The sequence below is a fragment of the Rutidosis leptorrhynchoides genome, chromosome 11, assembly GCF_046630445.1.
Source record: "Rutidosis leptorrhynchoides isolate AG116_Rl617_1_P2 chromosome 11, CSIRO_AGI_Rlap_v1, whole genome shotgun sequence".
In the NCBI taxonomy this organism is placed as follows: Eukaryota; Viridiplantae; Streptophyta; class Magnoliopsida; order Asterales; family Asteraceae; genus Rutidosis; species Rutidosis leptorrhynchoides.
In genome coordinates, this window is record NC_092343.1 from 13,309,257 (window position 1) to 13,381,345 (window position 72,089).

General features: G+C 34.0%; 2 long non-coding RNA genes across 3 annotated transcripts; both read right to left on the minus strand.

Annotated features, from left to right (window-relative positions):
- Nucleotides 1-15,199: 15,199 nt before the first annotated feature.
- Nucleotides 15,200-16,720, minus strand: LOC139877808 (uncharacterized). The gene is made up of 3 exons (XR_011768783.1): nt 16,304-16,720; nt 15,953-16,061; nt 15,200-15,578 (listed from the first exon to the last, which is right to left on the minus strand). It is a non-coding gene; the product is annotated as an uncharacterized lncRNA (long non-coding RNA).
- A 715-nt stretch (nt 16,721-17,435) lies between these two features.
- On the minus strand, nt 17,436-26,250 carry LOC139877692 (uncharacterized). Of its 2 annotated transcripts, XR_011768726.1 has the most exons (4): nt 26,126-26,250; nt 19,481-19,613; nt 18,311-18,533; nt 17,436-17,791 (listed from the first exon to the last, which is right to left on the minus strand). It is a non-coding gene; the product is annotated as an uncharacterized lncRNA (long non-coding RNA). The 2 variants fall into 2 exon arrangements; XR_011768725.1 differs by having other exon boundaries at nt 18,311-19,613.
- Between the last annotated feature and the right edge of the window lie 45,839 nt (nt 26,251-72,089).

Consider the following 72,089-nt stretch of genomic DNA (forward strand, 5'->3'; position numbering starts at 1 on the left):
ACTGCGAAATTGGACGCGGTGGCTGCCAAGGTTGCAACGGTGTAAACGATGAATTCTGCTGAACACTCTGCGTCTGCAGAGGGATTGAAACCGTGGTACTATAAATAGGTACCTGGCCGCAGCATGTGATGACCCGAAAATTTCTGACCAAATTTAAACTTTAATCTTTACATGATTTCGACACGATAAGCAAAGTCTATGATGTTGAGTCTAAAAATATTTGAAACTGTTACATGAATGCAATTAACCTTTGACCATTCCCTATGATTCACGAACAATTGTATTTAAATAAATACATATATAGGTATGTATATAATAATTTGAAATAATAAAATACAAGTTAATTATTAAAACTACATAGGCAAAATAATATACAAAAATAGTTAAGTTAATATTAGAATGAGTAATAATGATATTTATATATAAAACTTATATATATATATATATATATATATATATATATATATATATATATATATATATATATATATATATATATATATATATATATATATATATATAAGTTTTATATATAAATATTATTATATGGTAATATATATATATATATATATATATATATATAATGGATAGATATTAAATATTTAATAAATGTTATTATATAATATATTATGTAATTATTAAATATTACATGACTAATGATATAAAATACCGTGGAAAACGTCGGTATAATGAAACAAGATATGAGGCTGCTGTATTTTTTAATATATTTAATTATGCACGTTTGATTCTTAAAATCCATCATGTAAGTTATTTTTTAATATTTTAAACATATTGTATCATGCAAATTGAACTTCACGGATTGTTATTGTTAACTGAATCTAAACTGTATCAAATTGAAAATTGAGATTCACTAGGTCCATCACTAATTAACTTTCTGTTATATGTCTAATCTATCTAACCTCATACATTTACATTATATATACATATCTCATACTTAGAAATGGACACTAATTAAAATAATCATCATTCTATTGTTTTTCTTCCTTCTCTCTTTTGTTTCTGTCAACACAAGCCTCACACCTCACCATTCTGCATTTTAGGATTCTCTCGACAAACTTGCAACTATTGATATGCTATATACCTTTTGAATTTATGAAATTATTGTTTGTCACTAGCTACTTTCTGTTACACATCTATATCTATCAATATCTATCTAATCTCTATCATTTATATATACATATACATATGATACAAGGCTATCAAACCATTTTCTGATATCATCTTCTTCACTACTACAACCACTTCCACGACCACCAAACCCATTTAAATCACCTTCAACCGCCACCTTTGTTGGACCACAATCCCTTTGTAAACACCACCCCAAACCACTTGTTACTGCACCATGAAACCCTCAAAACTATCACAACCACCACCCCATTAAACTATTACTACCCAACTGTTTTTCTTTCTGTTCCAGTCGACAGTTAATCACCCAAAGCCACCCTCAAAACCCACTTATTCCATTTATTTTTTGTCGAATGCTGCATTACTTCTATTGCCGTAAACCTGCGGCAACCCCTACTATATTTTTCTGTTTAATCCATCGCGAACCACCATAACCGTCAACACCAAAACACCACCATAGTGGCTCATCACCACCCCCGAATACAATCATCACAGCTACACCACGAGCCACCACCTTCAAACTTCGGACCACCTTTCTTATATCTCCTCTCTCTCCTCTCTCTCTCTCTCTCCTATCACGGTCCAAGAAAACCCCCCACAATCACCGTCGTTATACTTCTATTTAATCACACAACCCAAACCCACCATCTTCCTCTGCTCGCTGCTATATGTTCTCTTCGGTTTTTGTCGATTAGCAGCCTATTGCCATTTCCCTTTCGTGAGCTAACAACCATCATGACCACTATTGCTTCTATGCTAATTAGTTATTGCTACTACTGCCTTGTCTTTCTGTTTCACGGTTTCTGTCCAACCACGAAGACAACCAACCACCATTATCATCGCGTTATTTTTTTTAAAGTCGCTGAATCACGGAATCAAACACGTCGACCTTTGCTATTGTTTAAACCTTCTGTTTGCTACTTGGTCGAAACCCAAACCAAACGAAAACGATGAGGATATGGATGATGATGATGATGATCGTGATGATGAAGATGAGTATGATATTAAATGATGAGGGAGTTATGAACATAATGATTAGAAATATGAAGATAACGATTTGGTGATGGTTTTGAAATGTGGTGATAAGAATTAGGATATATAATGCGTATTTCTTTATAAGCAAGTGGGGGTTTTGGCCAACAAAAGTGGGATAAATATTAAAGTGGAGCATGAGCTGTGATTAACGGAAAACGTTTTTTTTTTATTTTATTAGTCCCACACGAATTGGCATCTTAGTCACTAGGGATAGGAAGGGACCGTATTTTTTTTTATTACTAATTTGGCCGTGAACTTGGGTGTTAGTAATTAGGATGGTGTTAATGGTATTAATATATTACACTTTGATATTGGTGATAAATGGGTGTTGTTGAAGAAGAAGGAGAAACCGAAACATGGGCTAAATAAGTAATAGATTGGTATGATTTCAGAAAAACATGGATAGTTGAGTGGTTAAGGGTGTTGATGGGTGAGCGGGATAGAATTAAGGAAATTATGAGTTTTAGCTATGGAAGTTATGGGTATGGTTCGGGGGTTTTGCTCGTGATTCAAACTAGTGTTTATCATCTCCGTTGCGTCTACGTACTTTCTTGCAATATTGAATCTCAATATTGATACGTGAGCATTCATAACTCAACTTTTATTTATTTATAGTGTATCCCTGACTAGTGCTCGAGTATTTAGGATTATGCATGCTTGCACGTTTGATATTGTCATTAGATATGTTATGTTGAATCCTGAATTAGTTGCATATGCGGTTGAGATAAGATATAAGATATGCATATCGTTGGAAAGCTAGCGAAAAATTAAGAACTTTTCATTTAAATATCGAATGGTTTCGATGAATGGATTAGGAGTTATAGTCAACTGAATTTTTGTATTATTATTAAAAATGATTATTATTATTGTCGCTATTATCGTCGTTCAAGTTTTTATTTAATTGTTATTATTATTATTATTATTATTATTATTATTATATTATTATTATATTATTATTATTATTATTATTATTATTATTATTTATCATTATCAATAAAAAGTAATATCATTAAAAATTGTTATTTTTATTATTATTACTATCGTTATTATCGTTAAAGTTATAATTAGTATTATCATTATTATTACCATTAAAATAGTTATTAGTATTATCATTATCATAGTATTTATTATTATTAGTATTATTATAATTAAAACTAATTTTAGTAAAACCTAATTATTATGATTACTATTATTATCATTAAAATGAACGCGATATAAAAGACGATTTAAAAGCTATTAACAAATTGATTAGGAAATAATGAGTATGTGTATCATGATGAAATTTAAAGATATTGATTTAAGTAAAATTATCATTTTTCATTATTTTTATCACTATTATTATTAAAAGTATATTTTTATATAATGTTTTATTTATTAATAAATGAATCATATTATTTACTCTAATAAATCTTTTAAAAATATAAAACGACGATATTTAAACTATATAATAATCATATATAAATTTTGGAAATCATTTTGAGTCAAACTAATTTTTGTTGACTTTTGCATATTAGTCTCGAGCATTAGGATTGTGGTACACTATGACTTGACCTAAATTGTAGACAGATATTGACCAACATATAAATATATATAATTAATATAGGTTCGTGAATCCGAGGCCAACCTTACACTTGTTCAATGATGTTATATGTATTTTTACTACAAAATACAGTATGGTGAGTTTCATTTGCTCCCTTTTTAAATGCTTTTGCAATATATATTTTTGGGACTGAGAATACATGCGCTGCTTTTATAAATGTTTTACGAAATAGACACAAGTAATCGAAACTACATTATATTGTTGAATGATCGAAGCTGAATATGCCCCTTTTACTTGGTAACCTAAAAATTAGTAAACCAGTCTACTAATTGACGCGAATCCTAAAGATAGATCTATTGGGCCTAACGAACCTCATCCGTTGTAGCGGATGCTTTAGTACTTCGATGTTGTTTTTATCATGTTCAAATGATTTCCCGAAATGATAGGGGATATTCTTATATGCATCTTGTTAATGTCGGTTACCAGGTGTTCACCATATGAATGATTTTTGTCTCTATGCATGGGACGTATATTTATGAGAACTGGAAATGAAATTCTCGTGGTCTATTAAATGATGGAAATGAATGATTATGATAAACTAATGAACTCACCAACCTTTTGGTTGACACTTTAAAGCATGTTTATTCTCAGGTTCGAAAGAAATCTTCCGCTGTGCATTAGCTCATTTTAAAGATATTACTTGGAGTCATTCATGACATATTTCAAAAGACGTTGCATTCGAGTCGTTGAAGTTCATTAGAGATTATTATTAAGTAAATGACAGATTAGGTCATTTATAGTTTGGATATTATGAAATGGTATGCATACCTGTCAACTTTCGATGACATGAAAGTTTGTCTTTTAAAAACGAATGCAATGTTTGTAAAATGTATCATATAGAGGTCAAATACCTCGCGATGTAATCATATGTAATGTTCTCGTCCATATGGATTTGGTCGGGGCACTACAGGTGGTATCAGAGCGGTGGTCTTAGCGAACCAGGTCTGCATTAGTGTATCTAACTAGGAGTCGTTAGGATGCATTAGTGAAGTCTGGACTTCGACCTAGTAGTAGATAGGTTATATTAATGAGTCTGGACTTGAACCTGGTCTTCATGTCAAAAGTTTTTGCTTACTACCATATGTCGAAAAATATCTACTTATCATTTTCAGTCTTGACACATCTTATTGCAATTATTGCATAGATGGTGTAAAGACAAATTCACATACTATCACATTAAATCTTGTCTGACACGTTTCCTAATTCTCTCCGTTATCTACGGGATCTTCTGTACTATATTTAGGTATTCTATATAATTAGAATATCATCCGATATCCGAAAATCATTTCATATCGAAAAATCCTTTATTCAATCGTATGCAATGGAACTCACCACTAGTTCAATTCCCTCGAATTCCGATATGGAGTCCCACTCTAGCTCCGAAAGCAGCGTCACCATAATGAATCAAATAATCAGCCATCCCCAATTCATCTGAGGAGTTCATAGACGACTCAATCATTGGAGACAAGAAGAAGGTGATCCCTTCCATCCACCACATTGCCCTCTTGGCAATGAACCTGAAGCACTTACCGGCGAACCTATTAGAAACACCATTTTCACCCTCATTTTTCCGAATATCTCGCTATGATTTTATACTATCTCAAATTCAAAACCTTATTCACTCGCCCGTTCCTACCGACAATCATCCCGGAGTAATCGAAGAAGTCAATGAGCTTCGCGCTCAATTAATGACTTTGAAAAATATGGTGCAAAATGTACCAGCTTCAGCAACATTACCGGCATCAACAGTATCACCAACAGCAACATCTGCATCCCACACCTCAACATCACAATCTGTTCCACGAACATCAACATCGTACGCACCATGGATACCAAGGAGTACCAACAGCAATTAACAATGAAGTATTGAACCATAACTTCATTAATATTATGCGAAGAATATGTGGATCCTAATAATCAACGATGAAGTATTGAACCATAACTTCATTAATATTCTGCAAAGAATATGTGGATCCTAATAATTAACGATGAAGTATTGATCCATAAATTCACTAATATTCTGCGAAGAGTATGTGGTTCCTAATAATTTTAGAGATTACTTATTCTAGCTCAAACCGAAAATCAAATGAGTCTAATATTATATTGACTCATTAAATCCATAATTACATCTGAAAAAAATATATATGTAAATATATTTTCATAAAAATTGTGATTAAAAATTCTTTCGTACAAACTGTTAATGATGAAAATATTTTAACGGGTAGGTAATACCCGAGGAATATTTAAAATTTCACATTAATAAGTTACAATGTACATTCTTCAATTCAGATTCAGCAGTCATTAACAACACTGCTCAAATTCACACATATACGAATCCGTTCACCACAGAATAACCATTTCCATTCAAATTTCACATTTGGATTTTGACCTATCAGAATCCAACAAGTGGCATAATGAAGAAAACATTTGACGGAATAAAATTTGTTAGAAACAAATAAATTAACTATGAGAAATTTTGTTAAGAATCCACGCTAACAAAATCCTAGCTAAGTGTTCCTAGCTAACTGTGGACTAATCAACTGAGGACCACCAACAGTGGACAATTAAAATGAATTAAAATATTGATTATAACATATGAAACTAAACAATTCTTCAAGTTTGCCACTTGATTTTCATCTTAAACCTCATTTGTATAGTAACGATTACAATCTGCATTCAAACCTTTCGTGATTCTTGAAAACACCTCAATCGGGAGGATGAATCAACCGCACTTCATCTACGGAAGAAAAGATTTACGCATATAGTTGTGCACCTGAAAAATTCTCGGAACCTGTATAAATGTTTAACACGTATCTGTGCTAGCTTCTTTGGCATTGTTATTTTCGAAAATAACAACGCAATTTCTTTTCAAATTAGCCAATTTTGTGACAGCTCCAGCAAATCAACTTCAAGTTTTTCATTCGAATAAACTATATTATAAAGATTACCTCTCCATCATCGTTACCGGGGAACCGTTTATATTCCACCACATTAGCATTAAACTTAAGCAACTTCATTACTCATTGGCTTAAGTGTCTCCGAAAAACTATTATATTTGTTCATTAAAATCCTATCGTATACTCATCCGCATCTTGTAACGAGAATTACCATACCAATTACCGGGAATCAGCAATCAGTACTTTAAAAACTCACAGCATGTCTACATCAACTGTTATATGTATACATATAACATTTATCTCTTAGGATTATGATCTTCCATCCTAAATTTCAGAAAAGCACCCAGTTTGCGAATCAATTCCCCTAAGTATTACAAGAACTGATGAAGCAGCAAAAACTGTAAACGACCTTAACAATCGAAAGTTTGATGATACAGAATTGAACAAACCATGAAGGAGACTCTGAACAAATCACAACGACTAAATTTGTACATAAAGAATCCAGATGATTCTATTTCTAATGAAATCTTTAGTAAATGCCTTGTTCCGTAATTGTTTTAAATCATTGTGAATGAATTTCTTCATCACACGTGAATCTAAAATTCCAAGATATTATCGTATCTTTCATTGTAAATGTCCTCAATATTTCTGAAGATATCTTCATAAATATTCTCATCCGATATTAATTATCTCTCCACGCTATCTGTGTTATCTCAAAAGAAGGAAACTGTTTTAGTTTCTATATTCTATAAAGCTTTGAATTTAAATTATGAATGTTTTTGAAGTAGTGTTGGGAACTGATGCATGAGTTAGTATGATATAATGACACTTGATCAATGTGATTATATTACAGTAATTCATGCTGAGTTTCTAATGGAACGTGATGATTCACAGAACATACCGTCATCATGTGCCATTTACACGACTCTTACATTCGACCCAATCTCTAAACATATTAAGAACATATCTTATTGATGGTTCTATCTTTTCAAATATTCTGGTAATTTGACAAATCCAAATCGTGCCATTACGATTCCCTTCTTAGAACATTAACTAGGTTCATTCCGAATTTCACATCTATAAATTCTGGACCATTATTCGTTTGACTTAAAGTCGGGAAGAGAAAACAAAAGTATGGAACTCCAAAATATATAGGAAATGAAGAGGGTGGATTTATAGTGAAGTATCCGACAGAGCAATCAAAACAGATTATCTCATTCAACCACAGAGGATTCTAATTTCCTTAATTACCTAAAAACAAAATCTTATTACTAAGATTTTCTGTAAATTCCTTGAAATCCGGAAATCCACCGTGACTACGTCACAAGTTAAATCTCTATCTAAATTTTTTTTTGGTGACAGCTTCACTCGTAAGCTTTGCATGATCGAATCGTTTTATCTATATTAATCGAAGATGATAAAACCCTATGTATCAACGCATATTCGTCATGAAAACATTTTTATTGTTAGCCATGACGACTTCACTCAAATTTCGGGACGAAATTTCTTTAACGGGTAGGTACTGTGATGACCCGGAAATTTCCGACCAAATTTAAACTTTAATCTTTACATGATTTCGACACGATAAGCAAAGTCTATGATGTTGAGTCTAAAAATATTTGAAACTGTTACATGAATGCAATTAACCTTTGACCATTCCCGATGATTCACGAACAATTGTATGTAAATAAATACATATATAGGTATGTATATAATAATTTGAAATAATAAAATACAAGTTAATTATTAAAACTACATAGGCAAAATAATATACAAAAATAGTTAAGTTAATATTAGAATGAGTATATATATATATATATATATATATATATATATATATATATATATATATATATATATATATATATATATATATATATATATAAGTTTTATATATAAATATCATTATATGGTAATATATATATAATGGATAGATATTAAATATTTAATAAATGTTATTATATAATATATTATGTAATTATTAAATATTACATGACTAATGATATAAAATACCGTAGAAAACGTCGGTATAATGAAACAAGATATGAGGCTGCTGTATTTTTTAATATATTTAATTATGCACGTTTGATTCTTAAAATCCATCATGTAAGTTATTTTTTAATATTTTAAACATATTGTATCATGCAAATTGAACTTCACGGATTGTTATTGTTAACTGAATCTAAACTGTATCAAATTGAAAATTGAGATTCACTAGGTCCATCACTAATTAACTTTCTGTTATATGTCTAATCTATCTAACCTCATACATTTACATTATATATACATATCTCATACTTAGAAATGGACACTAATTAAAATAATCATCATTCTATTGTTTTTCTTCCTTCTCTCTTTTGTTTCTGTCAACACAAGCCTCACACCTCACCATTCTGCATTTTAGGATTCTCTCGACAAACTTGCAACTATTGATATGCTATATACCTTTTGAATTTATGAAATTATTGTTTGTCACTAGCTACTTTCTGTTACACATCTATATCTATCAATATCTATCTAATCTCTATCATTTATATATACATATACATATGATACAAGGCTATCAAACCATTTTCTGATATCATCTTCTTCACTACTACAACCACTTCCACGACCACCAAACCCATTTAAATCACCTTCAACCGCCACCTTTGTTGGACCACAATCCCTTTGTAAACACCACCCCAAACCACTTGTTACTGCACCATGAAACCCTCAAAACTATCACAACCACCACCCCATTAAACTATTACTACCCAACTGTTTTTCTTTCTGTTCCAGCCGACAGTTAATCACCCAAAGCCACCCTCAAAACCCACTTATTCCATCTTTATTTTTTGTCGAATGCTGCATTACTTCTATTGCCGTAAACCTGCTGCAACCCCTACTATATTTTTTTGTTTAATCCATCGCGAACCACCATAACCGTCAACACCAAAACACCACCATAGTGGCTCATCACCACCCCCGAATACAATCATCACAGCTACACCACGAGCCACCACCTTCAAACTTCGGACCACCTTTCTTATATCTCCTCTCTCTCCTCTCTCTCTCTCTCTCCTATCACGGTCCAAGAAAACCCCCCACAATCACCGTCGTTATACTTCTATTTAATCACACAACCCAAACCCACCATCTTCCTCTGCTCGCTGCTATATGTTCTCTTCGGTTTCTGTCGATTAGCAGCCTATTGCCATTTCCCTTTCGTGAGCTAATAACCATCATGACCACTATTGCTTCTATGCTAATTAGTTATTGCTACTACTGCCTTGTCTTTCTGTTTCACGGTTTCTGTCCAAGCACGAAGACAACCAACCACCATTATCATCGCGTTATTTTTTTTAAAGTCGCTGAATCACGGAATCAAACACGTCAACCTTTGATATTGTTTAAACCTTCTGTTTGCTACTCGGTCGAAACCCAAACCAAACGAAAACGATGAGGATATGGATGATGATGATGATCGTGATGATGAAGATGAGTATGATATTAAATGATGAGGGAGTTATGAAAATAATGATGAGAAATATGATGATAACGATTTGGTGATGGTTTTGAAATGTGGTGATAAGAATTAGGATATATAATGCGTATTTCTTTATAAGCAAGTGGGGGTTTTGGCCAACAAAAGTGGGATAAATATTAAAGTGGAGCATGAGCTGTGATTAAAGGAAAACATTTTTTTTTATTAGTCCCAGGGGTGTCTTCGGTGCATGTGCGAAGTGTGCAGCCGCATAGGGCCCCAAATTTTTAAGGGGCCCAAATTTTGAAAAACATACGTAGTAATTTATTTATTCGTACATCGTAACGGAATATTTTACACGCGATTTATCTTCTAACAAGAAAGACTTAATAAATTGATGTTTATAGGTATTAAAAACAATATAATGGTAGTGTTGACTATAAAGAGTTGACAAATTACTTTATTACAAAAAAAGTTAGGATTACGGTTTTATATAAACAATAGTGTAACTATAACAAGTTGACAACTATTTGAGAATAAGGTGCTGTTTGTTTTTTAAGATGTTTTTGTCTGAAGTTCTGCGGACCATGTCTGATAAGAAGATGTGCTCTAAAGGTCTGTATGATGAATAATGAAGACTGTTTGTTTTTATGTTTGCAACATAACTTAATTCTGTCTGCAACATTTAGAAGCACATTTCTAAGTCTGCGAGGATGCAGACATAATAAGACATTATTTTATCTTATTTCTTCAGAAAAACAAATTGTCTGCAGTAAAAACGTCTACGAAGGCGCATACATAAGACATAATAAGGTCTGCAGACAGGAAAACAAACAACACCCAACACTTTGCAACAGTTGTTTTGAAAATTTTTAATTCTATTGATTACGCTATCATTGTATTATATATTATACGTATTGAAAAAATTAACATTTATATAGCCTTTTTTAAGTTTCGAACAGGGCCTCCTAAATTAGCGAGACGGCCTTGATTAGTCCCACACGAATTGGCATCTTAGTCACTAGGGATAGGAAGGGACCGTATATATTTTTATTTTTTTGATTACTAATTTGGCCGTGAACTTGGGTGTTAGTAATTAGGATGGTGTTAATGGTATTAATATATTAAACTTTGATATTGGTGATAAATGGGTGTTGTTGAAGAAGAAGGAGAAACCGAAACATGGGCTAAATAAGTAATAGATTGGTATGATTTCAGAAAAACATGGATAGTTGAGTGGTTAAGGGTGTTGATGGGTGAGCGGGATAGAACTAAGAAAATTATGGGTTTTAGCTATGGAAGTTATGGGTATGGTTCGGGGGTTTTGCTCGTGAGTCAAACTAGTGTTTATCATCTCCGTTGCGTCTACGTACTTTCCTGCAATATTGAATCTCAATATTGATACGTGAGAATTCATAACTCAACTTTTATTTATTTATAGTGTATCCCTGACTAGTGCTCGAGTATTTAGGATTATGCATGCTTGCACGTTTGATATTGTCATTAGATATGTTATGTTGAATCCTGAATTAGTTGCATATGCGGTTGAGATAAGCTATAAGATATGCATATCGTTGGAAAGCTAGCGAAAAATTAAGAACTTTTCATTTAAATATCGAATGGTTTCGATGAATGGATTAGGAGTTATAGTCAACTGAATTTTTGTATTATTATTAAAAATGATTATTATTATTATTGTCGCTATTATCGTCGTTCAAGTTTTTATTTAATTGTTATTATTATTATTATTATTATTATTATTATTATTATTATTATTATTATTGTTATTATTATTATTATTATTATTATTATTTATCATTATCAATAAAAAGTAATATCATTAAAAATTGTTATTTTTATTATTATTACTATCATTATTATCGTTAAAGTTATAATTAGTATTATCATTATTATTACCATTAAAATAGTTATTAGTATTATCATTATCATAGTATTTATTATTATTAGTATTATTATAATTAAAACTAATTTTAGTAACACCTAATTATTATGATTACTATTATTATCATTAAAATGAACGCGATATAAAAGACGATTTAAAAGCTATTAACAAATTGATTAGGAAATAATGAGTATGTGTATCATGATGAAATTTAAAGATATTGATTTAAGTAAAATTATCATTTTTCATTATTTTTATCACTATTATTATTAAAAGTATATTTTTATATAAAGTTTTATTTATTAATAAATGAATCATATTATTTACTCTAATAAATCTTTTAAAAATATTTAAAAATATAAAACGATGATATTTAAACTATATAATAATCATATATAAATTTTGGAAATCATTTTGAGTCAAATTGACTTTTGTTGACTTTGCATATTAGTCTCGAGCATTAGTATTGTGGTACACTATGATTTGACCTAAATTGTAGACAGATATTGACCAACATATAAATATATATAATTAATATAGGTTTGTGAATCCGAGGCCAACCTTACACTTGTTCAATGATGTTATATGTATTTTTACTACAAAATACAGTATAGTGAGTTTCATTTGCTCCCTTTTTAAATGCTTTTGCAATATATATTTTTGGGACTGAGAATACATGCGCTGCTTTTATAAATGTTTTACGAAATAGACACAAGTAATCGAAACTACATTATATGGTTGAATGATCGAAGCCGAATATGCCCCTTTTACTTGGTAACCTAAGAATTAGTAAACCAGTCTACTAATTGACGCGAATCCTAAAGATAGATCTATTGGGCCTAACGAACCCCATCCGTTGTAGCGGACGCTTTAGTACTTCGATGTTGTTTTTATCATGTCCGAAGGATTTCCCGGAATGATAGGGGATATTCTTATATGCATCTTGTTAATGTCGGTTACCAGGTGTTCACCATATGAATGATTTTTGTCTCTATGCATGGGACGTATATTTATGAGAACTGGAAATGAAATTCTCGTTGTCTATTAAATGATGGAAATGAATGATTATGATAAACTAACGAACTCACCAACCTTTTGGTTGACACTTTAAAGCATGTTTATTCTCAGGTTCGAAAGAAATCTTCCGCTGTGCATTAGCTCATTTTAAAGATATTACTTGGAGTCATTCATGGCATATTTCAAAAGACGTTGCATTCGAGTCGTTGAAGTTCATTAGAGATTATTATTAAGTAAATGACAGATTAGGTCATTTATAGTTTGGATATTATGAAATGGTATGCATACCTGTCAACTTTCGATGAAATGAAAGTTTTTCTTTTAAAAACGAATGCAATGTTTGTAAAATGTATCATATAGAGGTCAAATACCTCGCGATGTAATCATATGTAATGTTCTCGTCCATATGGATTTGGTCGGGGCACTACACAGCATACCACATGCGGGCCTACTGTTTAACCGCTAGTGCCTACCAAGATGACCCTTGGATCCACCGAGGAAAAATCCAACCGCGTGGTTGTAACTGGCGAGTTTGCCCTTGGCGGTGTAATCCCATCTGGATATATCGGCTTATACCTCTGAAAAGGCTCGCCGGATACAGGTGGAGGATATGGCGCGTATCCCGCCCCAGTAGTCATAGCTTGCGTCTGCTGATTACCAGACGACGTGCTTTGATTATCTGTTTGAGTACGCTCCGATGAGTTCCCGGATGTCATGATACTGTTAAAGAGACAAAAAATTCAGAAATTTTGTGAATAATGAGCTTTATAATTCAAAACTTTAAAAGAAAAAACAATTAAACACGTCTTGAATTAGTTCGACTCTCAATGAAAGCACCACTTAGTCATGCATATTTTTACCATAGGGTTAATATGTCTGCTCAATACGCAAAAAGGGGGGTTTAAGGATCTTAGAACAAGGCTCTCCGGTCCGGCTACCGTGAATAACCCTGGCCGACATGATGATGTCGGCGGGGAGGCCAAGTGATTAAGTCCACCTCCGATAGCGGTCGCTGATCAGAAGGCCCCAAATAAGGTTGTAGGTTCTAGCTTAATAAAGAACTAACCTGTTAACCTTGAGAAGACGAGAGATGATGCTGGTTACGTAAGATGAGTAGCAGATAATGGTTACGTAACGTGGTTGTGTTGTTAGAATGATAATAAGGGTTTGTATATATAGGCAAACCCTAATTCTAGAACCATCCGAGATAATGGTAATCTCTTCCATAACCAACTCCCCCGAATCACGGATATAATTATGGAAAATATACTTACTTGGGGACCAAGTAACCGCCGTACCAGGAACATAGGCATTCGATACGAATCCTCATGACGCATACCGCATACAAAGTACACGCATACGCATGCCAGCGAGTGCCCGCATACGTATGTATTGCGCATGCGTAGTATTGAAGCCAACTTGTTTTCACATGAATATTTTCAACTCGTGCTCTGGTGTTTCGTCTATTAGAAATTAATTTATTAATATACATACGAGTATATACACACACACAGACACACCCACACCCAGAACCCCAAGTGGATCATTTGTCAAGTTATTGACTGCAAATAGTATAAGGTTTGTATTATTCGTTCAGAGTATATAGTGATGACCAATGTGGTCAACTGTAGATTGTAACTTATTGATGTTGTTGAGTTTGGTCACAATTTGATCCTCCATGTTTATGATAATATATCTCAGAAAGGTAAATTACACCCTACCTTCAATTGATTAATTGTTAAGCTGGTTATGGTAGCGTTTATATTGTATTTTGGTGGTGTTTTTTTAGTTATATATGCTTTTGCTGCAAATTATAATTAAGCTCCTTTGTGCAAATGCCTTTATGTTGTTTCTGGGTCAAAGAATTATACATTATAAATGCAGTATACTAGTGGTCACAATGAGAGATGGTAACTTTGACCCATTCTCTTAAGACAGGGTAGATTTGTTAATGCATGCAAGCATTCAACCTCCTGAGTATATTTTTAGTTACAACCTCATAAGTCAATATCTCATATATTTTGATTAGTGTTGTAACATTATTGCTTTTCTGAAACATTGAATTGTATATTACTAACAATTTCTAAAAACTGAACGACCAAGTATGTTTGGGTCAGGTTGACCCGTTTCGATTACATTTGGCTTTTATGTGACGGTAATTGAATTTTATGAGTTTTTTTATACACGTTAACGATAAACTTTAGATACACTATTACAAAAAAAGAGGAAAGGAAACAGGTTTTTAAGGTTTTAGGAACCAGTTTTAAAACATGTTCCTATGTATAGGAGTTTCTAAAGTGGAGACCGGTTTTAAAACCGGTCCCTAAACCGGTTCCTATGTAATCTTCATCTAGCCTGACCTATATCACTAAACTCAATTTCCTTAATTTCATTTCACCATGCCTCTATCTTTAGCTTTTGGTTTTTCTTCTTCACTTAATTCAAGTTCTGCATTATTAAAACTCATTTGAATCTAAGTCTTCGGAGTTAACACTGTTGCTTGAATCCTGAATCCTGAAACATACATACAGATTATATATGCAGTCAACATAAATTTAAAAGCAAGTATATTTAAGTTACTTCGTTACTAGCAAGCATATACATGAATCAATCTCATACATAAACAATCAACATGAACAGAACAATAATTGCATACATGACCTCAAACTTAACTTGAAAGAGAAACCTAACTTAATGAACTAAAATAACAATTAGTAATGAATTATCAACCATAAAATTCAAACAAAGTAAGCCAAATTATTAAAGTAGAAGGATAAGGAACTTACTGTAAGTATGTTGACTATTAAGTTTAACCCAAACAGACCAACATAATTCATGTTAAAATAAACAATTCAGAGTAAATGTCAATTCATAACTATAAAAAATACCAGAATACATCTGCAAATCGAAAGATTAAACCACGATGTTCTTAGCACTCAACTTGAACCCTGTGCTAGTAAGATGTGTTGCTCTACTCTTTATATTCTTTACTTCAGCCTATGAAAGAACACAACGTAATAGAGTTAAGCTATAATCAATAAACAAAAGGATGTGAAATTACTTTTTCCTACAGCTCGAACTATCTGATTTTGAATATTCAAATCTCAGAAGCTAATTCCTACAATCGAGTCCTAATTTTTTGAAATTTTCAGTTTGAAAAATATAGAACACAGATCGAATTCACGAGTTTGATTTAAGTGTTATTTTGAAAACTATAATGCAGAAGTGTTACGAATTACCTCACGAAGCTATCTTCAATTTTTCACATCCAAATTCTTTTGTTTGAACTAGCTCCGCCGTGAACCACCACGAACCACCACCACTTCCGGCACCGGATTCTGAACAACCTTCAACTTCGGTTAGAACACCATCGGCCGAGGCTCAAGTGTCCAACGACCGATAGTTTCTTCCCTCGGTCCATAATCATCCACCATCGACCGACAGTCATCATCTTCCATCGATCGAGGGTTTAAAATAGGAAAGTTATGCTGCCCAAATTTCGATAGATATACTCAATTGATTTCGTTCCTGCTGTTTGATTTGGGTAAAATACGTGAAGAAGATGTATTAAAGGGCTTAATAGCGAGGTGATTTGAATCAAACTTTAACGAATTGTTTGTGAGTTTTTGCAAAGAGATTTAGAACATAAGGCTATGGATTATAACTTGTTTGTGACTTTTGATTGAAGAAGAAGTAGCTTATAACCCGCGGTTTTGCGGGAATTTTTATAGAAGGTTAGTCCAAATGCACAACGTATAAAAATATAAGTTTTTTTTTGTTTGAGTTGTTAAAGGTATACGTCATTCATTCTATAATATAGTCGAATAGTCTGAATTATATGTGTATGAAGCAATAAATTATAATAATTATTAACATCATAAAGCATTTGCATTGAAATCTCATATAGCTTTGAATTTGGATGCTTTCAACGTACTTTTCCACTGTAATGTGCTAATTACAAGAAAAAAGAAACCAAACCAAAGATATAAAGAGACCATCTATCTTACTTTTATACGGTTAGCTTTGCACCGTTCAAAAGAGATGCCTATGTTAGTTAAAAACAAATGATTAAAAACATAATATCATTAAAAAAATGATCCTAATCTTGAGGAAATTAACTTAATGTTTTTACTTTAGAGCTAAATCTTAAATTTTGACACATTTGTGGCACTTAGATGTTTCAAAATTCTAACCTCCGTCCCCCATCATAGGTATTTATAAAAGTGGATGCAACATAAGTGTTTTAGTCCAATTAGTCATACGTTTGATGATCATTAGTTCGATTAGTCACATGTATGCTATAAAATTTTTGAGAAAAGAAATACTCATACAATATAAGGGTAACAAAGTCAAAATTTATCACAAGCATCTATAAATTATTTTACAAATTCAGCACAATTGAACATATAACTTGCAACACATACACAAGTATATTAAATAGCTATTAATGTGTGTTTTGTATAAAAAAAAGTTGTAAGGAACAACTTACAACATCTCTTGCTTCAAGCTTTTCAACCCAACAATTCATGGTCTTTGGATCATTACAGATGCACATATTACTGATGTGTCTGTCATTCAACATTCTAACTATTTCATAATCATCCTTCACTATAGTCGTTTCCTCATATCCTCAATAACCACAACTGCACATATTCCCTTTTTGATAGCCTTAGAAAACTTCTCGTAACTAATCTTCGGCTCTCTAAACATCCTTGCATACGATTTATCTGAGATCAAAATTGAACAAATTTTCATATAAGGCATATTAATCCTCGTATTCTCATCCTTGACACTCGGTCATAACTGATAGCTTGTATATCAATGAGTACATGAGTTCTCATTATATTGTTTTTAAATACCCTTTAGTTTAAAAAATAGCAATAGAAGTTCGGAGTCTAATGTGTTAGAGTATAGATTACATGGAAATCCTAAACTCACAAACGAAGGGACACCCATACCAATTATAAAATGCTTAATTCAAGTGGATGATGTTGAGGTTTTAAAGAGTTATCAAACTTTTAATTTTCCTAAAATATCTAATGAAAATATTACTTCTCAACAACATGAAAAAAATATACTAAAACTAAAAAAATACACGTAAAGTTAGTACTTCGCAGCATAAAAATCCAACTGATACTACCCAAAAATTTTTGAAAGAAAATACACTAATTTACCGAGCAAGGATGGTCGAATATTAATATGGAAATGTAAAACAATCATCAATCTAATTGATTATAAAAGCTTACCGTAGAACCCAACAATAATTGAAGACAATACTCGTAGAAGCTCCAAAGGACAGCGTGCTACATGATTAACTAACAGATCATACAAATCATAAATCTTATATTACACACACAATACTTTATAACCCATAGCTCTTAAGAAGAGAGTGACAATTTTTAGTAACTATAAGTTACTTATTTGGCTATAGACATTGAATGCTTAAACCCATCCATACATCCTTGTGCCCTACGATTCAATATCAAGACAAGCAATTATGTCAGCCACCTAAAAACAACATAAATACATATACAAGCTAATGTTATGTAATAAAATCAGAAATAAAAACATAGAAAGTACACAAATTTTACAAATTAAGCATCCTTCTAATTTTAAAAGTATCAAATGTAATCAAATTAAACACTTTTGTGATGAGACAATGAAGGTTTAAAACAATGAAAAAAGTGTTTAAATGAAAATTAAACCTAGCTGCATCAAGAAAAATAAGGAAATTGATAATTGACAACATACCTGATTCACGCCTTAAAGTACGACAATGATGATACCATAAACAAAACAAAGATGCACATATTTGCAAACACTATATAAAGGAAATGACTTATGATAATGATGGTACCTGCTGAAGTGTTGCATACATATCACTTAAATGTGACTTTTATCTTGCCTAAACATTGAAAGTAACTTACTTTCTAACCTCATCCTTTTTTTTTTTTATTATATCTTTAAATTCACTTGTTATAATCTGCACTGAATATAATAGATACCCTGCAATTCGAGTTACATCCTCATTGATATAAACCCTGCAACCCCAAAGTTGATTATTGACTTACATGAATAATATAAAATTGATGACTTGCACTGAATTAGTGTAACTAATTAACCAAAACATCGTTATCTAAAGTTGGTTAAAAAAGTAACATAGGATCAGTAAGCACGACACCAATATCATATATAGATCGGTCTTGTATAAATTAAAGAGCACCTAATTAGCATTACTCATGAGCATCAGATTTTGTTATTAAGTTTGGGGCAGCGATGAAATTGAAAATTGGTATTTTAGTGGATATATACTAACCATAGTCCACTCATATAACATATTGTAGCTCTTTGACAAAGCCTTGATATCTTGATTCAAAGATAAAATATAATCCCATGGACAAATAAATAATACTTACAAAGTGTTATATTGACATTGTGGCACTAATTATTCAGACTTTCTATAAGTAATGATATAGAATTTGGTCACCCCTTTGTTGGATCCTTCAATCATCAATGGCACTTGTAACGTGTCTATAATAGTCTTCCATCCTAGTATCAAAATAAATCAATAAAGAAAATGAGTTAATGCTCTTCCGAACAATTGAATCTTATTAAGCTGTAGCAACACCGAGTTTTTGAAAATGTGTGAGAGAGAGTCTAGAGAGAGAAACAGTGAGAGAGAGTCTAGAGAGAGAAACAGTGAGGCGAGTGTGAGAGATGAGAGGGCAGGCACGGCGAGCTACGGGGGGAAGTACAACGGCGACTTAGAGCATCAAGGCAAGCGGTCGGGTAGAAACCAACTAACTTCGTTCATGTTCTTCAACTTCCCGGAAGTTTGGAGGGTGGTTGACTTGTGGAAAGTGTTCAAACCATTTGGTGCAGTAAGGGACGTCTTCATCCCAAACAAGCGGCTACGTGGAGGAGGTCGGTTCGCTTTCGTCCGATTTGCGGAGGTTTCCAATGTTGACAGTCTACTAAAAGCTCTAAGTGAAATCAAGTTTAACACTACTCCTATTAAGATCTTCATGGCAACTGAGCGTAACCAAAATCCAAGGGTTGTGAGTAGAATTGATGTGGCTAGAAAGGTGAATGTTCCAACTGTTCACCCAAGATCAAACGGATTTTGTGATGAAAGAACTTTTAGTGATGTTGTGGGTAGGAAAAAGGATCTTCGATCCTTACTAAACAACAAGAAAAATCACTGCTACAAGAACACAAGTGTTGAAGAAGGGATACAACCTAAAGTGGTGGTTTTAGATGAACAAGATGGTAACGAAGAGATCCTTAAAAATGCAATTATATGTGAAGCAATTAATGTAGAGGTCCTAAAAAACATTGATCTGATTCTAAAGGAGGAAGGATATAATGATCTTCAAATTAAATTCCTAGGTGGGCTGGGAATTATTCTCATCTTCAACTCAAAAGAAGATGCTTTGAAGCTATTCGACCAAACCAATCACCCGTTAAAAAATTGGTTCCATAAGTTAACTTGGTGGGATTCCGGTAACTGGCCGGAAGGGAGGATGACATGGTTGAAGATAACAGGCGTACCGGTCCATTGTTGGACGGAAAAAACCTTCACATCAATCGCTGAATGGTGGGGTACGGTGTATGATTTAGAAAACTGTAAGTTGACTGGAAACCAGAAACTCAATTTTGGGCGTGTATTCGTGAAACTTACAAACCCTGAGTTGGTGAACGATGCTCTGAAACTTAAACACCGATCATGCACTTACTTTATCACTATTAAAGAAGAGGTGGAGAGTTGTACAGATTGGGGAGATGTAGAGGAAGAAGATGAAAAATTCAGTTTTTACTCAGATGATAGTTCTGAGTTTGTTGACTCAGATGAGATCTCAAGTAGTGACGCGGAAGACGAGCATGTTGCAAATTACAATTCAGGGCAAAGACCTGGGACAAAAAATGTATCTGAATCAGTTAACGGTGAAGTTCCGATTAATTCAGTCAACGATGCCGGAAACCTTTGCAGGAACAGTAACATGGGAGATGAAGATGGTAGTTCAGGGTGTGATCAGCTTTTTGGGGATACCAATGAGGTGGTGAAAGAGACATGTGAGGAAAGTCTTCTTGGAACTAAAGAGGCAATTGCAGATTCATGGGAAAATTTTGCAGACAAAAACCCACAATCAGAGGATGCAGAGAGTGGGAATCTTTCTGGTCAAAGACAAAATGGCAAGTGTACAACGGATAATGGGGTTAATGTCAACATGGGGCCTACTGAACAGTTTCAACCTACGGATACAAGGCACACAACGAAGCCGAATTTAATTAAATTGGGCCAAGTCCAACAAAATAAAAGGGCCAATATGGAAGATATGGGGGTTAAGGATAAAGTGGGAGCCCATGAGAATAATCACATCCAGGATGAGCCTACTGAGCCTACTATTACTGGCAACATCAGGAAGACAAAAGCTACTTCAAAAATATCATCTAATTCAGCTGATGCTTCTATCTGCAATGGGTGCTACTGGCAAACGATGGGGAATTGGAGGGCCTCGTCAAGACTAATGAGGTTGAAGACTATGGCAAGAAGTGGGTACGATTTTAATTTTGATAATCGACACAATTGTAAAAATTGTAGCAAGAAAACCAAGTTCAATAAACAAAACTCGAAGGCGAAATCAACGTGTGGAGAGGGTAGCCAGTCAATTAACAACGTTGAACTTAAAGAATTTGGGGAACAAATTGGATTGAGGTGGCCTCACCTCAATCCTTTGTAAGTTTTCTCTTGTGTTCATGCTTCGTTTAAATTATTTTTTTATGAAGCTTCTTTCCTTAAATATTCGCGGGTTTGGTGTCAAGGGTAAATTCGGGTGGGTCAAGGAGTTGTGTTGTAAAGAAAGACCGGACATTGCGGTGTTTCAAGAAACAAAGTGTAAAAATGTGTTGGATGGGTGGATTCATGCTTTGTGGGGTAAAAGTAATTGTTGTTATGTCCAAAGAGATGCTTTAGGAAATTCGGGTGGGTTACTAGTAGTATGGGATGTTAGTAGTTTTGTAGCGGATAGTGTCACTAGTAACGAGTATTTCTTAGCTATTCGAGGTAAATGGGTGGGTTCCGGGCATGAGACTATAATCGTTAATGTTTATGGGCCTCATAGTGATTCTAAAAAAATTGAGATGTGGAGCGCGTTAGATTTTCTTTTAAGGTCTCATGATTCGGCTTGGGTGTTGTGTGGGGATTTTAATGAAGTAAGGAATCAATCGGATCGGCTTAATTGTACTTTTCATCAATATCGGGCTACTCGTTTCAATAACTTCATTTTGAGAAATAATTTGTTGGAGATCCCTATTAATGGGAAACGCTTTACGCGTATTAGTGATGACGGTACCAAGTTTAGTAAAATTGACCGGTTTCTTGTAAATGACAACTTCATAAAAATTTGGGAAGATCTTTCGGTTGTTGCACTTGAGCGTCGGGAATCGGATCATTGTCCGTTGTTACTTAGGGATAAAGTTATTGATTTTGGGTCTAAACCTTTCAAGATTTTTGATGAATGGCTCAAAAAGGATGGCGTGGAAAAAGTGATTCAAGTGGCGTGGGATAAGTCGGTTACCGGGGTGAAAAAAGACTGTTTATTTAGGGATAAGCTTAAAAATGTGAAAAATGACTTGAAGTGTTGGAGTAAAAAAGAGGTTGGGACTTTAGATAATGATATTTTGTTGTTAAAGGAAAAGGCGAGTAGATTAGAAATATTGGCGGAATCGGGTACAATTAGTGAGGTTGATCGTGCATGTTGGTTGGAGGCTCGGAAATCTTGGATTGAAAAAGAGGGAATTAAAACGGGTATGTTGAAACAAAGGGCGCGGATCCGATGGATTTTAGAAGGTGATGAAAACTCAAAGTATTTTCATTCCGCCATCCGTAGAAAATATAACAAATGTAACCTTCGTGGTTTAAATATTAATGGGGTGTGGAATGAAAATCCATCGGATGTAAAGGCTGCGGTTCTAAATCATTTCCGGAATATTTTTGGGGCTAAAAACATCAAAAGACCGTCTTTTTCTAGTGGGCCGGAGATCAGAGGTAATGGGCTGGATTGTCACGATTTTGCATTGGGCCATAGGATTCACACGAGTGGGCTGGAGGATGATCACAGTAGGCAGTTTTTGCAGGACTCTATTTCATCAAACATGAACAAATTGTCACCCTCGGAGGCAACCGACCTGGAGGTAGTGTTTAGTGAGTCTGAAATTTGGGAGGCTGTTAAAGATTGTGGGAGCTCGAAGGCTCCGGGTCCGGATGGTTTCAATATGGGATTCTACAAAAAATTTTGGAACACCATTAAAGGCGAACTTATTGAGGCAATTAACAGGTTTTGGGAAAAGGGTGAGATTTCAAAGGGATGTAATGCTTCATTCATCACCCTTGTCCCGAAAAAAGCGAACCCCGTTGGTTTAAATGATTATCGGCCAATTAGTTTGATCGGTAGCTTCTACAAAGTGGTTGCCAAACTTCTTGCTAACCGGTTAAAGAGGGTCATCCCAAATCTTGTCGGGTTTGAACAAAGCGCGTTTATTAAAGGGAGGAACATTCTAGATGGGGCACTTGTCGCTAACGAGACCCTCTCTTTTTTAAAAAATAAACGAGTCAAAAGTGTTATCTTCAAGGTTGATTTCGAGAAAGCGTTTGATTGTCTTAATTGGGATTTTTTGTTAGAAGTAATGGAAATTATGGGTTTCGGGGACAAATGGAGAAAGTGGATTCTATCTTGCTTAAAGTCTGCTTCAGTCTCTATTTTAGTTAATGGTTCGCCGACAAGCGAATTCTCACTAGAACGGGGGGTAAGACAAGGAGATCCATTATCACCTTTCCTTTTCATTTTGACGGCGGAAGGTTTGAATGTTCTAACTAAACAAGCCGTGAAAAACCAACGTTTCTCGGGTGTGGAAATTGGTAGCGACAAAATCCCAATTTCACACCTTCAATATGCGGACGACACAATATTCTTTGGGTCATGGAGTGAAGGGAACATTCGGAATCTTATGAAGCTTCTTAAGTGTTTTGAGCTCTCATCGGGGCTTAAAGTCAACTTTCAAAAGAGTAATCTTATCGGGATTGGGGTCGAAAAGAGTGAGGTAGAAAGTATGGCCCGTCTCTTTAATTGTAATGTTGGTACCACCCCATTTATGTACCTAGGTCTCCCGGTTGGCGGCAACATGAAAAAGGAAGAAAGTTGGGATCCGGTGGTAAAAAAATTTGAAAAAAGACTTTCGGATTGGAGGGCTAAAACGGTTTCATTTGGTGAACGCTTGAATCTTGTTAAATCGGTGTTAAATAGTCTTCCGTTGTACTACTTCTCGCTCTTCCGTGCTCCGCCATGTGTGATTAAAAAACTCGAGTGTGTAAGACGTTCTTTCTTTTGGGGCGGGACGGGTAACAAATCAAAATTATCTTGGGTTAAATGGGACGAAACGATTTTACCTTATCGGGATGGGGGGTTAAATTTGGGTTCTCTTAAAACTAAGAATTGGGCTTTGATTGGCAAGTGGTGGTGGAGGTTTAAATCCGAAACCAACTCCTTGTGGGTCAAAGTTATTTCTAGCATTTTTGGAACTTCGGGTGGACTTGGGATTGATGACATCCCTCTAAACGACTCTTATAAGTCGCTTTGGAAGGATATTATTAAAACCGGGACTAACATTGAAGACTCCGGTCTTCCTTTTAGAAACTTTTTTGTAAAGGAAATAGGTGACGGTGCTTCTACCTCCTTTTGGAACGAGACGTGGGTTGGTAACGAGAAATTAAAGAATAAATTCAAGCGATTATCAAGACTAGAAACAAATCTAGAAGCTTCTATTCAAGATAGACTTTCATGGGATGGTGTTAAGTGCGTAGGGCAATGGTCATGGCAAAGAACTCCAAGAGGTCGGGCAAAGGATGAACTCCAACAATTGATGGACATGCTCTCGGGTGTAAAACTAAATTCTCACGCAAAAGATTTGTGGATATGGAAAGCGGGCGGTAGCGAGATTTTCTCAACAAAAGGTCTAACGAACTTGCTCAACTCGAGACTTTTAATCCCAAGTAGCAATAGTCGTGAAACATTGTGTAACAAATTAGTGCCGAAAAAAATTGAAGTCTTCGTTTGGAGAGCAAATAAAAAACGTCTTCCGGTATTGGTAGAGCTTGATAAGAGAGGTATTGATCTTCATTCGGTTCGTTGTCCGTTATGTGATAACGATATTGAAACGGTAAACCACTCTCTTATCTTGTGTAAACATGCGTTCGATGTGTGGTGCAAAGTGTTCGATTGGTGGGGACGAGGTGGTATTCCCTTTGTTAATGTTGAAGATATGTTCACGGATGCGGGTCAAACAAATACATGTGTAGGCAAAAGTATATGGCAAGCGGTTATTTGGTCGACTACATATCTTATTTGGAAAAACCGAAATCAAAAGGTCTTTTCAAATAAATCGTGGAACACACCTATGGCATTAAACGAGATACAAATTAAAAGCTACGAGTGGGTTGCCAAAAGATGCAAGGCAAAGTCGTTGGATTGGCATACATGGTTCCACAACCCTCAAGGCTTCCTTTCCTAAAATCCGGATGCCACCTTAGCATCATGATTTAGTGGTGGTCTTTGTGTATGAGTTTGTGTATGGCCTTCGTGTTTGTTCTTTCGTGTTATTGTATATAATTGGTTGTGTAAAACGTTATAAATATATCAATAAAAGTGTTGCCTTTCAAAAAAAAAAAAAAAAACTGTAGCAACACCCAACAATTATACATTTTATTTTTATTATTTAATAAAGCAAAATTCTAATAACATAAATAGATATGAATTCATGAGTTAGAGGAACGAAAATAAAGATATATACAATGAAAGTAAACTAAAGAAATTCATAATCCGTAAAAAACATGTAAAAAATACAAACTTTGTATTGAAGTTAAAATGGGATTCATGTTTCCGACATCATTGTTACTTTCAATGCAATTTGTCAAAGATGAAATTGTAACTAAAGAAATCATCAACCCTAATATGTTGATGAATACCCAATCAAAACATAATGAAATTGAAATTAAATGTCGATACCTTTGTGATTCGCCACTAACAGTTCATCACCGTATTCACGTCTCATCGATTAGCATCTGGTACTGTGCGAACCCTATGTTAGAATTGTTGTTAATTTAGTTTATTTAATTGTGATGGTTAATTTTAGTTAGGAGTTTAAAATGTTTATGTTGTTGAGGGGATTTGTTTGTAAAAAGAGAATAGATGAAGTAGACTTTTTTGTAAATGGACTTTTTATTAGTGAAATTGCTTGTGCTTGTGCTTGTGCTTGTGCTTGTGCTTGTGCTTGTGTTTGTGTTTGTGTACATCAACTTTGCAAACATCTTAGTCTATTTATAGGCCTCCTAAGTTGGCTAGAATCATCTAGCAATTGCTAATCTAGATTATTCTAATTAAATATCTACTAGTTAATATCTAATACTACTACATAATTCTAGATTAATCTTTTTATTCCTAATTACATGTAGATGATTCTAGAAATACATTACTATATTACAACACTCCTCCTTAATGTATTTCGATGTTACTCCGAGCATGTTGCGTAGGAACTCGAACTTTGGTCTTGGAAGTGCTTTGGTAAATATGTCTGCAATTTGCTCTTCAGTTTTGCAGTATTTTAATTCAATCTCTTTCTTAGCGGTGACTTCTCGTAAGAAGTGATATTTGATATCAATGTGTTTTGTTCTACCATGAAACACAGGATTCTTTGCCATTGCAATTGCAGACTTGTTGTCGCAGAATATTTGAGTATCTTCGTCTTGTTTTTCGTCCATGTCTTCAAGTATTCTTCTTAGCCATTTAGCTTGATTAGTTGAGTTTACGGCTGGGACGTACTCGGCTTCAGCTGATGATTGCGCCACCGTTTCTTGTTTCTTTGATGCCCATGAGAAGACACCAGATCCAAGTGAGAATGTGTATCCAGAAGTACTTCTCTTGTCATCCACCGATCCGGCCCAATCACTGTCAGTGTATCCATGAAGCTTCGAATCTATAGTGGGCTTGTACCATATTCCATAGTCCATGGTACCTTGCAAGTATCTTAATATTCTTTTAGAAGCTCCATAATGTATTTTAGTAGGGTTTTGCATGTACCTGGATAGTAGACTCGTTGCGTACATGATGTCTGGTCTTGTTGCTGTTAGATATAGTAGACTTTCGATGAGACTTCTGAATCTTGAAGCATCCGCTTTCTCCGATCCATCTTCTTGTCTCATCTTCTCATTGGCAACTAGTGGCGTCGCGACAGTTTTATAACCGTATAGTTTAAACTTTTTTCAGGAGATTTTCTGTGTATTTCTTTTGGCATATGAAGATGCCTTCCTTTTCTTGACTGATTTCGATGCCAAGAAAATAGCGCATCAAACCAAGGTCGCTCATCTCGAACGTTTTCATCATGTCTTCCTTAAACTCTTGTATCATTCTCTCATTGTTTCCCGTATATATAAGATCATCAACATACAAGGAAATAATGAGAGTGTCAGAGTTACCTTGGGTTTTGATATCGAGTGTGGGCTCACTTTGACTCCACCTGAATCCTGAACTTGTGAAGTAGCTGTCAATGCGGTTATACCAAGCACGTGGTGCTTGTTTAAGTCCATATAGAGCTTTCTTTAGCTTCAGGACTTGGTCTTCTTTTCCTTTCTGAATGAACCCTTGTGGTTGCTCTACGTATATTTCTTCTTCGAGAAATCCATTTAGAAAGGCAGATTTCACATCTAGTTGGTGAATCTTCTACCTTCGTTGAGCTGCTAGTGCCATAAGTGCTCTTATAGTATCCAGTCGTGCTACAGGTGCGAAAGTTTTAGTGTAGTCGACTCCAGGCTGTTGCGAGTAGCCTTTAGCTACTAGCCTTGCTTTGTGTTTTTGTATAGAACCATCAGGGTTGAGCTTTGTTTTGTAAACCCACTTAACTCCAATGATTTCTTTATTTTCTGGAGGATCAACTAACTCCCATGTATTGTTTTTCTCGATCATTCTGATTTCTTCGTTCATAGCAGCCACCCACTTTTCATCTTTGGCTGCAACTTCATAGCTTTCGGGTTCTATAGTTGTGAAGTTGCAAGTCTCATATACCTCTGTTAACTTTTTGACTCTTCCAAGTGTTGACTCCGGACTTGACTCGTCTTGTGCCATAGGTATTGTTGCTGATGGAGAAGTTGGCGTAGTAGGTCTCGTTTCTCCAGTACTTTCATGACTAGGATGCTCCGTTTGTAGTGGTTGTTGAGGTGGAGTTTCTATAGATATCCTCGGCAAATATGTTTGTTTTTCGACTTTATCTTTCTCCCAATTCCAAGAAGCGTCTTCGTCAAACTCCACGTTTCGGCTGATTACAATGTTATTGGTCTTCAAGTTGTAGACTCGATAACGTTTTGATTGTGTGCTATAGCTCAAGAATATTCCCTTCTCTGATTTTTCTTGGAGCTTGTGACGTTTCTCCTTTGGAATATGGATGTAGCAGATAGATCCAAATACTCGCATATGTTTCGCAGACGGTTTCCTTCCACTCCATGCCTCTATCGGAGTCTTATATTCGACAGCTTTCATGGGACATCGATTTAGTATATATACAGCTGTGTATACAGCTTCAGCCCAGAAACTGTTTGGAAGGCCTTTTTCATGTATCATTGTTTTGGCCATTTCCATTACAGTTCTATTTTTGCGTTCAGAGACACCATTTTGCTCAGGGGCATAACTAACAGTGAGTTGGCGTTTAACTCCTTCATCTTCGCAAAATTGATTGAATTGTGTAGAGGTATATTCCTTTCCTCTATCACTCCTTAGTGTTTTTATATGATGGTCACTACTCTTTTCTACGAAATTCTTGAACTTCTCGAATATAGTAAATACTTCAGATTTTTCACGCATGAAATACACCCACGCCATTCTAGAATAGTCATCGATAAACAGAATAAAGTACCTGTTTTGGTTAAGTGACGGGGTCCTCATTGGTCCACAAACGTTAGTGTGCACCAGCTCCAGTATACCGTTCGCTCTCCAAGCTTTGTCACAAGGGAAAGGTTTTCGATGTTGCTTGCCCATCACACAGCTTTCACACATGTCGGTGATCTCTTCTATGTTAGGCAAGTCTCTCATCATATTCTTCTGTTGGAGGATTTTTAGTGCGTGAAAGTTAAAGTGGCCAAATCTTCGATGTCATAGCCATGATTCTTCAACTTGAACTTTCATGGCTGTGTCTTGGATATACTGCCAACGAAGCGGAAAGTTGCGGTTCTCCATTGGCACTTCGGCTATTAATTTATAGTTATTTTTCTTGTCACGAATAACGCATGATTTGTCTTCGAAGAGTAAAGAGTATCCGTGCTCCATCATTTGTCCAACACTTAGCAAGTTACTTGCAAGGCTTGGTCCTATCATTAACAGATCGAGTGACATTATTAGTTTGAACAGTTATCGTACCTTTGCCTTTAGTGTCAACAAGCGCTCCATTTCCTAGTTTGACACGGGACTTTACGGAGGTGTTGATACTATCAAATAACTTTTCATCTCCTGTCATGTAGTTGCTGCACCCACTGTCGATCAACCAAGTATCGTCCCTCTGTTTATTTGCGACATGGCAGGCATAGAATAGCTGATTTTTGTTCTCCGGCATATCTTCACTTTCTTCTGTGAAGTTAGCTCGATGATTTTGTTTTAAACGGCAATCTTTTTCTAGATGCCCAAATCTTTTGCAGTTATTGCATTGTGGCTTTGCTTTGTGAAAACAATCTTTCTCTAAGTGGTTTGTCCTTTTGGAAATACCACATGGAGGACAGGGTTTTCTTCTCGGATCGATCCCGATTTTGGGGTTTTCTCCTTCTCTCAAATTTTCTTCAAGATTTCTTTTCACCCCATTGTTTGATTTTTGAGACCGTAATTTGAGTTTAGACTGAAAGGCACTTTCAAGTGAGTTTTCACTACGCCGACTCAGTCTAGCCTCATATGCTTCAAGAGAGCCAATTAATTCTGGTACCGACAGAGTCTCGATGTCTTTCGACTCTTCAATAGCAGTAATGACATGATCGTATTTTTCGGTCATACTGATAAGTATCTTTTCTACGATCCTTTTGTCAGTTATATTATCTCCATAGGCTCTCATTTGATTTACTATTTCTTTGATTCTAGAATAGTCATCTTTAACGGTCTCGGTCTCTTTCATATTTAAGTTTTCAAAATCTCGTCGTAGAGTTAGTAGTTTGACTGATCTCACCTTGGCATTTCCTTGAAATTCTTCTTGAAGGATTTTCCACGCCTCTTTGGCTGTCATAGCTCCCATGATTCGTGGAAAGATAGACGGTGTCAAGTCTTGTTGAATATAGCCTAGAGCAGCAGCATTTCTTACAACATTTTTGTTGTATTTTTCTTGTTCTTCCGCGGACAGAGTTTCGACGTCTTTTGGAGTTGTAAACCCGACTTCGACAATATCCCACAAGCTTTGTGCTTGGAAATATGTCTTCATTCGGATACTCCAAAAATCATAGTTTTCGCCATCAAAGATGGGGACGAGAATATTATATGCACCAACGGTAGTCATGGTGTACTCGAACAAACGCCCAACACGGCTCTTTTTACCACTTGTTAGAATTGTTGTTAATTTAGTTTATTTAATTGTGATGGTTAATTTTAGTTAGGAGTTTAAAATGTTTATGTTGTTGAGGGGATTTGTTTGTAAAAAGAGAATAGATGAAGTAGACTTTTTTATAAATGGACTTTTTATTAGTGAAATTGCTTGTGTGTTGTGTTTGTGTACATCAACTTTGCAAACATCTTAGCCTATTTATAGGCCTCCTAAGTTGGCTAGAATCATCTAGCAATTGCTAATCTAGATTATTCTAATTAAATATCTACTAGTTAATATCTAATACTACTACATAATTCTAGATTAATCTTTTTATTCTTAATTACATGTAGATGAGTCTAGAAATACATTACTGTGACGATCGCTCCAAATCCATATGGACGAACACGTCATTCATCGATTTCATTGCGAGGTATTTGACCTCTATATGATACGTTTTGTAAACATTGCATTCTTTTGAAAAGGCACACCATAAATGAATATTTAAATCAAAGGTTTTCGACATCTGATGATTTCTACATATAAACAATCACCGTAAATAATAGTTTACAATAGTACTTCTGTTGACAATGCAGTCAAAATAAGATACATGGTGATGATTTGGTGAATGCAACGTTTCCTTGAAAAAATATGCCATGTAAGACTCCATGCACATAGCTTGTCTAACATATAAGCAAACAGCGGAAGACTTCTAGGGAACCTGAGAATAAACATGCTAACAAGTGTCAACACAAAGGTTTGTGAGTTCATAGTTTTAATGTTTTGCATAATCTGTACGTAAAGGTGGATCACAAGATTTCAGTTGTTTCATCTAGAAACGTTTATCAAAATATTATACAAGATTGAGCACCCTGGTAACTAAGCTTTAACGTTATAATAAGTACCCCTGTTTTAACATACATGCAACCAACATGTACAATACACGCAAACCAACATGTACTAAACTCAAATAGCATACGTCTGTTTTATAGTTCAGGCTAGGGTTTCTATATCTGGAACAGACGGGGATGTCAAGCCCTATGAATCCATATACTACTACTCGCGCCCACTAGTTCTTATAACTGGCAGTTACTAGTTACCAAAGCTAAGGGATTTTCGGTTCAAACTCAGTGCAGAATTTAGTATGTACTTGCATCCATTGCGTTTAAAATAAAGTGCATGTATTCTCAGTCCAAAAATATAGATTGAAAAAGCAATTAAAAAGGGAGCAAATGAAACTCACCTTAGCAGCACATAAAGTCGTTCACCGAAATGTGACCGAAAACTCGGAATACCAAATAACCGTAGATCTCAACCTAGAGAACATATGTTGGTTAATAAATGTCTATCAAGCTAGGTCAGGTCATAGTGTATTATAATCCTAATGCTCGGGATTGACATACAAAAGTTATCCAAAGTCGTTTCAAAAAGACAATTTTGAAAATAGTTCAACAAAACGAGACGTACCTTATATAAGGATTCATTTACTCGGTTGGTAATATTCAAAAATCTAATTTATCAATCTTACAAATAAGTTGTTTAAATATTAATTGCAGATTCAAAAGCAATTCCAATTAACGTCAATCATAATTCAGTTGACCATATCTTTTGATTCATTCATCGAAATTACGCGATTTCTAAATGAAAAGTTATTGATTTTTTGCCAGCTTTCCAAAAACATGTATATCATATACCTTTTACCAGTATTATATGTATTAAATTCGTGATTCATCATAAACTGTTTAACGATGAAATTTAGCATACAAGTATGCATAAATATATATACTCGAGCACTAGACATGGATACACAATTAATATATAAAAGATAAGATATGAATGCTCACGTATCAATATTCTGATTCAATATTGCAGGAAAGTATGTAGACACAACAGAGATGATAAACACTAGGTTTGACTTGCGAACAATACCCACGAACATTACTCATAACCTCCATAGCTATAACTCATAGTTTCCTTATCTCTATCCCGCTCGAAAACCCATTTTGAAATTGTTTGGCCATAACCTCGTCGTAATATTTTATGTATAATACTACTGATAATAATAAGATTAATAATAATATTAATCTAAATAATAATATAATTAATAATATATATATATATATATATATATATATATATATATATATATATATATATATATATATATATATATATATATATATATATATATATATATATATATTTCATACGGAGTAATAATAAGAATATATGTATGTGTGTGTGATAAGTGTCGTGCAAAATGCCATTTTATAGCATCAGGCCAGACTTTTGCCTCCATGCGATCGCATGGAGTTGAGAGGCATTGGCCATGCGATCGCATGGCCTTGATTTTCCAGCTCACATGTTTTAACTTTTTGTTTGTCGACAAATTAAATAATATATATAATTTAAATAATTTAAATTAATTAATTATATATTATATTATATTCTCGTGTATAGGTGACTTGTAATTTTTGGTCCGATGACTCGTACGTTGTCACTCAACTTATGTCCCGGTTCCGGTTTCTCGAATACATTTTCGTACGCTTAGAAAACTAGTACTTTTCGTTACGCGACGTGCACCTTTATCAAAAATTAAACTTAATCATTGATAAACTATGTCACTCGAAGTGTAGCTTTAATCAATTAAGTGTTTTGGTTATTTGCTTCTATAAATCAACGTCTCGTAGTATATACATACATACATATATATATATATATACATATATATATATATATATATATATATTCATTTTAAAATAGTGTTTTACCGTAGCAAAGTTTTTTTTACTGTAGCAAATAGTGATTTTTGAAAACACTGTAGCTTTTCGGGTACTGTAGAAATTCGAAAATACTGTAGCAAATTAGTGTTTTACTGGTTCATCTTAAACGTTTTAGTTAACTTATCTAAATATCAATCGAATCAATAATCGAATGTTACTATCGTTTACTAAATAAGTTGAAATCATACATATATATATATATATATATATATATATATATATATATATATATATATATATATATATATATATATATATATATATATATATATATATATATATATATATATATATATATATATATGCACATTAAATTATATATATATATTGTTCGTGAATCATCGAGAACAGTCAAAGAATAATTGATTACATGAATATAGTTCCAAAACTTTCGTGACTCAACATTACAGACTCTGCTTATCGTGTCGAAAATGTTAAAAATTAAGTTTAAATTTGGACAGAAATTTCCGGGTCATCACAATTACTATATTTCAACACCCTAGTACTTCTCTTCTATCGATCTGATATTCTTATGGTTGATTCTTAATCCGCAAATCCACATCCGCATCATCGCTACATATAGCCATTGATCTGCATATGATATTTAAAAACCCCAATTCTTCTACATACGGGAACCAAGTTTTGGAACAGACTGAATAGAAGTTAGCCCTAATTGCATCGTCAATTTTCTGATTTTGTAAGACTTTTATAAAGAAAGAGTAGTGTGTTTTCACCTTGTTTCAATCACGGTATAGTATCAATCTGCTTCTGATCATGAAGAACCCAAATTTTAATTTGAATGCTTCATTTTTATGGTTTATTTTCTACGTTGATGGAACAGATAGATAGAGACCCCGTGTTTTTTTTTAGTGGAAGGGTATTATTGACAATATAGAATAGAAAGGTATTAGAGACAATTGATGAGTGATCAATGCTTTTTTTTAACAGCGATTGGGATCACCCGAGGGGGACTTTAACCACCCGTTGCTATCATCTCCTGTTTCGACTATGCCGATGCAGCGATAAACCCCGCCCCATCGCTGCCCGGGAGGAAACCTTGAAATCGATCCAAAGGCACGGCCAAGTAAAACCCCCTCCCCTTTACCCCCCCCCTCCCCCAAACGATATGGGAAAGGTGCCATGGGTGAATACTTCATGTCAGGGATGAAATTGTGTTTTTAATATGTAGCCAACGGGGGTCGAACTCCTGACCTCTCCCAAAAGAGGCAGGCCACCAACCGCTAGACCACATCACAACTTCATGAGTGATCAATGCTAATGAATGCATGAGATTAAAAGTTAAGATTGGATCTAATGATCACTTCTTTGCCAACTAAGCCTTTATAATAGATGATTAGCTAAAAGTGACTTTGTTATTATATATAATATAGAATATAGATATAGATAGATATAGATAAATGAAAAGTGTATTCTTTTTTATTTTGGAATAAAGATAAACAAGAACAAAACGATTGAAAACCTTTAATTATATCAGAAAAAGAGTTATTGGCTCAATGGTTTAGACTGTTGATTTGCTTATTAAAGGTCAAAGGATCAATTCCTGGCAATTTCAAATTTCTTTTTTACAAATGCATTGTAACTTGTAAAAGCGTTGTAACGGTTTATTTGGTGTACAAGTCCAAGTAATCAAGAAGGTATAGCAGCCCATTTACTAAGCCATACATCTTTGAAGTAGCCCATTTAAATTCAACTCAGGCCCAATTTCAAGATATTTGTACACTTACTCAATTTTCACAAGCCCAACATCAGTTAACAAAGTTAACTTTAACGAAGGATTAGAAGATTGTGAACTAGAAAAGCTCATTAAAAGGGAATATAAACTCGCAATTAAAACTGTTCAAATTGAAACACTTGAAGAACAAAACGAGAAGCTACGACAAGAAAATGATCAACTTAAATCAGAAAACAATCTTTTAGCTCAGACAATTCAGACTCTTTAAGCAAAAAATAATCGGTTGCAGACTTAATGTGACCTTGATTCTAAGATCATCCTGCATCTTCACACTGATGTTGATCATGCTAACCAAACATTAACTCAAGACTTCAACAAACACATTGCAGATTTGTAACATGAATTAGATGCTAAATCGACACCAATTTCAAAACCAACAATGGTGTCGATGAGTATACAAGTTGAAATTCCATAATTCAATGAACTGAAGATTTTAGAATCAATATGCTCTTTTCCTACTGTTGAGAAGAAAGCACCTTCAACAGAGATCCCAAAGTTACTCAACCTCACAAATTTGTTTCTGACAAAGAGCGAATTTATTCCCGACCAGTGGCGGAGCTTGAACGTTGCGGTTGGAGGGGCCAAAATTTTTCTAATGTGTGATATATTTTTTAGCAAGAAAAAAAACGCTAACTTTTGTGAACAAAGTTGCATATTTTATACACATTTTATGTGACAATATCGATCCTAATTGTAAATCATTTAAGTTAACTTCTTAAATTTTAGTTTTAAACTTGATTTCAAGGTAAAAATGCCCAAGAGATATAAAAGAATGAAGTAGATTATTGATGAAAACAAAATCTGCGCGGCTTCACCATTTTCGTCATATCTTCTTCATACGGACTCAGATTTAGTTGATTCAAAAGCTCAAACGTTCGTAACTCAAAGCGCTACAAAATGCCATTACTTAATAAAACTTTTAGAGGGTCGAGGGCCCCCTCCTGCCCCTGTAAAGCTCCACCCTTGATTCCCGTTATCAAACCAAATTAAATCAACCATTTTTAGAACCTACTTATGGGGAAATGGAAAATCACCGAATTTTCGTGATCAATACGGATGGTTTCCTCATAAACCAAATCAATCAAGACCGGAGAGTTCATCTGTCAACTCCAACAAAACACTGATTGATAAAACACGTTCAAAACCACTCAAGTACTCATTCAAAGAGTTACTTTCCCTTAAGCCACGACCCGTGATTCAGGCTAAACCAAAACCTTTTCAGACTAAGATCCAACCTTGATGGAATGCAAGATCAATTAACCACATCGACTAAACCTACAAATTGTTCACCAAAAATGACAAAGCAAACCGAGAAACGCACTACTCAAACTTCCACATCAAATCTCTGACACAAACTTGATGTGTGCGAGGTGTACTAGGAAATAGTATTAATTTTTACAAGGAAATACTATTAAATACGATACAATTTTACACAAGTTATTTATTTATTTATAGAGTGGATATACCTAAACCTTGCTACAACACTTATAGGCAGTGTACCTAATCGTACAGTAGTGTAGTTTTTAGTAAGTCCGGTTCGTTCCACAGGGATCTCTTAAACAAGCTTAACACTATATATTTAAAAACTATATTTGTAAAAATACAACAATATATATAAGTAATATTATTATTGTAAAGGGGGTTTTTTACCGTTTAATGACCGGTTTGTCGATTTTAAAACTTTAGTCGCAGTTAAAACCTAATGTAAAATATTAAAAATAAATACAACTTAATTTAAAGCGTAAAATAAATAACGATAATGAAATTGCGATAAAATAAAATTGCGATAATTAAAGAGTACGATAATTAAAAGTGCAATTAAATACAATGACAATAAATAAAAGTGCGATAATTAAAAGTGCAATTAAATATGAAATAAAAGAATTATGCTTATTTAAACTTCCATAATCATGATGTTTGACGTGTTGATTTTTAGTTTATTCCCATGGGTTAATTGTTCTTTGTCCTGGATTATTCAATATGTCCATACGGATTTGTCCATAATAGTCCATCAGTCATAATCATAAAATGCGGAAGTCTTCGCCAAATTATTCTTATTCTCGAAGTCAAATATTCCAACTAATTGGGGATTCGAATTGTAACAAGGTTTTAATACTTTGTTTAATGAATACACCAGGTTATCGACTGCGTGTAAACCAAGGTTTTACTACTTTGTTAACAATTACACCAATTACCCTTGAATGTAATCCACCCCTGTTTCAACAAGTCTACTAACTATTAATCCAGTTCCGTGTCTGGTAAAATGAACAATTATTGGTATTTATAGATATCCCGCCCACCGTGTCCAGTCAAGCGTATGTGGTTATATATAAATACGTCAAATTATAAGTCTATATATTAAATTAACGAGGTATCATTTAGTTAATATAAAGCCCATTAATAGCCCATAGTCTAATTTCCACAAGTGTCGTTCTTTTGTCCAAACCCCAATTATGGTACAAAGCCCAATTACCCAATCTTAATATTTTTAGCCCAACATCGTGATTACTTCGTCTTAAATAAGCATAATAATAACTTAGCTACGAGACATTAAATTAAAAATAACATTAACCATAACTTACAGTGATTAAAAATAGCGTAGCGTTACACGGACAGAATTTTGACTTACACCCTTACAACATTCGCTAACATACCCTTATTATTAGAATTAAAATTAAAATTAAAATTAAAATTATAATATATATATATATATATATATATATATATATATATATATATATATATATATATATATATATATATCTTTACGTATGATGAAAAGAAAAAGAAGTGTAAAATATCGATCGAATGCGTTGCCTTTTATAGGCCCCATTTCAGTTTTCGTGTGCTCCGCGATCTCGAAGGGTTTCTCCTTCACATCTCCGCGATCGTGGAGTAGTGGTTTACAGCTCATCCAAGTTTGGCTCCTAGGTTGCCGACGGATTTTTTAATAAATAAATATAATATATATATAATTTTAAGAATTATTTATATATTATATTATATTTATATGCATAGTTGACTTGCAATTTTCGCTCCGTTGCGTCGTGCATTGAAAGTTGAATTAGGTCCCGGTTCCGGATTTTTTAAACGTCCTTGCGTACAATTTAATATCTTGTACTTTGCGTTTTGTAACTTGTACTTTTGTCATTTCTAGACGCTTCTCATCAATAAATTGAACCACTTGGATCATACTTTGTACTTTTGAGCTTTTTAGTTGTTTGCGTCTTTAAATCGTCGAATCTGCCTTTTGTATTCACCTTTTAATATTTAAACGAATATCACTTGTAAATAGAACAATTGAAACTAAAAGCTTCTCTTTCTTGAGGAATAATGCTATGAATTATGTGTTCGTTTTTAGCATTATCAAATATTCCCACACTTGAGCGTTGCTTGTCCTCAAGCAATATAGTCTTGAAATAAAAATACTAGAATCACTTCTTTATTCTTCACACTTTGTACATCAGTGATTTATACATGACGGTATGAACAATGGTAGTAACGATGTGGTTTACAATCCCACATGACTATGAAAATTTAGATCCTTTAAGGAAATTAGATCTTTATGAAAACATTTGATCTTTTGAAAATTAACTCTAGCTTTTACCCTAGATAAGTTTTTTGGAATAACCCTTCACCGGTGTTTGCAAATTGTTTTTGTGGGTTTGGTGGGTTTCAGATTTGAAAATTTTAACTCAAAATTTGCGGTTTTGTGTCACCCACTTGCTAACCTTGTATTGGGAAAGCAACACATCTAGTATACTTGCTCTGTATATTACCTTTCGATAAACTACCGTCCGGTTGTAAAGGAAAGTGTTGAACAAGCAACTGTTAACACAATGTCCCCTGACATGCTTTTAATTATGGTCTATAACATGTCGGATGCAATTACTATCCTTGGTAGGAGCAATAGTAAAGCTCACCCTTATAATTTTTGGGTCTGGCACAAGGTCCTGTCTTCGACCATGCTATGCAACCACCGTTCTTACGGTTGACACCCGATTTGGTTCAGGTGACCTAATGAATTCCAGGTGAATTCCTAGGATTTTACGTTCAATGGTAATGAAAGCAATGAAAATGGGTTTTTAGAAAACAAATCGGTTTGTAATTTGATCAAAATATTTTCTCGTTCAAGCTCGAGTTTAGATATCATCGAATTCCATGAGTTTCTAATTCTCAATCTTTAAGGTCAATCTCAAGGATTGAGTAATATCAGCCTTAAAAGCTGATTTTTGATCTTTAAGGAGATTATCCTTTCTGGGGATCTGATTCATTAGTCTTATCCAGCTAATTTGCACGGCGTCCTCCCCATTTTACAAGACAGATCCTCTCACGGTTAGGATAAGTCTGACCACTTGGCGACCCTGTTTGATGCTGAGGTCCGTGGATTTCCAGCTGATTTTAGTGATGACTTTTCTAGATTTTTCGTCAACCTACAGCTGGTCTGGACGACAACTTCATGACCTAAATCAAGAAGCGCGTGTCTTTTTCGGAAGACTTTACTTCCTTTTAATGATAGAATTGATTCATCGTGTAGATCCATCTTTCTTTCAAATATATTACAATTTACCGGGTAAAACAGTTAATTTTGTCCAAAACAAAAGTATCTTCAATTATTTGTACAAAAATATGTTATATATCTTTTAAATAACTTGGTAAATTTTCTCACACTTGGCTTTTATTTTGTTTTTTATTGTCCTCTATTTCATTTTAAATGAATTCTAACATTTTGGGTTGTTTCTCAATTTATGTCCTTTCCGAGGTAACAATAATTTCGGTGTTAACACCTAGTTTTATCGTTCATAAATATGTATAAACATGATTTTGAATTCATTTATTTAAAAATTTTGAAAAATTTTACTAGAATTGGGTAGTCAGTATATAAGACTAGGGCTGTTCTTTATTATCAGAGAGCACTAGATTCTAATACAACTACTGCGTTACTAGTATTATTAATGGTAACCAAGTGTAAAATTTTTTTTTTTAAAAAATCCGAAAGAATTTAACCCCTTCCCACACTTAAGATCTTGCAATGCCCTCATTTGCAAGAAATCAGTAACAATTTAAATTATTGAGGGTGATTAGCGTAGAAAAATTATTAAATTTTACCAAAGTTTCCAAACATATTGGCATTTTTTTGTTGAATGATAAATGGTGCACATCATTTGTTCATTCCGTTTGTTGTTTCATCACATTTATTTTGCATCTTGTCGTCAAAATTAATAGCTTTTGCTGAACTTAATGTCAGTCTTTGAAAATGCATTGTTTTACCCTGTTGTGTACATAAGATAAACTGCAAACATATATACATATTTTTGAAGTTTGGTATATTACCCCACATTCAAAAATTATTAAAAAATAATAATAAAAGTTAGAAAATTATAAAAACTAATAAATACCAACATAAGTATTAAATATAGCAACATTACAAATAAATAAGATAAATAAGACTAAGTAAACTAGGGTTGATTCTGAAACCAGTAGGGGTTCCATGGTTCATTGTATCTATCTTGATATGCTTGAAATGGGTCATAGGTAGGAAAAGGTGGTCTCGTATCCTTGGTCCACGGAGGAAAATAGACTGGCTCTGTAGGAATGTAGTTCCTACCTTGGGAGGCTAAATAGGCTTTGATATATTCTTGATGATATTGCAAGCCTGATACTCTTGTTGCATAGCCCGTTGGTATTCAGTTTGGGACATTATTCTTTGTATATCGGTCATTTGGTTTCCTCCTCCCACATTACCTTGTTGTTGACCTCTTTCTACCTGTGGATGATTCCCTTGATATGGAAGTGCAACATTATTTCTTTTCAACAAAACCTTTGCACCAGCATATACCCGCATATCAATCCGATCACGAGGAATGGGTACTTGTACTAACTCCCTCCCCGAGTAATATTGAAATGTCCCGTTCTTATTGATTAAAAACGTTTCATATTAATTGATTTCGTTGCGAGGTTTTGACCTCTATATGAGACGTTTTTCAAAGACTGTATTCATTTTAAAACAAACCATAACCTTTATTTCATCAATAAAGGTTTAAAAAGCTTTACGTAGATTATCAAATAATGATAATCTAAAATATCCTGTTTACACACGACCATTACATAATGGTTTACAATACAAATATGTTACAACAAAATAAGTTTCTTGAATGCAGTTTTTTACACAATATCATACAAGCATGGACTCCAAATCTCGTCCTTATTTAAGTATGCGACAGCGGAAGCTCTTAATAATCACCTGAGAATAAACATGCTTAAAACGTCAACAAAAATGTTGGTGAGTTATAGGTTTAACCTATATATATCAAATCATAATAATAGACCACAAGATTTCATATTTCAATACACATCCCATACATAGAGATAAAAATCATTCATATGGTGAACACCTGGTAACCGACATTAACAAGATGCATATATAAGAATATCCCCATCATTCCGGGACACCCTTCGGATATGATATAAATTTCGAAGTACTAAAGCATCCGGTACTTTGGATGGAGTTTGTTAGGCCCAATAGATCTATCTTTAGGATTCGCGTCAATTAGGGTGTCTGTTCGCTAATTCTTAGATTACCAGACTTAATAAAAAGGGGCATATTCGATTTCGATAATTCAACCATAGAATGTAGTTTCACGTACTTGTGTCTATTTTGTAAATCATTTATAAAACCTGCATGTATTCTCATCCCAAAAATATTAGATTTTAAAAGTGGGACTATAACTCACTTTCACAGATTTTTACTTCGTCGGGAAGTAAGGCTTGGCCACTGGTTGATTCACGAACCTATAACAATATATACATATATATCAAAGTATGTTCAAAATATATTTACAACACTTTTAATATATTTTGATGTTTTAAGTTTATTAAGTCAGCTGTCCTCGTTAGTAACCTACAACTAGTTGTCCACAGTTAGATGTACAGAAATAAATCGATAAATATTATCTTGAATCAATCCACGACCCAGTGTATACGTATCTCAGTATTGATCGCAACTCAAACTATATATATTTTGGAATCAACCTCAACCCTGTATAGCTAACTCCAACATTCACATATAGAGTGTCTATGGTTGTTCCGAAATATATATAGATGTGTCGACATGATAGGTCGAAACATTGTATACGTGTCTATGGTATCTCAAGATTACATAATATACAATACAAGTTGATTAAGTTATGGTTGGAATAGATTTGTTACCAATTTTCACGTAGCTAAAATGAGAAAAATTATCCAATCTTGTTTTACCCATAACTTCTTCATTTTAAATCCGTTTTGAGTGAATCAAATTGCTATGGTTTCATATTGAACTCTATTTTATGAATCTAAACAGAAAAAGTATAGGTTTATATTCGGAAAAATAAGTTACAAGTCATTTTTGTAAAGTTAGTCATTTCAGTCGAAAGAACGACGTCTAGATGACCATTTTAGAAAACATACTTCCACTTTGAGTATAACCATAATTTTTGGATATAGTTTCATGTTCATAATAAAAATCATTTTCTCAAAATAACAACTTTTAAATCAAAGTTTATCATAGTTTTTAATTAACTAACCCAAAACAGCCCGCGGTGTTACTACGACGGCGTAAATCCGGTTTTACAATGTTTTTCGTGTTTCCAGGTTTTAAATCATTAAGTTAGCATATCATATAGATATATAACATGTGTTTAGTTGATTTTAAAAGTCAAGTTAGAAGGATTATCTTTTGTTTGCGAACAAGTTTAGAATTAACTAAACTATGTTCTAGTGATTACAAGTTTAAACCTTCGAATAAGATAGCTTTATATGTATGAATCGAATGATGTTATGAACATCATTACTACCTTAAGTTCCTTGGATAAACCTACTGGAAAAGAGAAAAATGGATCTAGCTTCAACGGATCCTTGGATGGCTCGAAGTTCTTGAAGCAGAATCATGACACGAAAACAAGTTCAAGTAAGATCATCAATTGAAATAAGATTGTTATAGTCATAGAAATTGAACCAAAGTTTGAATAGGATTATTACCTTGTATTAGAATGATAACCTACTGTAAGAAACAAAGATTTCTTGAGGTTAGATGATCACCTTACAAGATTGGAAGTGAGCTAGCAAACTTGAAAGTATTCTTGATTTTATGTAACTAGAACTTGTAGAATTTATGAAGAACACTTAGAACTTGAAGATAGAACTTGAGAGAGATCAATTAGATGAAGAAAATTGAAGAATGAAAGTGTTTGTAGGTGTTTTTGGTCATTGGTGTATGGATTAGATATAAAGGATATGTAATTTTGTTTTCATGTAAATAAGTCATGAATGATTACTCATATTTTTGTAATTTTATGAGATATTTCATGCTAGTTGCCAAATGATGGTTCCTACATGTGTTAGGTGACTCACATGGGCTTCTAAGAGCTGATCATTGGAGTGTATATACCAATAGTACATACATCTAAAAGCTGTGTATTGTACGAGTACGAATACGGGTGCATATGAGTAGAATTGTTGATGAAACTGAACGAGGATGTAATTGTAAGCATTTTGTTAAGTAGAAGTATTTTGATAAGTGTCTTGAAGTCTTTAAAAAGTGTATGAATACATATTAAAACACTACATGTATATACATTTTAACTGAGTCGTTAAGTCATCGTTAGTCGTTACATGTAAATGTTGTTTTGAAACATTTGGGTTAACGATCTTGTTAAGTGTTGTTAACCCAATGTTTATAATATCAAATGAGATTTTAAATTATTATATATCATGATATTATGTTGTATGAATATCTCTTAATATGATATATATACATTAAATGTCGTTACAACGATAATCGTTACATATATGTCTCGTTTCAAAATCATTAAGTTAGTAGTCTTGTTTTTACATATGTAGTTCATTGTTAATATACTTAATGATATGTTTACTTATCATAATATCATGTTAACTATATATATATCCATATATATGTCATCATATAGTTTTTACAAGTTTTAATGTTCGTGAATCACCGGTCAACTTGGGTGGTCAATTGTCTATATGAAACCTATTTCAATTAACCAAGTCTTAACAAGTTTGATTGCTTAACATGTTGGAAACACTTAATCATGTAAATAACAATTTCATTTAATATATATATAAACATGGAAAAGTTCGGGTCACTACAGTACCTACCCGTTAAATAAATTTCGTCCCGAAATTTTAAGCAGTTGGAGGTGTTGACGTATCTTCTGGAAATAAATGCGGGTATTTCTTCTTCATCTGATCTTCACGCTCCCAGGTGAACTCGGGTCCTCTACGAGCATTCCATCAAACCTTAACAATCGGTATCTTGTTTTGTTTAAGTCTCTTAACCTCACGATCCATTATTTTGACGGGTTCTTCAATGAATTGAAGTTTTTCATTGATTTGGATTTCGTCCAACGGAATAGTGAGATCTTCTTTAGCAAAACATTTCTTCAAATTTGAGACGTGGAAAGTGTTATGTACAGCCGCGAGTTGTTGAGGTAGCTCCAGTTGGTAAACTACTGGTCCGACACGATCTATAATCTTGAATGGTCCAATGTACCTTGGATTTAGTTTCCCCCGTTTACCAAATCGAACAACGCCTTTCCAAGGTGAAACCTTAAGCATGACCATTTCTCCAATTTCAAAATCTATATCTTTTCTTTTACTGTCCGGGTAGCTCTTTTGTCGACTCTGGGCGGTTTTCAATCTTTGTTGAATTTGGATGATTTTCTCGGTAGTTTCTTGTATTATCTCCGGACCCGTAATCTGTCTATCCCCCACTTCACTCCAACAAATCGGAGACCTGCACTTTCTACCATAAAGTGCTTCAAACGGCGCCATCTCAATGCTTGAATGGTAGCTGTTGTTGTAGGAAAATTCTGCTAACGGTAGATGTCGATCCCAACTGTTTCCGAAATCAATAACACATGCTCGTAGCATGTCTTCAAGCGTTTGTATCGTCCTTTCGCTCTGCCCATCAGTTTGTGGATGATAGGCAGTACTCATGTCTAGACGAGTTCCTAATGCTTGCTGTAATGTCTGCCAGAATCTTGAAATAAATCTGCCATCCCTATCAGAGATAATAGAGATTGGTATTCCATGTCTGGAGACGACTTCCTTCAAATACAGTCGTGCTAACTTCTCCATCTTGTCATCTTCTCTTATTGGCAGGAAGTGTGCTGATTTGTTGAGACGATCAACTATTACCCAAATAGTATCAAAACCACTTGCAGTCCTGGGCAATTTAGTGATGAAATCCATGGTAATGTTTTCCCATTTCCATTCCGGGATTTCGGGTTGTTGAAGTAGACCTGATGGTTTCTGATGCTCAGCTTTGACCTTAGAACACGTCAAACATTCTCCTACATATTTAGCAACATCGACTTTCATACCCGGCCACCAAAAATGTTTCTTGAGATCCTTGTACATCTTCCCCGTTCCAGGATGTATTGAGTATCTGGTTTTATGAGCTTCTCTAAGTACCATTTCTCCCATATCTCCAAATTTTGGTACCCAAATCCTTTCAGCCCTATACCGGGTTCTGTCTTCCCGAATATTAAGATGCTTCTCTGATCCTTTGGGTATTTCATCCTTTAAATTTCCCTCTTTTAAAACTCCTTGTTGCACCTCCTTTATTTGAGTAGTAAGGTTATTATGAATCATTATATTCATAGATTTTACTCGAATGGGTTCTCTATCCTTCCTGCTCAAGGCATCGGCTACCACATTTGCCTTCCCCGGGTGGTAACGAATCTCAAAGTCGTAATCATTCAACAATTCAATCCACCTACGCTGCCTCATATTCAGTTGTTTCTGATTAAATATGTGTTGAAGACTTTTGTGGTCGGTATATATAATACTTTTGACCCCATATAAGTAGTGCCTCCAAGTCTTTAATGCAAAAACAACCACGCCTAATTCCAAATCATGCGTCGTATAATTTTGCTCGTGAATCTTCAATTGTCTAGACGCATAAGTAATCACCTTCGTCCGTTGCATTAATACACAACCGAGACCTTGCTTTGATGCGTCACAATAAATCACAAAATCATCATTCCCTTCAGGCAATGACAATATAGGTGCCGTAGTTAGCTTTTTCTTCAATAATTGAAACGCCTTTTCTTGTTCATCCTTCCATTCAAATTTCTTCCCTTTATGCGTTAATGCAGTCAAGGGTTTTGCTATTTTGGAGAAATATTGGATGAATCTTCTGTAGTAACCAGCCAATCCTAAAAATTGACGTATATGCTTCGGAGTTTTTGGGGTTTTCCACTTTTCAACGGTTTCGATCTTTGCCGGGTCCACCTGGATACCTTCTTTGTTCACTATGTGACCGAGGAATTGAACTTCTTCCAACCAAAATGCACACTTTGAAAACTTAGCGTACAGTTTTTCTTTCCTCATTACTTCTAGCACTTTTCTCAAATGTTCTTCGTGCTCTTGATCATTCTTTGAGTAAATAAGTATGTCATCGATGAAAACAATGACAAACTTCTCAAGATATAGCCCACACACTCGGTTCATAAGGTCCATGAACACAGCTGGTGCGTTAGTCAATCCAAACGGCATAACCATAAACTCGTAATGACCATAACGCGTCCTAAAAGTAGTTTTTGGAATATCATCCTCCTTTACTCGCATTTGATGATATCCAGAACGTAAATCGATCTTCGAATAAACCGACGAGCCTTGTAGTTGATCAAATAAGTCATCAATTCTCGGCAGTGGATAACGGTTTTTGATGGTAAGTTTGTTCAACTCTCTGTAGTCAATACACAACCTAAATGTACCATCCTTCTTCTTGACAAACAAAACAGGAGCTCCCCATGGTGATGTGCTTGGTTGAATGAAACCACGCTCTAAAAGTTCATGTAATTGGCTTTGCAGTTCTTTCATCGCGCTGGGTGCGAGTCTGTAAGGAGCACGAGCTATTGGTGCAGCTCCTGGTACAAGATCTATTTGAAATTCAACGGATCGATGTGGGGGTAATCCCGGTAATTCTTTCGGAAATACATCGGGAAATTCTTTTGCAATGGGAACATCATTGATGCTCTTTTCTTCAGTTTGTACTTTCTCGGCGTGTGCTAGAACAGCATAGCAACCTTTTCTTATTAGTTTTTGTGCCTTCAAATTACTAATAAGATGTAGCTTCGTGTTGCCCTTTTCTCCGTACACCATTAAGGGTTTTCCTTTTTCTCGTATAATGCGAATTGCATTTTTGTAACAAACGATCTCTGCTTTCACTTCTTTCAACCAGTCCATACCGATTATCACATCAAAACTCCCTAACTCTACTGGTATCAAATCAATCTTAAATGTTTCGCTAACCAGTTTAATTTCTCGATTCCGACATATATTATCTGCTGAAATTAATTTACCATTTGCTAATTCGAGTAAAAATTTACTATCCAAAGGCGTCAATGGACAACTTAATTTAGCACAAAAATCTCTACTCATATAGCTTCTATCCGCACCCGAATCAAATAAAACGTAAGCAGATTTATTGTCAATAAGAAATGTACCCGTAACAAGCTCCGGGTTTTCCTGTGCCTCTGCCGCATTAATATTGAAAACTCTTCCGCGGCCTTGTCCATTCGTGTTCTCCTGGTTCGGGCAATTTCTAATAATGTGGCCCGGTTTTCCACATTTATAACAAAATACATTGGCATAACTTGCTCCGACACTACTTGCTCCGCCATTACTCGTTCCGACACCATTTGTTCCTTTCGTTCTATTAACCCCTGGTCCGTAGAACTCACACTTCATCGCGCTATGACCATTTCTTTTACACTTGTTGCAAAATTTGGTGCAGAACCCCGAGTGATACTTTTCACACCTTTGGCATAGCTGCTTCTGATTGTTGTTGTTGTTGCGGTTATTATTGTTGTTGGGATGATTGTTGTAGTTGCTGTTGTTGTTGTTGTTGTTGTTGTTGTTGTTGTTGGGCCGTTTGTTGTAGTTGCGATTGATGTTGCGATTGTTGGGATAATTGTTGCGATTATTGTTGTAATTGCTGTTGTTGTTGTATTGGTGATTCTTATCACCATTTTCCTCCCACTTTCTTTTGACTTGCTTCACTTTGGCCTCTTCAGCAGTCTGTTCTTTAATTCTTTCTTCAATCTGGTTCACTAGTTTGTGAGCCATTCTACATGCCTGTTGTATGGAGGCGGGCTCGTGTGAACTTATATCTTCTTGGATTCTTTCCGGTAATCCTTTCACAAACGCGTCGATCTTCTCTTCCTCATCTTCGAATGCTCCCGGACACAATAGGCACAATTCTGTGAATCGTCTTTCGTACGTGGTAATATCAAATCCTTGGGTTCGTAACCCTCTAAGTTCTGTCTTGAGCTTATTGACCTCGGTTCTAGGACGGTACTTCTCGTTCATCTGGTGCTTGAATGCTGACCACGGTAGTGTGTACGCATTGTCTTGTCCCGCTTGCTCTAGATAGGTATTCAACCATGTTAACGCAGAACCTTTGAATGTATGTGTAGCGTACTTCACTTTGTCCTCTTCAGTACACTTACTTATGGCAAACACCGATTCGACCTTCTCGGTCCACCGTTTCAATCTGATCGGTCCTTTCTGTTCCATCAAATTCCAAAGGTTTGCAGGCAGTGAATTCTTTGTAGGTGCATCCTACACGATTTCCTGTACTGCTAGATCCAAGGTTATTGTTGGTATGTAGCGCAGCCTGTACTGCGGCTATGTTTGAAGCTTGAAAAGTACGGAATTCCTCTTCATTCATATTCACGGTGTGTCGAGTAGTCGGTGCCATTTCCTTCAAAATAGTCAAATGGAACAAGTTAATCATACAGAATATTAAACGTAGTTAATAGTATTTTGTAGCATAATATGAACTCATTTATAAAAGCTTTTTCTTCATATTAGCGTTTTATAAGTTTAAATTCGGGTAGTACCTACCCGTTAAGTTCATACTTAGTAGCTAATATACAATTCAACTACTACAATTCTATATGAAAAACTGATTATAATAATATTTCGCGTTCAAACTTTTATACAATATTTTACAAACTTACAATACCGCTTATTTTACATAAAGCATGAAATATAGCACACAATAACTTTGATACAAGATAGTTGTGAAGATAATTCTAGCTAGTACACAAGTCGTTCAGCAAAGGCAATAAAGACACGTAATTCATACGTCCAGAAACAAGTCATGCATTCTGGTTTTACTAGGACTACTTCCCATCCTTGGTCTTGTGGAACATAACCATTATGGCCGTTGATAAGACAGCGTGTTGTAACGTCGTCAAAGGGATGAGGGTTACGTAATGTCCAACAGTCCTGTAACAATCTAAAAACCTCATTTCTTACCCCAATTACCGACTCCGTCACTTGTGGGAACGTTTTGTTTAATAGTTGTAGCCCGATGTTCTTGTTCTCACTTTGGTGAGAAGCGAACATTACTAATCCGTAAGCAGAACATGCTTCTTTATGTTGCATGTTATCTTCTTTTTCTAAATCACGAAGTCCAATATTCGGATATATTGAGTCAAAATAATTTCTTAACCCATTGCGTAAAATAGCATTTGGGTTCCCCGCAATATATGCGTCAAAGTAAACACATCGTAACTTATGGATTTCCCAATGTGATATCCCCCATCTTTGAACGAAAGCCTTTTATAAACCAAGGCATTCTTGGAACGTTCTTCGAATGTCTTACAAACTGATCTCGCCTTAAATAGTTGTGCCGAAGATTTCTGACCGACTCTAGACAAGATTTCATCAATCATGTCTCCGGGTAGGTCTCTTAAAATATTGGGTTGTCTATCCATTTTGTGTTTTTATACTGTAAAATAGACAAGAGTTAGATTCATAAAAAAAAAACTTATTAATACAAGCAATTTTTACATATATCATAAAGCATAAGCACACTATATTACATATATTACACCGCACGAATACAACTATCTTATTCCGACTCGCTTGTTTCTTCTTCTTCGGTTTTGGTTCGTTTTGCCAAGTTTCTAGGGATATATGATGTTCCCCTAATACGAGCCGTAGTTTTCCACATTGGTTTAGAAAAACCTGGTGGTTTAGAGGTTCCCGGGTCATTGTTACAACTTAAGGACTTCGGGGGTTGACGATACATATAAAGTTCATCGGGGTTGGAATTAGATTTCTCTATTTTTATGCCCTTTCCCTTATTATTTTCTTTTGCCTTTTTAAATTCAGTTGGGGTAATTTCTATAACATCATCGGAATTCTCGTCGGAATCCAATTCATCGGAGAATTGGTAATCCTCCCAATATTTTGCTTCCTTGGCGGAAACACCATTGACCATAATTAACCTTGGTCGGTTGGTTGAGGATTTTCTTTTACTTAACCGTTTTATTATTTCCCCCACCGGTTCTATTTTTTCATCCGGTTCTGATTCTTCTTCCGGTTTCGATTCTTCTTCCGGTTCCGACTCTTCTTCCGGTTCCTCTTCGGGAACTTGTGAATCAGTCCATGAATCATTCCAATTTACATTTGACTCTTCATTATTATTAGGTGAGTCAATGGGACTTGTTCTAGAGGTAGACATCTATCACATAATATCAAACGCGTTAAGAGATTAATATATCACATAATATTCACATGTTAAAAATATATAGTTTCCAACAAAATTTGTTAAGCAATCATTTTTCAAGTAAACACGGTCGAAGTCCAGACTCACTAATGCATCCTAACAAACTCGATAAGACACACTAATGCAAAATTCTGGTTCTCTAAGACCAACGCTCGGATACCAACTGAAATGTTCCGTTCTTATTGATTAAAAACGTTCCATATTAATTGATTTCGTTGCGAGGTTTTGACCTCTATATGAGACGTTTTTCAAAGACTGCATTCATTTTAAAACAAACCATAACCTTTATTTCATCAATAAAGGTTTAAAAAGCTTTACGTAGATTATCAAATAATGATAATCTAAAATATCCTGTTTACACACGACCATTACATAATGGTTTACAATACAAATATGTTACAACAAAATAAGTTTCTTGAATGCAGTTTTTTACACAATATCATACAAGCATGGACTCTAAATCTCGTCCTTATTTAAGTATGCGACAGCGGAAGCTCTTAATAATCACCTGAGAATAAACATGCTTAAAACGTCAACAAAAATGTTGGTGAGTTATAGGTTTAACCTATATATATCAAATCATAATAATAGACCACACGATTTCATATTTCAATACACATCCCATACATAGAGATAAAAATCATTCATATGGTGAACACCTGGTAACCGACATTAACAAGATGCATATATAAGAATATCCCCATCATTCCGGGACACCCTTCGGATATGATATAAATTTCGAAGTACTAAAGCATCCGGTACTTTGGATGGGGTTTGTTAGGCCCAATAGATCTATCTTTAGGATTCGCGTCAATTAGGGTGTCTGTTCCCTAATTCTTAGATTACCAGACTTAATAAAAAGGGGCATATTCAATTTCGATAATTCAACCATAGAATGTAGTTTCACGTACTTGTGTCTATTTTGTAAATCATTTATAAAACCTGCATGTATTCTCATCCCAAAAATATTAGATTTTAAAAGTGGGACTATAACTCACTTTCACAGATTTTTACTTCGTCGGGAAGTAAGGCTTGGCCACTGGTTGATTCACGAACCTATAACAATATATACATATATATCAAAGTATGTTCAAAATATATTTACAACACTTTTAATATATTTTGATGTTTTAAGTTTATTAAGTCAGCTGTCCTCGTTAGTAACCTACAACTAGTTGTCCACAGTTAGATGTATAGAAATAAATCGATAAATATTATCTTGAATCAATCCACGACCCAGTGTATACGTATCTCAGTATTGATCGCAACTCAAACTATATATATTTTGGAATCAACCTCAACCCTGTATAGCTAACTCCAACATTCACATATAGAGTGTCTATGGTTGTTTCGAAATATATATAGATGTGTCGACATGATAGGTTGAAACATTGTATACGTGTCTATGGTATCTCAAGATTACATAATATACAATACAAGTTGATTAAGTTATGGTTGGAATAGATTTGTTACCAATTTTCACGTAGCTAAAATGAGAAAAATGATCCAATCTTGTTTTACCCATAACTTCTTCATTTTAAATTCGTTTTGAGTGAATCAAATTGCTATGGTTTCATATTGAACTCTATTTTATGAATATAAACAGAAAAAGTATAGGTTTATAGTCGGAAAAATAAGTTACAAGTCATTTTTGTAAAGGTAGTCATTTCAGTCGAAAGAACGACGTCTAGATGACCATTTTAGAAAACATACTTCCACTTTGAGTTTAACCATAATTTTTGGATATAGTTTCATGTTCATAATAAAAATCATTTTCTCAGAATAACAACTTTTAAATCAAAGTTTATCATAGTTTTTAATTAACTAACCCAAAACAGCCCGCGGTGTTACTACGGCGGCGTAAATCCGGTTTTACGATGTTTTTCGTGTTTCCAGGTTTTAAATCATTAAGTTAGCATATCATATAGATATAGAACATGTGTTTAGTTGATTTTAAAAGTCAAGTTAGAAGGATTATCTTTTGTTTGCGAACAAGTTTAGAATTAACTAAACTATGTTCTAGTGATTACAAGTTTAAACCTTCGAATAAGATAGCTTTATATGTATGAATCGAATGATGTTATGAACATCATTACTACCTTAAGTTCCTTGGATAAACCTACTGTAAAAGAGAAAAATGGATCTAGCTTCAACGGTGAAATGTCCCGTTCTTATTTATTAAAAACGTTCCATATTAATTGATTTCGTTGCGAGGTTTTGACCTCTATATGAGACGTTTTTCAAAGACTGCATTCATTTTTAAAACAAACCATAACCTTTATTTCATAAATAAAGGTTTAAAAAGCTTTACGTAGATTATCAAATAATGATAATCTAAAATATCCTGTTTACACACGACCATTACATAATGGTTTACAATACAAATATGTTACATCGAAATCAGTTTCTTGAATGCAGTTTTTACACAATATCATACAAACATGAACTCCAAATCTTGTCCTTATTTTAGTATGCAACAGCGGAAGCTCTTAATATTCACCTGAGAATAAACATGCTTTAAACGTCAACAAAAATGTTGGTGAGTTATAGGTTTAACCTATATATATCAAATCGTAACAATAGACCACAAGATTTCATATTTCAATACACATCCCATACATAGAGATAAAAATCATTCATATGGTGAACACCTGGTAACCGACAATAACAAGATGCATATATAAGAATATCCCCATCATTCCGGGACACCCTTCGGATATGATATAAATTTCGAAGTACTAAAGCATCCGGTACTTTGGATGGGGTTTGTTAGGCCCAATAGATCTATCTTTAGGATTCGCGTCAATTAGGGTGTCTGTTCCCTAATTCTTAGATTACCAGACTTAATAAAAAGGGGCATATTCGATTTCGATAATTCAACCATAGAATGTAGTTTCACGTACTTGTGTCTATTTTGTAAATCATTTATAAAACCTGCATGTATTCTCATCCCAAAAATATTAGATTTTAAAAGTGGGACTATAACTCACTTTCACAGATTTTTACTTCGTCGGGAAGTAAGACTTGGCCACTGGTTGATTCACGAACCTATAACAATATATACATATATATCAAAGTATGTTCAAAATATATTTACAACACTTTTAATATATTTTGATGTTTTAAGTTTATTAAGTCAGCTGTCCTCGTTAGTAACCTACAACTAGTTGTCCACAGTTAGATGTACAGAAATAAATCGATAAATATTATCTTGAATCAATCCACGACCCAGTGTATACGTATCTCAGTATTGATCACAACTCAAACTATATATATTTTGGAATCAACCTCAACCCTGTATAGCTAACTCCAACATTCACATATAGAGTGTCTATGGTTGTTCCGAAATATATATAGATGTGTCGACATGATAGGTCGAAACATTGTATACGTGTCTATGGTATCTCAAGATTACATAATATATAATACAAGTTGATTAAGTTATGGTTGGAATAGATTTGTTACCAATTTTCACGTAGCTAAAATGAGAAAAATTATCCAATCTTGTTTTACCCATAACTTCTTCATTTTAAATCCGTTTTGAGTGAATCAAATTGCTATGGTTTCATATTGAACTATATTTTATGAATCTAAACAAAAAAAGTATAGGTTTCTAGTCGGAAAAATAAGTTACAAGTCGTTTTTGTAAAGGTAGTCATTTCAGTCGAAAGAACGACGTCTAGATGACCATTTTAGAAAACATACTTCCACTTTGAGTTTAACCATAATTTTTGGATATAGTTTCATGTTCATAATAAAAATCATTTTCTCAGAATAACAACTTTTAAATCAAAGTTTATCATAGTTTTTAATTAACTAACCCAAAACAGCCCGCGGTGTTACTACGACGGCGTAAATCCGGTTTTACGGTGTTTTTCGTGTTTCCAGGTTTTAAATCATTAAGTTAGCATATCATATAGATATAGAACATGTTTTTAGTTGATTTTAAAAGTCAAGTTAGAAGGATTAACTTTTGTTTGCGAACAAGTTTAGAATTAACTAAACTATGTTCTAGTGATTACAAGTTTAAACCTTCGAATAAGATAGCTTTATATGTATGAATCGAATGATGTTATGAACATCATTACTACCTTAAGTTCCTTGGATGAACCTACTGGAAAAGAGAAAAATGGATCTAGCTTCAATGGATCCTTGGATGGCTCAAAGTTCTTGAAGCAAAATCATGACACGAAAACAAGTTCAAGTAAGATCATCACTTGAAATAAGATTGTTATAGTTATAGAAATTGAACCAAAGTTTGAATATGATTATTACCTTGTATTAGAATGATAACCTACTGTAAGAAACAAAGATTTCTTAAGGTTGGATGATCACCTTACAAGATTGGAAGTGAGCTAGCAAACTTGAAAGTATTCTTGATTTTATGAAACTAGAACTTTTGGAATTTATGAAGAACACTTAGAACTTGAAGATAGAACTTGAGAGAGTTCAATTAGATGAAGAAAATTGAAGAATGAAAGTGTTTGTAGGTGTTTTTGGTCGTTGGTGTATGGATTAGATATAAAGGATATGTAATTTTGTTTTCATGTAAATAAGTCATGAATGATTACTCATATTTTTGTAATCTTATGAGATATTTCATGCTAGTTGCCAAATGATGGTTCCCACATGTGTTAGGTGACTCACATGGGCTGCTAAGAGCTGATCATTGGAGTGTATATACCAATAGTACATACATCTAAAAGCTGTGTATTGTACGAGTACGAATACGGGTGCATACGAGTAGAATTGTTGATGAAACTGAACGAGAATGTAATTGTAAGCATTTTTGTTAAGTAGAAGTATGTTGATAAGTGTATTGAAGTCTTTCAAAAGTGTATAAATACATATTAAAACACTACATGTATATACATTTTAACTGAGTCGTTAAGTCATCGTTAGTCGTTACATGTAAGTGTTGTTTTGAAACCTTTAGGTTAACGATCTTGTTAAATGTTGTTAACCCAATGTTTATAATATCAAAAGAGATTTTAAATTATTATATTATCATGATATTATGATGTACGAATATCTCTTAATATGATATATATACATTAAATGTCGTTACAACGATAAACGTTACATATATGTCTCGTTTCAAAATCATTAAGTTAGTAGTCTTGTTTTTACATATGTAGTTCATTGTTAATATAATTAATGATATGTTTACTTATCATAATATCATGTTAACTATATATATAACCATATATATGTCATCATATAGTTTTTTTACAAGTTTTAACGTTCGTGAATCACCGGTCAACTTGGGTGGTCAATTGTCTATATGAAACCTATTTCAATTAATCAAGTCTTAACAAGTTTGATTGCTTAACATGTTGGAAACATTTAATCATGTAAACATCAATCTCAATTAATATATATAAACATGGAAAAGTTCGGGTCACTACAGTACCTACCCGTTAAATAAATTTCGTCCCGAAATTTTAAGCTGTTGAAGGTGTTGACGAATCTTCTGGAAATAGATGCGGGTATTTCTTCTTCATCTGATCTTCACGCTCCCAGGTGAACTCGGGTCCTCTACGAGCATTCCATCGAACCTTAACAATTGGTATCTTGTTTTGCTTAAGTCTTTTAACCTCACGATCCATTATTTCGACGGGTTCTTCGATGAATTGGAGTTTTTCGTTGATTTGGATTTCATCTAACGGAATAGTGAGATCTTCTTTAGCAAAACATTTCTTCAAATTCGAGACGTGGAAAGTGTTATGTACAGCCGCGAGTTGTTGAGGTAACTCAAGTCGGTAAGCTACTGGTCCGACACGATCAATAATCTTGAATGGTCCAATATACCTTGGATTTAATTTCCCTCGTTTACCAAATCGAACAACGCCTTTCCAAGGTGAAACTTTAAGCATGACCATCTCTCCAATTTCAAATTCTATATCTTTTCTTTTAATGTCAGCGTAGCTCTTTTGTCGACTTTGGGCGGTTTTCAACCGTTGTTGAATTTGGATGATCTTCTCGGTAGTTTCTTGTATAATCTCCGGACCCGTAATCTGTCTATCCCCCGCCTCACTCCAAAAAATCGGAGACCTGTACTTTCTACCATAAAGTGCTTCAAACGGCGCCATCTCAATGCTTGAATGGTAGCTGTTGTTGTAGGAAAATTCTGCTAACGGTAGATGTCGATCCCAACTGTTTCCGAAATCAATAACACATGCTCGTAGCATGTCTTCAAGCGTTTGTATCGTCCTTTCGCTCTGCCCATCAGTTTGTGGATGATAGGCAGTACTCATGTCTAGACGAGTTCCTAATGCTTGCTGTAATGTCTGCCAGAATCTTGAAATAAATCTGCCATCCCTATCAGAGATAATAGAGATTGGTATTCCATGTCTGGAGACGACTTCCTTCAAATACAGTCGTGCTAACTTCTCCATCTTGTCATCTTCTCTTATTGGTAGGAAGTGTGCTGATTTGGTGAGACGATCAACTATTACCCAAATAGTATCAAAACCACTTGCAGTCCTTGGCAATTTAGTGATGAAATCCATGGTAATGTTTTCCCATTTCCATTCCGGGATTTCGGGTTGTTGAAGTAGACCTGATGGTTTCTGATGCTCAGCTTTGACCTTAGAACACGTCAAACATTCTCCTACGTATTTAGCAACATCGGCTTTCATACCCGGCCACCAAAAATGTTTCTTGAGATCCTTGTACATCTTCCCCGTTCCAGGATGTATTGAGTATCTGGTTTTATGAGCTTCTCTAAGTACCATTTCTCTCATATCTCCAAATTTTGGTACCCAAATCCTTTCAGCCCTATACCGGGTTCCGTCTTCCCGAATATTAAGATGCTTCTCCGATCCTTTGGGTATTTCATCCTTTAAATTTCCCTCTTTTAAAACTCCTTGTTGCGCCTCCTTTATTTGAGTAGTAATGTTATTATGAATCATTATATTCATAGATTTTACTCGAATGGGTTCTCTATCCTTCCTGCTCAAGGCATCGGCTACCACATTTGCCTTCCCCGGGTGGTAACGAATCTCAAAATCGTAATCATTCAATAATTCAATCCACCTACGCTGCCTCATATTCAGTTGTTTCTGATTAAATATGTGTTGAAGACTTTTGTGGTCGGTATATATAATACTTTTAACCCCATATAAGTAGTGCCTCCAAGTCTTTAATGCAAAAACAACCGCGCCTAATTCCAAATCATGCGTCGTATAATTTTGTTCGTGAATCTTCAATTGTCTAGACGCATAAGCAATCACCTTCGTTCGTTGCATTAATACACAACCGAGACCTTGCTTTGATGCATCACAATAAATCACAAAATCATCATTCCCTTCAGGCAATGACAATATAGGTGCCGTAGTTAGCTTTTTCTTCAATAACTGAAACGCTTTCTCTTGTTCATCATTCCATTCAAATTTCTTCCCTTTATGCGTTAATGCAGTCAAGGGTTTTGCTATTCTGGAAAAGTCTTGGATGAACCTTCTGTAGTAACCAGCTAGTCCTAAAAACTGGCGTATGTGTTTCGGAGTTTTCGGGGTTTCCCACTTTTCAACAGTTTCTATCTTTGCCGGATCCACCTTAATACCTTCTTTGTTCACTATGTGACCGAGGAATTGAACTTCTTCCAACCAAAATGCACACTTTGAAAACTTAGCGTACAATTCTTCCTTCCTCAATACTTCTAACACCTTTCTCAAATGTTCACCGTGTTCTTGGTCATTCTTTGAGTAAATAAGTATGTCATCAATGAAAACAATGACAAACTTGTCAAGGTATGGTCCACACACTCGGTTCATAAGGTCCATGAACACAGCTGGTGCATTAGTTAAACCAAACGGCATGACCATAAACTCGTAATGACCGTAACGTGTTCTGAAAGCAGTCTTTGGAATATCATCTTCTTTCACCCGCATTTGATGATACCCGGAACGTAAGTCAATCTTTGAATAAACAGACGAGCCTTGTAGTTGATCAAATAAGTCGTCGATTCTCGGTAGTGGGTAGCGGTTCTTGATGGTAAGTTTGTTCAACTCTCGGTAGTCGATACACAACCTGAATGTACCATCTTTCTTCTTGACAAACAAAACAGGAGCTCCCCACGGTGATGTGCTTGGTCGAATGAAACCACGCTCTAAAAGTTCTTGTAATTGGCTTTGCAGTTCTTTCATCTCGCTGGGTGCGAGTCTGTAAGGAGCACGAGCTATTGGTGCAGCTCCTGGTACAAGATCTATTTGAAATTCAACGGATCGATGCGGGGGTAATCCCGGTAATTATTTCGGAAATACATCGGGAAATTCTTTTGCAATGGGAACATCATTGATGCTCTTTTCTTCAGTTTGTACTTTCTCGACGTGTGCTAGAACAGCATAGCAACCTTTTCTTATTAGTTTTTGTGCCTTCAAATTACTAATAAGATGTAGCTTCGTGTTGCCCTTTTCTCCGTACACCATTAAGGGTTTTCCTTTTTCTCGTATAATGCGAATTGCATTTTTGTAACAAACGATCTCCGCTTTCACTTCTTTTAACCAGTCCATACCGATTATCACATCAAAACTCCCTAACTCTACTGGTATCAAATCAATCTTAAATGTTTCGCTAACCAGTTTAATTTCTCGATTCCGACATATATTATCTGCTGAAATTAATTTACCATTTGCTAATTCGAGTAAAAATTTACTATCCAAAGGCGTCAATGGACAACTTAATTTAGCACAAAAATCTCTACTCATATAGCTTCTATCCGCACCCGAATCAAATAAAACGTAAGCAGATTTATTGTCAATAAGAAACGTACCCGTAACAAGCTCCGGGTCTTCCTGTGCCTCTACCGCATTAATATTGAAAACTCTTCCACGGCCTTGTCCATTCGTGTTCTCCTGGTTCGGGCAATTTCTAATAATGTGGCCTGGTTTTCCACATTTATAACAAACTACATTGGCATAACTTGCTCCGACACTACTTGCTCCGCCATTACTCGTTCCGACACCATTTGTTCCTTTCGTTCTATTAACCCCTGGTCCGTAGACCTCACACTTCGCCGCGCTATGACCATTTCTTTTACACTTCTTGCAAAATTTGGTGCAGAACCCCGAGTGATTCTTTTCACACCTTTGGCATAGCTGCTTCTGATTGTTGTTGTTGTTGCGGTTATTATTGTTGTTGGGATGATTGTTGTAGTTGTTGTTGTTGTTGTTGTTGTTGTTGTTGTTGGGCCGTTTGTTGTAGTTGCGATTGATGTTGCGATTGTTGGGATAATTGTTGCGATTATTGTTGTAATTGCTGTTGTTGTTGTATTGGTGATTCTTATCACCGTTTTCCTCCCACTTTCTTTTGACTTGCTTCACATTGGCCTCTTCAGCAGTCTGTTCTTTAATTCTTTCTTCAATCTGGTTCACTAGTTTGTGAGCCATTCTACATGCCTGTTGTATGGAGGCGGGCTCGTGTGAACTTATATCTTCTTGGATTCTTTCCGGTAATCCTTTCACAAACGCGTCGATCTTCTCTTCCTCATCTTCGAATGCTCCCGGACACAATAGGCACAATTCTGTGAATCGTCTTTCGTACGTGGTAATATCAAATCCTTGGGTTCGTAACCCTCTAAGTTCTGTCTTGAGCTTATTGACCTCGGTTCTGGGACGGTACTTCTCGTTCATCAAGTGCTTGAATGCTGACCACGGTAGTGCGTACGCATCATCTTGTCCCACTTGCTCTAGATAGGTATTCCACCATGTTAACGCAGAACCTGTGAAGGTATGCGTAGCGTACTTTACTTTGTCCTCTTCAGTACACTTACTTATGGCAAACACCGATTCAACCTTCTCGGTCCACCGTTTCAATCCGATCGGTCCTTCGGTTCCATCAAATTCCAAAGGTTTGCAGGCAGTGAATTCTTTGTAGGTGCATCCTACACGATTTCCTGTACTGCTAGATCCAAGGTTATTGTTGGTATGTAGCGCAGCCTGTACTGCGGCTATGTTTGAAGCTAGAAAAGTACGGAATTCCTCTTCATTCATATTCACGGTGTGTCGAGTAGTCGGTGCCATTTCCTTCAAAATAGTTAAATGGAACAAGTTAATCATACAGAATATTAAGAGTAGTTAATAGTATTTCGTAGCATAATATGAACTCATTTATAAAAGCTTTTTCTTCATATTAGCGTTTTATAAGTTTAAATTCGGGTAGTACCTACCCGTTAAGTTCATACTTAGTAGCTAATATACAATTCAACTACTACAATTCTATATGAAAAACTGATTATAATAATATTTCGCGTTCAAACTTTTATACAATATTTTACAAACTTACAATACCGCTTATTTTACATAAAGCATGAAATATAGCACACAATAACTTTGATACAAGATAGTTGTGAAGACAATTCTAGCTAGTACACAAGTCGTTCAGCAAAGGCAATAAAGACACGTAATTCATACGTCCAGAAACAAGTCATGCATTCTGGTTTTACTAGGACTACTTCCCATCCTTGGTCTTGTGCAACATAACCGTTATGGCCGTTGATAAGACAGCGTGTTGTAACGTCATCAAAGGGACGAGGGTTACGTAATGTCCAACAGTCCCGTAATAATCTAAAAACCTCATTTCTTACCCCTATTACCGACTCCGTCACTTGTGGAAACGTTTTGTTTAATAGTTGTAGCCCGATGTTCTTGTTCTCACTTTGGTGAGAAGTGAACATTACTAATCCGTAAGCATAACATGCTTCTTTATGTTGTATGTTAGCCGCTTTTTCTAAATCACGAAGTCCAATATTCGGATATATTGAGTCAAAATAATTTCTTAACCCGTTGCGTAAAATAGCATTTGGGTTCCCCGCAATATATGCGTCAAAGTAAACACATCGTAACTTATGGGTTTCCCAATGTGATATCCCCCATCTTTCAAATGAAAGTCTCTTATAAACCAAGACATTCTTGGAACGTTCTTCGAATGTCTTACAAACTGATCTCGCCTTAAATAGTTGTGCCGAAGAATTCTGGCCGACTCTAGACAAGATTTCATCAATCATGTCTCCGGGTAGGTCTCTTAAAATATTGGGTTGTCTATCCATTTTGTGTTTTTAAACTGTAAAATAGACAAGAGTTAGATTCATAAAAAAAATACTTATTAATACAAGCAATTTTTACATATATCATAAAGCATAAGAACACTATATTCCATATATTACACCACACGAATACAACTATCTTATTCCGACTCGCTCGTTTCTTCTTCTTCGGTTTTGGTTCGTTTTGCCAAGTTTCTAGGGATATATGATGTTCCCCTAATACGACCCGTCGTTGTCCACATTGGTTTAGAAAAACCTGGTGGTTTAGAGGTTCCCGGGTCATTGTTACAACTTAAGGACTTCGGGGGTTGACGATACATATAAAGTTCATCGGGGTTGGAATTAGATTTCTCTATTTTTATGCCCTTTCCCTTATTATTTTCTTTTGCCTTTTTAAATTCAGTTGGGGTAATTTCTATAACATCATCGGAATTCTCGTCGGAATCCGATTCATCGGAGAATTGGTAATCCTCCCAATATTTTGCTTCCTTGGCGGAAACACCATTGACCATAATTAACTTTGGTCGGTTGGTTGAGGATTTTCTTTTACTTAACTGTTTTATTATTTCCCCCACCGGTTCTATTTCTTCATCCGGTTCCGATTCTTCTTCCGGTTCCGATTCTTCTTCCGGTTCCGACTCTTCTTCCGGTTCCTCTTCGGGAACTTGTGAATCAGTCCACAAATCATTCCAATTTACATTTGACTCTTCATTATTATTAGGTGAGTCAATGGGACTTGTTCTAGAGGTAGACATCTATCACATAATATCAAACACGTTAAGAGATTAATATATCACATAATATTCATATGTTAAAAATATATAGTTTCCAACAAAAATGTTAAGCAATCATTTTTAAAGAAAATACGGTCGAAGTCCAGACTCACTAATGCATCCTAACAAACTCGATAAGATACACTAATGCAAATTTTCTGGTTCTCTAAGAACCTGGCTCTGATACCAACTGAAATGTCCCGTTCTTATTTATTAAAAACGTTCCATATTAATTGATTTCGTTGCGAGGTTTTGACCTCTATATGAGACGTTTTTCAAAGACTGCATTCATTTTTAAAACAAACCATAACCTTTATTTCATAAATAAAGGTTTAAAAAGCTTTACGTAGATTATCAAATAATGATAATCTAAAATATCCTGTTTACACACGACCATTACATAATGGTTTACAATACAAATATGTTACATCGAAATCAGTTTCTTGAATGCAGTTTTTACACAATATCATACAAACATGGACTCCAAATCTTGTCCTTATTTTAGTATGCAACAGCGGAAGCTCTTAATATTCACCTGAGAATAAACATGCTTTAAACGTCAACAAAAATGTTGGTGAGTTATAGGTTTAACCTATATATATCAAATCGTAACAATAGACCACAAGATTTCATATTTCAATACACATCCCATACATAGAGATAAAAATCATTCATATGGTGAACACCTGGTAACCGACAATAACAAGATGCATATATAAGAATATCCCCATCATTCCGGGACACCCTTCGGATATGATATAAATTTCGAAGTACTAAAGCATCCGGTACTTTGGATGGGGTTTGTTAGGCCCAATAGATCTATCTTTAGGATTCGCGTCAATTAGGGTGTCTGTTCCCTAATTCTTAGATTACCAGACTTAATAAAAAGGGGCATATTCGATTTCGATAATTCAACCATAGAATGTAGTTTCACGTACTTGTGTCTATTTTGTAAATCATTTATAAAACCTGCATGTATTCTCATCCCAAAAATATTAGATTTTAAAAGTGGGACTATAACTCACTTTCACAGATTTTTACTTCGTCGGGAAGTAAGACTTGGCCACTGGTTGATTCACGAACCTATAACAATATATACATATATATCAAAGTATGTTCAAAATATATTTACAACACTTTTAATATATTTTGATGTTTTAAGTTTATTAAGTCAGCTGTCCTCGTTAGTAACCTACAACTAGTTGTCCACAGTTAGATGTACAGAAATAAATCGATAAATATTATCTTGAATCAATCCACGACCCAGTGTATACGTATCTCAGTATTGATCACAACTCAAACTATATATATTTTGGAATCAACCTCAACCCTGTATAGCTAACTCCAACATTCACATATAGAGTGTCTATGGTTGTTCCGAAATATATATAGATGTGTCGACATGATAGGTCGAAACATTGTATACGTGTCTATGGTATCTCAAGATTACATAATATATAATACAAGTTGATTAAGTTATGGTTGGAATAGATTTGTTACCAATTTTCACGTAGCTAAAATGAGAAAAATTATCCAATCTTGTTTTACCCATAACTTCTTCATTTTAAATCCGTTTTGAGTGAATCAAATTGCTATGGTTTCATATTGAACTATATTTTATGAATCTAAACAAAAAAAGTATAGGTTTCTAGTCGGAAAAATAAGTTACAAGTCGTTTTTGTAAAGGTAGTCATTTCAGTCGAAAGAACGACGTCTAGATGACCATTTTAGAAAACATACTTCCACTTTGAGTTTAACCATAATTTTTGGATATAGTTTCATGTTCATAATAAAAATCATTTTCTCAGAATAACAACTTTTAAATCAAAGTTTATCATAGTTTTTAATTAACTAACCCAAAACAGCCCGCGGTGTTACTACGACGGCGTAAATCCGGTTTTACGGTGTTTTTCGTGTTTCCAGGTTTTAAATCATTAAGTTAGCATATCATATAGATATAGAACATGTTTTTAGTTGATTTTAAAAGTCAAGTTAGAAGGATTAACTTTTGTTTGCGAACAAGTTTAGAATTAACTAAACTATGTTCTAGTGATTACAAGTTTAAACCTTCGAATAAGATAGCTTTATATGTATGAATCGAATGATGTTATGAACATCATTACTACCTTAAGTTCCTTGGATGAACCTACTGGAAAAGAGAAAAATGGATCTAGCTTCAATGGATCCTTGGATGGCTCAAAGTTCTTGAAGCAAAATCATGACACGAAAACAAGTTCAAGTAAGATCATCACTTGAAATAAGATTGTTATAGTTATAGAAATTGAACCAAAGTTTGAATATGATTATTACCTTGTATTAGAATGATAACCTACTGTAAGAAACAAAGATTTCTTAAGGTTGGATGATCACCTTACAAGATTGGAAGTGAGCTAGCAAACTTGAAAGTATTCTTGATTTTATGAAACTAGAACTTTTGGAATTTATGAAGAACACTTAGAACTTGAAGATAGAACTTGAGAGAGTTCAATTAGATGAAGAAAATTGAAGAATGAAAGTGTTTGTAGGTGTTTTTGGTCGTTGGTGTATGGATTAGATATAAAGGATATGTAATTTTGTTTTCATGTAAATAAGTCATGAATGATTACTCATATTTTTGTAATCTTATGAGATATTTCATGCTAGTTGCCAAATGATGGTTCCCACATGTGTTAGGTGACTCACATGGGCTGCTAAGAGCTGATCATTGGAGTGTATATACCAATAGTACATACATCTAAAAGCTGTGTATTGTACGAGTACGAATACGGGTGCATACGAGTAGAATTGTTGATGAAACTGAACGAGAATGTAATTGTAAGCATTTTTGTTAAGTAGAAGTATGTTGATAAGTGTATTGAAGTCTTTCAAAAGTGTATAAATACATATTAAAACACTACATGTATATACATTTTAACTGAGTCGTTAAGTCATCGTTAGTCGTTACATGTAAGTGTTGTTTTGAAACCTTTAGGTTAACGATCTTGTTAAATGTTGTTAACCCAATGTTTATAATATCAAAAGAGATTTTAAATTATTATATTATCATGATATTATGATGTACGAATATCTCTTAATATGATATATATACATTAAATGTCGTTACAACGATAAACGTTACATATATGTCTCGTTTCAAAATCATTAAGTTAGTAGTCTTGTTTTTACATATGTAGTTCATTGTTAATATAATTAATGATATGTTTACTTATCATAATATCATGTTAACTATATATATAACCATATATATGTCATCATATAGTTTTTTTACAAGTTTTAACGTTCGTGAATCACCGGTCAACTTGGGTGGTCAATTGTCTATATGAAACCTATTTCAATTAATCAAGTCTTAACAAGTTTGATTGCTTAACATGTTGGAAACATTTAATCATGTAAACATCAATCTCAATTAATATATATAAACATGGAAAAGTTCGGGTCACTACAAACGGATCCTTGGATGGCTCGAAGTTCTTGAAGCAGAATCATGACACGAAAACAAGTTCAAGTAAGATCATCAATTGAACTAAGATTGTTATAGTTATAGAAATTGAACCAAAGTTTGAATAGGATTATTACCTTGTATTAGAATGATAACCTACTGTAAGAAACAAAGATTTCTTGAGGTTAGATGATCACCTTACAAGATTGGAAGTGAGCTAGCAAACTTGAAAGTATTCTTGATTTTATGTAACTAGAACTTGTAGAATTTATGAAGAACACTTAGAACTTGAAGATAGAACTTGAGAGAGATCAATTAGATGAAGAAAATTGAAGAATGAAAGTGTTTGTAGGTGTTTTTGGTCGTTGGTGTATGGATTAGATATAAAGGATATGTAATTTTGTTTTCATGTAAATAAGTCATGAATGATTACTCATATTTTTGTAATTTTATGAGATATTTCATGCTAGTTGCCAAATGATGGTTCCCACATGTGTTAGATGACTCACATGGGCTGCTAAGAGCTGATCATTGGAGTGTATATACCAATAGTACATACATCTAAAAGCTGTGTATTGTACGAGTACGAATACGGGTGCATACGAGTAGAATTGTTGATGAAACTGAACGAGGATGTAATTGTAAGCATTTTTGTTAAGTAGAAGTATTTTGATAAGTGTCTTGAAGTCTTTAAAAAGTGTATGAATACATATTAAAACACTACATGTATATGCATTTTAACTGAGTCGTTAAGTCATCGTTAGTCGTTACATGTAAATGTTGTTTTGAAACCTTTAGGTTAACGATCTTGTTAAGTGTTGTTAACCCAATGTTTATAATATCAAATGAGATTTTAAATTATTATATTATCATGATATTATGATGTATGAATATCTCTTAATATGATATATATACATTAAATGTCGTTACAACGATAATCGTTACATATATGTCTCGTTTCAAAATCATTAAGTTAGTAGTCTTGTTTTTACATATGTAGTTCATTGTTAATATACTTTATGATATGTTTACTTATCATAATATCATGTTAACTATATATATATATCCATATATATGTCATCATATAGTTTTTACAAGTTTTAATGTTCGTGAATCACCGGTCAACTTGGGTGGTCAATTGTCTATATAAAACCTATTTCAATTAACCATGTCTTAATAAGTTTGATTGCTTAAAATGTTGGAAACACTTAATCATGTAAATAACAATTTCATTTAATATATATATAAACATGAAAAAGTTCGGTCACTACAAATATCCACACCGAGGTACTCGGCAATTAAAGTCACAGAAATACCACCTCCTATAATATTATTGTTTCGCATTCCCTTTATCATATCCGACAAATAATAGCCCACACAATAAGGAATATTTACAAAGCTCCGTGGGTCTCTAATACACATCAGATAAAATAAATCATCTTCAGTCACTTTATCTTTATTTCTACCCCTTTGTGTAATAGAGTTGGAAATGAATCTATGGATTACTCTAAGCTCAGCTCTATGTATATCAGTATAAGAATAATGACCTCCACGAAAATGATTATGGCTAGTCATTATACTCCACAACTCATTCTTATCAAAATCATAATCAACCCTTCTACCATTACTTATCAATTGTCTACAATCATTAGTTAATAATTCTTCAGCCGTATAAATACACAAAGCTTCAGCCATATCTAATAAAGACATACGGCGCATCACACCTCCTAATAGAAATCTAATAAAACTTCTATCCGTTAAACTAGTTACTTCATCATTTAGTTCAATAGTACTTATTAACTCAATGCACCATTCCTTATACACAGGTCTACGTATAGTGAATAGATTAATCCAATCATTGAAAGTAGAATTACCATAACTTTGTGTAAGTAATTCTCTTATTGGCTCGGCCAATCTCACTGTCTCTAATGGTGCCCAATCTATCACCCTGGACACTTCAACATCTTTGGGATAAAGAATGCTCAAGTTCCTCTGATATTTTGGATAGTCTATCCAAAATCTGTCAAATCGTAAGTTAGGGTATAGATTTGCTTCAATTGATCGCGACAATGAAATTAAAGGATGCGGTTGATTCTGTTTCTATTGTTCACTGAGATCTTGATCCTCGTCACTTTCATTATAAGTATTCAAATTTTGTGGCGCGGATGAAGATTCACCTCGTTCATTCTGCTAAACACATTAAACAAAAAGGAATTGTGCATCCAAAAATGCATTGGTATTAGCAAAATAACAATTAAAAATAACTAACATGACATGTTTAATTAGAATCAAATTTATACACATTTTCATATTTTTATCAATTCTATACTTTTTCAAATAAACAAATATGAGAATGTATATAATGTTCATTAGTATGTAACATCTAAAACATGTCAAAAAGAGTCATTATAACAATTAAACGAGTTCTAATTGGCATTCATATCAAATTAAGCAAGTTCATTCAATTTTTTACTTAAAAAGTCAACAAATTTCTTCAAAATTCATGTTTGTAATCAAATTTTGGATCAATTAACACCTCAAACATGTTACACTACTTAATTTATCATCAATTCATAACAAAAATCGGCCATAACTCGTTTATATCAAAAAGCCCCAAATTGCTCAAGAACACAAATCCTAGATTCCTAAAATTTTTGAAGTTTTTGACTTCAAATCATGTTAAATAGCATCAATCTAGGTTATACATGCATAATATATCATCAATTTAATTCTAATTACACTAGAAATTAACAAAATCAAATTAGGTAAATTTAGCTCAAGAACACTAAAAATTCGAATTTAAGAGTGTTAGGGGTGTAGGAATTACCATTCTTCTTGAAAGGGATCTAGGTAGGAATCTCCACATCAATTTTTAGCAACAAATTTGATGAAAAACGGTGCAAAATGGCGATTTGTGTGTGTTTTTTCGTGGGTTTTTCGAAGAATATTTGTGTGGTGTGTGTGTGTATGAAACTGGTCTGTCGACCAGTTTATCCTTTCTGGGTTTTGGTTGCTCCGCGATCTCGAAGGGGGATAGCCTCCTGGCTCTGCGATGTCACGACCCGAAAATTTTCGACTAATTTTAAACCAAACTCTCGATACGATTTAATATTCTTGACACGATAAGAGAAATCTGTTAGGATTAGTCTCAAAAATTTTGAACTGTTTCATATATCCAATTGACCTTCTACTGTTCTCGACGATTCACGAACAACTCTTTGTAAATAGATACCTATATATTATGTATATATATATGTGTATATATATATATATATATATATATATATATATATATATATATATATATATATATATATATGAATATTAATTGTAAATATATTTATTTGAAAATATATATATTTAGTTATATAATAAAACCTGATATTAAAATATATTTATATATACATATAGTAAATGGAAAATGAATGATTTCGAGCCTAATTAGTAAACGTCAGTAACACTCGGTTGACGTTTCGTTAGTTTTAATATAGATATAATACATGTTTATGAAAGATTAAAATAAAAGTTGGACTGTAATTTGATTACGAAGATTCTTGATTTGTTAAAAATATTTTTACATTTTTAAGCTTAAATATTAGTACTCCGTACATATAAATTGGAACAAAAAAATAAATAATTATCGAACCTTTTTGATCAGGTTTCAAACAGTTAATGAATGAAATAATTAAATATATTTAATCTAAAAATTTGGAATTTTTAGGAGCACTTTTATACATTAACTGTTTAGCAATGGACACGATATAGCCATTCGGGATAAACTGTCGATAGAGTTAAACCAACAATGTCACGAGAGTTGATTATGGATGATGTTTTGTTTTCTTTTCTTTATCACCTTTTCCATAATATATATTGTATACACACATGATTGAATTTAGATTACTGTTTCTGAAAGTTAAGAATCCTATGTATCTATATTACTGTTTTTGATTTATGTAATTTATATTTAATATTTTCTAGCTATATATACCTATACATATTACCTACATCTTAAAACCCATTTCTATTTCCTTTCTATCTTTTTCTTCTCCACCTTTGCAACCGAACACCGTTCCACTGTTACTCTTCCCGACACCCTACCTTCGGTCACCAAACCATATCGCCACCACACCAACTACCGTCAAAAAAAAATATATATATATACCTCTCCCTCTTCCTCTCTAAAACGTTTGGATCATAAACCATTCCAAGGATCACCACCACAACCAAAACCATATATCTTTTTGTTATGTTTTTCGTTACCAACACAGAACCGGAGTCAACAATTACCACCATTACTTGAAACCCTACACCACTACTTCACCACCTTCTAACATAGCAAACCATCCACGTGCGTTTTATAGCTTTCTGTTTCTTTCTTTTTCCTAACGGGCACCACACCATCATCAACCACTTCGCTATTTTCTTTTTCTTCCTTCTTTTCTTTTGAGCCACCTTTCTCCACCATCATTTTAAATTTCATAATCGATTAAACCAACTTAAAAACCATAACAACAATACCGAACCACTATAAACCAAACCATGAGACTAAAATTACCATTTTTTTTTATCTTTGTTGCTATAGTCGATCAACTCCCCTAGCAAGGTTACCCCACTTATTATTTTTTTCTCATTAGTGGGTACATGAGGATATTGATTTATTAAAAGCTTGGTACAATTATTAATACAAACAAGAGGTATCGGCCAAACATGTCATGGTCTACTTTTCATTTTCGCGATTATATTTTTATCAAATTGATAATTACACAACGATGCAAAAGGGAAGACATAATGGCCAACAACTTCAATTAAATAAACCTTTTATTTATATTTTTTTTTGTTTCTGTTATGCGACTTCTTTTAAAAAAAACACACGACACCCCTATGATTTTTATTGGGCTTCGAATGTGATCAGATTTAATTAAACTAAATATTACTATATGGGCCGAGATATGTGGCCTGGACGGGATTATGGAAGTTGAAAGGAAACAGCTACGTACGGGATTATATATATACGTATCGTGTATTAAAATCGAAAAGATATGGTAGAGGAGTGGTTAAGGAGAGGTGTGTGGTAGCGAGAGGTACAGGGATCGAATCTAGCCAGCTGCATGAATTTTTTTTTTATTAATGAGAAGCTGCTGGGCCGAATATTTCTGTTTCCATGTTGGGCCGTGTCCCTGTTATGATGTTGGGCTACTATTTCGTACTGGATTGGGCCGAGATGTTGGGATGGGAGAAGATAAGTGACGGGTTATAAACTATACTATGGGGTTTAAATCAGAAAATATAAGTGGTGAAATGGTTAAGGGTTAGTCGGGTTAGCGGGATGTCATGGGTTCGAGCCCTGTCTTGGTCATTCTTTTTGGGAAAATTCTTAAGGTAGTCTATCCTTATTTTTATTATTAGTATTATTATTGCTATTATTATAAATATTATTATCCTATTATTATCTTTATCATCATCATTATTATTATTATTATTATTATTATTATTATTATTATTATTATTATTATTATTATTATTATTATTATTATTATTATTATTATTATTATTATTATTATTGTTATTATTATTATTATTATTATTATTATTATTATTATTATTATTATTATTATTATTATTTGAATTGTCATTATTTTTATCATTATTATTTTATTATTCCTATTATTATTATTTTTACCATTAATATTATTATTATCATTTTTAATATTATTAGTATCATTATTATTTTATAAAACCCCATATTACTATTATTATCAATATATTACTACTAAAATTATTATCATTACTATAATAAAAATTAGTCATATAGGAATATATTTAACTAAACTATAGTAACATTTTTATTTATTTAAGGTATATAAAATAAATACATTTAATTAAGTCATTAATGAAACACGTAATTTATTAAAATAACAAGTATATCACTAATAATATATATTTGTTCGATTACAATTATATGTGTTAATATATATATAAATGATATAGGTTCGTAAATCCGAGACCAACCCTATATTTGTTCAACGACGTCATATGTATTTTTACT